At 38.5% G+C, this 72,089-nt stretch overlaps 1 protein-coding gene across 3 annotated transcripts; it reads left to right on the top strand.

The window, feature by feature from the left end:
* The first annotated feature begins 31,464 nt into the window (after positions 1-31,464).
* On the top strand, positions 31,465-64,627 carry FAM204A (family with sequence similarity 204 member A). Of its 3 annotated transcripts, none has more exons than XM_046653529.1 (8): positions 31,465-31,509; positions 37,369-37,610; positions 38,160-38,247; positions 38,408-38,438; positions 38,626-38,725; positions 49,472-49,561; positions 63,423-63,529; positions 63,820-64,627. In XM_046653529.1, exons 2-8 carry the CDS (start codon positions 37,377-37,379, stop codon positions 63,869-63,871), a joined length of 702 nt encoding a protein of 233 aa, XP_046509485.1. In that variant the 5' UTR covers positions 31,465-31,509; positions 37,369-37,376; the 3' UTR covers positions 63,872-64,627. The 3 variants fall into 3 exon arrangements, with proteins under 3 accessions (XP_046509485.1, XP_046509483.1, XP_046509486.1); XM_046653527.1 differs by lacking the exon at positions 31,465-31,509 and adding an exon at positions 31,516-32,013; XM_046653530.1 differs by lacking the exons at positions 31,465-31,509; positions 49,472-49,561 and adding an exon at positions 31,516-32,013.
* Positions 64,628-72,089: the final 7,462 nt, after the last annotated feature.

The raw sequence follows: 72,089 nt of genomic DNA, 5'->3' as shown, positions 1-72,089 counted from the left end.
TTACTGACATTCATTCATTTGGTCAATCAGTTGGTAACCATAGTGTGTGTGTGTGTGTGTGTGTGTGTGTGTGTGTATGGGCATTCTCTGTGCCAGGTTCTGGATCTAGAATATACTCCATCCTTCCAGAAGCTCTGACCCAAGTAAAAGTGATGTCCCATAGTTTTCTCAGCAGAAAATTACAGTTTAGAGAACACAAGTTATCAGCAGGAAAAAAAAATTAAGACCTCTTTGAGAATATGACTCATTGAGCAACAATTTCCAACTCATAGTGAACATGCTGACCTATCCCAGACTCATGCACGGAAGTATTTTGCGGGTTCGCATATGGTGGAATAATTCATCTCATTCCAAAGCAGAAAGGAATGGGTCGTCTTTCATCTTTGCTTCTTTCACCTCTAGGCTCAAGGAGAGGCATTTCCCTGAGAGCTGGTAGGGTAGAATCCATTGGAATTTGACATAATCCTTATTTCCCCTCCAAAAGGCTTTGCTGACTTATGTTAGGTCCTCAACACACTTTTAACTCCTAATGAAACAAATTTTCCCCTTCTGAGGTAGAGCCCCGATGGCCCTGGAATGCCGTGGAAGACTAACAAAAAACACTTCTAAAGTACTTTAAACGTCCAAAATGAAATTTACCACATTAAAGCCAAGTATTGTTATTAATGCCAGGAATTGCCAGCACGCTCAGAACAAAGGAAAACCCCAGCACTCATCATTCATCTTCTGCTTTTTAATCCATTGTGCTTTTCTTAAACAACAAAACCTATCTTGTTATAAATTATTAGTTGTAAATTACTTGTTTAAAATCTTACGACTGTTCATTTAAGTGAACCATGAGGTAGATTTCTGCTGTAATTTAAAAAGCTACCAAAGGAGCCATAAGTCATTCTCTATTAATATCCAAATAGCTATAAACCATGAGAAGAAAATGAATCATGGTGGCATCATAAGAATTAACTTTAAAGAAATATGAAAGAGCTAAATATTTCTTTCAGAGTTTTGGGATTAACTATTATTTGCAACCCGACTACTTGGAGCACTCTATTCTGTGATAGAAAGTGCAAAACACACAACTAATCCTGACCTGGTATCTATGAATGTTAATCTAGATTTGTGTCTCCAAACTCTAGTTTGCTTCACTCCAGGGCATTTGCAGCCACCTCAAAGGATATTATGGAATTCTTTCAAATTCCCTAAACAAAATTAATTTTAATTCATATTACTATTAAAAAGAAATGTATACCATCCAGCAGATTAGGGCAAAGAAAATACTAGAAAGTCAAACCGATAACTTAGAAAAAGACTCCAACTCATTAGCCACCTTAAGTGAGGATTTAGATAACATTTTTAAGCCACGGTTCTCAGTAAATAGGAATGTGGTTCTGGAAACCAAGAGAAATATTACTGAGTTTTAAGTCCTCAAATTGCATATGGAGGTCTCTTGATGAAACAGGTTTTTTTTTTTTTTTTTTTACCATGAACCAATTCTAGTTTCAAAACATGTACAGACATCCTTGCTGTCTCATAGTTTCGGTGAGGATAATGTTTTACTCTTGCATACTGCTTCATGGTTTATAATACACTTCCACATATAGGATGTCAGCTGATAAGTACTGCTGTGGCCTGCCTGGCCACAGAGAAGGAGAAAACACAAAGTCTATCCCAGTGAAAGATCTTCATCAAACTAAATCTGAAGTGGACTAGGGTCATACTTCAGCACTGAGAGTTAAATACTCGCCTTGGCACATGGGGGAGAGATGAGAATAGTGAAGGCTGCTAATTTGCTCTTAATTCTCCAGCTCCAGCACAGCCTGCAGAAGGGAAATGATACATGAAGATGGCCTCACTCCGTCTCACTCCCAAATAGAGTAGAAGGAGGGACAGGCAGGAGTTGGTGGTACAGGGGATAAAGGAAAATGATTGGTTCAACGTGAATTTAAAGCAAGCAGTATGGGTGGTTATCCCTTGGGGAAACTGAGTGAGCAGGCAGGTGGACCACACGGGTAGGAACTGGAAAGCTCATGTTGGGGCAATTAGAAATAACCCCTATTGAAGAAAGCATCTGAGACCCCAAAAGAGGCTTCCTCACTCTTCGAAAAAGACCAGCTCTCACACACAAGTTTAAAACAAAGATGTTGTGCTTCTTATAACTCTCAGGGTACTGAAGAGTGTTTTTTAAAGCAAAGTTTCATCCCCATTTGTGATAATACGGACCTATCTCATATTCTGATTTTAATACTTTTTCAGAGGAAGATAATTGGAAATAATACCTAGACAGTTTTAATGTTTTGAGCATGAATATAATTTTTATTATACCTACAATTGGATAAATTTACTGAGGGCATCATTATAAGGAGCAAAATGCTAAGAAAGCTATCAATAATTGGGGAATTCTGGCTCACACGGGAAACGTTAAATACACCTACTGAAGAACTGTCCTAGACACGTATTTAACACGCAGACCCTAATGTTAGTGAAGTGCAAAGCAGGATGGATGTGATTTTTCATGCTGCTAGATTGGCCTCTGAATCTCTTCCTGCAGGTGGCAGACACAGAAAGGTATAAACAGACTTTGAAGGGATCTCTGGCCCTTGTATCATGGCCAAGAATCAGAACTAATTCTCTTCAGTCAGTTCAGGAACAGTTGTTCATTCAACAACTTTTAGAAAACTCAGCAGTCTATAGTCCTGTCCTTGAATTCACAGTTCAGTGGGATAAAGAGATGTACAAACAAATAATGTTAACACCATACAGTTAGGGCTGCGGAAGAGGCATGTACGTGAAATCCTAGAAGCTCATAGAAGGGAGTGAAAATCTCTTTCTAGGGGAGGTGGGAAAACCTTCTCATGGAAGGCAGCGTTTGGACTCCCAAAGGAAGAGCGGGAGTTACCAAATTCAAGGCAGGAGGAAGAGCAAGTGAAAAGCCAGGAAGGTAGGAAAAGGGGTGCCCCAGGGAAGAGGAGAAGGGTAGTGTGCCCAGCGCATGGAGTGTGTGGCAGATAAGCAGAGAATAAGGGTGGGAAGAGCAGCTGTACAAGATGGAAGGAGGGTAGATGTAGAGGGCAAAAGTTCTGGGGAAAAAATAAGACAGCACTCACAATATGAAAATCTCTAGAAAAACAGTGTTGGACTGTCAATCATTCTAGCCTTGTACTTATCCCCAATCTGAATCTTCCGGTAGGTACTTATTCAAGAGAATATCGAGTTAATCACAGAAATCCACAGCAAAACGAGTTTTTCTCTCTAAAAAATGAGCTTTAGTTTATTTACCAGAAAACACTTATTTGATATTGAACTCATGGTTGTTATTTTAACATTTGAAAATATTTACCCCAAAAAATCTAGAAAGGATTTATGCCTTGATTATTAAGAATTGACAGATTCTTACAATTCTATTGGAAAATTTAAGAGTTCAAGTATACGAATTTAATGATACCACAATCCACATTTACAAGTGAACACTTACAAATGAGACCAAATTTTCACCTCCTGTGTTTCCTCTGGCTATAATCTCCCCAAATGTACTAAGAAGCTGCTGGGAAGTATGCCTATCATGAAAATTGCTCAATTTTCAAAATGATCTATGAATCATAATGGGAGTCTTGGTAGTTAAGTGTCTACAATAACATCAAAATGCCTCCCAGGCCTTTAACAGGTGGTAGAAAGAAGTCAGGAATGACTCTCACAATGGTCTGTTTTCATCTGTTTAAATCCGAGTATATCAGACAGCATTAGAAGAAATAAAAAAATAGAGCATGGCTATACTAAGATATATAAGCTTATAGTATAATAACATGATAAGAGAGATGGGCCTAGTGCAGTGGAGCCAGACTGCCTGGGTTAAAAGCCTGGATCCATCGCTTATCAGCTGTTTCATCTTGGGCAAGTTATTTAACCTCTCTGTGCGTCAGTTGCTATAAAAATGCATCCACCAATAGTACCTGCTAAATAGAGATATTATGAGCATTCTGAGTGTTTTTTCTTTGTCCTCCCAGATCCTCCTTCAACCTTTCTCCATCCTGCTTCTGTACCCTGGCAGGCTGGCCCGCAAGGTGGCAACAATGAGCTCTTTGTCCTCTGGCTTTCTGTCCCGCTTGGCTGATGGGGGGCGCCGCCGTGAGGAGAGCCCGGGGCAGGAGGAGAGTGAGGTCGGGGTGTTTACTCCCCCTGTTCCCTCCCTGCCAGGTTGCCATGGTTGTCTGCAACCCACCGGCTCTGCCCGAGTGCCTCTAACGGCCCTCTCTCCTCGCCCCTCAGGCAGGCCCGGGTGGTGAGGGCTTCCTGCTGCTGGCAGCCAGGGTGTCGCACAGTCCTGTGCTGCGTGTTCTAAATCCCACTCACACCTTTGCAAATATTCCTTTCAATTCACTTCGATTTATCCAATTTGACTACACCATCTGTTTCCTGCCAGAAGCCTGACTAATAGAATGAATTCCTCTTTGTAAAGCACTTAGAATAATAGCCGGCCCATGATAAGCACTACACAAGTATTTGATAGATAAATAAAAGAAATGAGATCGAAATTTTTTTGTAGTCGATTTAAACATATCTTTCTGTAGGTTGGCATACAAAGCAAAATCTTCAGAAACATTTTCCCAAATAACACTGTTCTCTTCAGTGGACTCTACGGATAGGAAACGAACATCATTCTATTTCTAGTCACGTTGGTAGTGCTTTGGTTTAAAAAATTCCAAGTACAATATTATTAAAGTTGTTTTTAATTCAATACAACCCTATGGGGAATTTATAGAACTATATTCATTATAATCATTATATATAGTTATTTTACTTTTTTTCTAGTTCTTTGTTGTCTCTTCTCTGTATACCCTTTATCACATGTACAATATTGTCTCCTTTGATGCTTTAAAACAATTGGGAATGTAAAGCTATATTTTTACTCAATTGGTCAAATATAATGGTATTTAATGGTTTCTAAAGTTATAAATGTCTCATAAAAACAATAGGCTTGTTACTTCTTTGCATGAAAGACAAGAGATTTTGCATACTGGATTCCATCTTTCACATCCTTCATTTCTTAAATCTAAGGCTCTAAGACCCTCTCTATCCCCATCTTATTCCAGAATATTTATTTATTTGGTGTACTACTATTTTTTTTTAAAATCACGTAAACCAGAGAGCAGCAGCAGCCTTCTAGTTTGGGGTCTTCTTTACGTATTTCTGTATTGACCAGTGGTTACCTCAGATTCATCTTAGCAGTAGTATCTCCATTCAGTATTTCTTTATTCTAATTCATTTCCTAGTATTCTGGAGTACGGCCTCGAGCAAGCTGCAAAAAAAGGGTCTGAGACTTTGTATATCTGAGAGTATTCTTTCTTTTTCTCATATATGTGGGTGAGAACTTGACCAAACGGAGTATTTTCTAAGGTCTCAAAGTCTTTTCTTAAGGGTTCTATAGATGTTATTCTAGCATTCTGCAATAATTGCTAAAGTAGAGAAATGTGAAGATAGCCTCGTTTTTGCCCCTTTGAAATTAAGCATAGTTGCTATCTAGAAGACCATCATACAAAGATCAATCGTGTTTCTCTACTCCAGCTGCAAACATTTGGAAAAACATAACTTTATTTTAAAATCATACTATTCACAAAGCAACTAAATGTATAAGATATCTAGGAATAAAGTTACCAAAAATTATGAAACTTCATAGAAATACATTAAAGAAGACCTAAATAAATAGACAGGTATACCATACTCATGAATAGGAAGACTCAGTATTATAAGGATGTCAATGCTCCTCCTCAAAATCTACACATTCAGTGCAACTTAGACAATTGGTTATCCATGTGGAAAAAGTGGATTTCTATCTCACATCATACAAAACAAAGTCAATGTGGATTCAAGACTTAAATGTGAAAGCAAAATATTAAGAATTTTAGAAGAAAATAAAAGAGAATATCTTTATTATCTCATGGTAGGGAAGCATTTCTTAAATAAGATACAAAGACACAAACCACATAGTAGAAATAATCAATTTGACAACATTAAAATGAAAAATGTCTGCTCAATAAAATATACCATTTAAAAGTGAAAAAAAAAGCCATAGACTGGGAGCGACATTTGCAAAACATTTAACTGACAAGGATGAGTATACAGCTCAATAAGAAAAAAGGCCAACAATCTGATAGAAGAATGGTCAAAATACAGTAGAGACATTTCATAGAAAAGGAAATATGAATTGTCTAATAAATGAATAAAAACGGTCAACATCATTAGATTCAAGGAACACTAAAACAAGATCACAGTTGATACCACTTTCTACCAACTGGATTGGCTAAAAAGTTAAAAGTTCTGAGAATATGAAGTGTTGGTAAGGATGTTAAACAGGAGAAACTCTCGTAATGGTGGGTGGGAGTGTAAGAAGATCCAATCATTTCAGACAGCCATTGGATGTTATCCAATCAAAGTGTGTGTACCCTCCTATGATCCAGTTCTCTGGCAGTGGCTCTCAAACTTAACGGTGCATCAGAATCTCCTGGAGAGCTCACTGAAACACAGACTGCGCTTCCCATCCCCAGAGTTTCTGATTCAGAAGGTCTGTGGTGGGATCCAAATATTTGCACTGCTAGCAAGACCCCAGGTGATACTGCGGCTTCTGGTACAGGACCACACTTTGAGAACCACTGCTCCAGAGAAACTCTTAAACATGTAAAAACAAATTTGCATACAAGAATGTTCATAGCAGCAATTTTTGGTAATAACAAAAAACCATAACAACCCAAATATTCATGGAAGAGAGAATGAAAGAGTAAATCGCAATATGTTCATAAAATGTTGTAGAGAAGTGAAAGTGAGTGAATAGCAGCTGTGTATATCGACTGGAATGAATATCAGAAAACACAATATAAATTATTATATTATATTATATTATTATATTAATAAAATATAAATTGCAGAAGAAAGCATATAGTATAACACAATTTATTCAAAAGCATGTAAAACTAAACTATATATGGCTTAACAATTAAGTGTACTTACATTAAAAATCAAGGTAATGCTAAAACTCAATATAGTGGTGACTATTGGGAGTGTGTAAAAGAAACACATTCAAAAAAGGGCAAATGGTGGAGTTTAACAATATTTGATAAGGCTTTATTTCTTAAACTAGGTGGAAAGTACACAATGTTTGCTATATTATTTCTGTTTTTTCTTGATACATGAAGTATTTCAAAATAAATTAAAAATAGCAATTATATTACCTTTTAAAAGGAATGTAAACTTTACCTTTCTCTTTGAAAGTTGGAAACTCTCATGTCCTAAATTTAAGTGAGTATAAGGATATTTTTTGTTTTATGACTTTAATAGTTTTTCAGTTCTGAATGGTTTTACTTACATGTGACTGGGATTATCTTTTGTGCCTTTCCTATTGTTTGATCTCCAGAATGTCTATTCTTCACGTAATTTGGATCTCCATGTTATTATCCCCTGTATCAGTGATCTTTCCTTGAATTTTTCATTTCTATCACTTTCCAGATATATATCTTCTTTTTCTTCTCCTTCTCCTTCTCTTTCTCTTTCCTCCTCCTCCTCCTCCTCTTCTTCTTCTTCCTCTTCTTTTTTTTGAGGAAGATTGGCCCTGAGCTAACATCTGTGCCAATCTTCCTCTACCTTATGTGGGACTCCGCCACAGCCTGGCTTGATGAGCAGTGCTAGGTCCATGCCCAGGATCTGAACTTGTGAACCCCAGGCCACCGAAGCAGAGCACATGAACTTTACCACTATGCCACCAGGCCGGCCCCCAGATATATTTCTTAAGTTTATTTTCTATTTCCTTGCTGTACTTTCCAGCATCATTCATCTTGTAAAAATTTTCAACTCTTTTACAGCTAGATTCCAGCTATTTAAATTTTGTTTTGCCATAAAAAACATGTATGGCAGACATTAGATTTACTTCTAAGCCAGGGATTCTTAACTGAGATCCATGAAATATCTGAAATCATGTGCAAAATTTATGTTTGTGATTTCTTATCTGGGGAGGAAATCCATAGTTTTATCAGATTTATTAAGGTGTTCTATGACTGGAAAATGTTTAATTCTTTTTTTTGTGTTGGAGAAAATTCTCTTCAAGTCATATTTCTGTTAATTTATACTCCCTTAAGTTTTCCTTATTGATCAGAATCTTGTTTTATTTTACAGTTATCCTAACAATGTATCAAAGATCAGTTTCTTTGTTTAGATTTTGATTAATATCCAGATAGTTTTGTTGAGCTGAGCAGAAAAATCAAAGGCTAAAATTTTAGTTCCTGACCACATACTGCTCATTCTGTGAATCAGGCTGGGATTTCAGAGGTATGATAAGATACCAAATGTTCTCCATTCTTATCATAGAAAGAGACATGAAAGTGACTATTGAAGTATTTGTTTCAAAGAAAGAGGTTATTTCTAGTTGGCAGAATTTTGGAAAATGTGTTGGAGAAATTTACATTTTCCCTGAGCCTGTACATGGGTGAGGATAGGAGGAAAAAGTGCCTTAGGGTACAAGCATCATAATAATAAGGCAGTATAGCAAAGACAAGGGATCAGGAAAGTGTGTCACAGTGTCGATGCTTTCAATGAACCAACTGTTGGCTTTGTTAATTTTCTGTATTGTTTGCATGGTTTTTTGCTTCACCAATTTCTGCTCTTTATTTTTTCCTTTTTCTAATTAATTTGGGTTTACTTTGCTCTTATTTTTATAGGTCAAACCATAGGTCATTAATTTTATTTCACTCTTTTTTCTAGTAAAAAGCATTTTAAGCTACAAATTTCCTTGTAAGCAATGCTGTAGCTGCATCCCACAAATTCTACGTTATGTTTTCATTATCATTCAGTTAAAAATATTTTCTAATTCCCCTTAGGTTTTCTTCTTTAATCTACGAGTTACACAGAATGTATCATTTAATTTTAAACTATTGGATGGAGGGGATGAAGATGTATTTTTACTATTGATTTCTAACTTAATTCCATTGTGGTTGGAACACATACTCTGTCTTCAATCCTTTTACATCCATTTAGATCTCTTCTATTACCCAATATGGTCTGCCTTCCTGAATGGTCTATGTGTGCTTGAAAAATGTGCATTCTGCTGATATTGGGTATACGAATTCTATAACCATCAATTAGGTCAAGATGGTTGTGCTATTTAAATCACATATATCCTTATTGATTTTTTTAGTCTAGTTTAAAAAAATTAATTGTTGAGAAAAGAAGGTTAAAATCTCAACTACGATTGTGGAGTTGTCCATTTTCCCCTTTTACTTGTCAATTTTTAAAAAATGTATTTCGAAACTCTGTTTTAAGACACGCATATATTTACAATCATTATATCTTCCTGATATAATATATATATAATTTATATTTGAATATATTTATTCATATGAAATATAAAACCACATTTTAGAATATACTCATCCCCTCCACGACACTTGTTATATACATTACATCTACATATACCAAATTTCCTCAAAGTTTTTTCTATCCCATTCTCTCTCCCCTCTCATTCTAAGACTCTCATTATATGCACGTTAGATCTTGTGATACTGTTCCTCAGGTTCTTTAGGCTCTGCTCACTTTTCCCCGATATTTTTTCCTATATGTTCTTCGCATAGAATTATTGCTATTTATCTATCTTCAAATTTTCTGACTCTTCAGTCATCTTCCTTTTTGTCAGAACCATACAGTGAAACTTACTTCAAATATTGTATTTTTAGTTTTAGAATGTCGGTTTGGTTTTTTAAAAATAGTTTTTAGTTCTCCATTGAGATTTCATATTTGTTAATTCTTTACAAACATATTTTCCTTTATATTCATGAGCATGGTTATAATAGCTGATTTAAAACTCTTGTCTGTTAATTCCAGCCACTCAATTATCTCAGTGTCCATCTCCACTGATTGCCTTTTGGCTCACATTTCCTTTTTTAGTTCATGTGCTTAGTATTTTGGATGGCACCCAAGAAGTTGTGAGCGATATATTGTAGAGCCTCTGGATTCTGTTGTGTTCCTTTGAAGAGGATTGATTGTTTAAAAGCAGGTGGCTAACTTAACTGATCTCAAACTCCAAACTGGCTCCCTTGTAGTGAGCAGCAAGAGAAATCTCTGTCCAGTTCCTTTAGCCTGAGCTGGGCTACCTGCACACATGGTTGGGCTGTCAGCAAGGATTTGTACAGAGCTTAAACGCAGAACATATCACCCCCCCACCTTTGGCTCTCTTTCTTCCAAAATTTCTCCCTCACTTTCCAGTTGCTGCAATCACCTTGAACTCTATTTTCTGTCTTTTCATGCCAGTAAGACTACGGGGTTTTCTATCCAAGTTTTCCTCACTCCTATTTGGCACAGATTGGGTCCTGCTTTCTGGCAAAAAGCACTAATAATAAGAAACTTGCCCGCTGCCATTCCCTTCTTCCACGCGCAGACTCCACTCCTGCGTTTTCCTCCTTGGTTTCTCGCTAGTGCCTTTGAACAGCAGCTTTTTATATTTCGTCCAGAATTTATAGCTGTTTTGTGCAGGAAGATTACCAGAAGCCAGAAGCTCATTTTATTTCTTTTTTGAGTTTGTTTGTATCTCACGGATTTTTTTTCTTCTTTATCGTTTTTTCCCCTCTGGACCGCAGGGCAGTTCTTCTGGTGCCCAGAGTATCACAGGCCCTCCTGAAACCGTTCCACAGGCTTCATCTTTCTAATCCCAGAGGCTCAAATTGAGTCTAAGCGGCCAGACAGGGAATGAGGATAAACTATCAATGACCTTGTCTTAGACCACACTCTAGCATTTTCTTCAAAGCTGCATAGTATATAGACCTGCAGCTATTTATTCAACTCAGCAAATATTTACTGAGTGTCTACAAGGTACAAGACTCTGTTTTAAGCCTTTTAGATACAGTGATAAGCAAAACAGTCCAATTTCCCTGCCCTTAGGGAAGTGACATTATGAAGACGGACACAGACAATTAACAATACAAATAATAAATAAGCATTATAGGATGTTAGAAGGTGGTAATTGGCCACCTTTGTTCTCATTTCCGAAACAGTTTTGGCTCTTTGGAATAACAATCCTCCCGACATCTTCCTGTCCATTGACTTTACTGACTCGTTTGAATTGTTTTCCCAGAACCGAGAAACGGGCGGCGAGCCCTGGAGGATGAGCACCTGCTTCCGCTGCTGCAGTGTCTCCGTTTCACCACTGGGGGCGAAAATGAAAGGAGCTGAAGAGTGATTGCAAAGGGATAGACGGCGAAGGAAAAACGATTGTTGAATCCTTGCCAGATTCAGCCTACTCTCAACTCTCCGGGTGACCTCTCACCTCCCATGAATGCAAAGGTCACACAATCAGGTAGAGTAATTTCATCATAGAATGATTGTTTTGTGCCCAGAAACTGAGAAAGAATTTTTTTTTTGGCACAGGATTTGTGTGTATTTATGTATATGTATTCTATTTTCATTAATGCCTATTTTTTCTTTTCATATATATTATATGTAATATATATGTGTATTTGTATGCGTGTATTCTACTTGCATTAATATCCATATATATCTTTTTCATATTTATTGTATGTGTGTACAAGTATGTGTGTGGACTTATATACATGTATGCGTGTATATACGTATTACATTACATTGCGGGCCTTCAACATCCAACTTTAAAAGCTTTTTGAGGTATGGTGTTTCCTGTATGATAATTTTATCTGTATGTTCACCACCATCATCATCATTGCTCATATTTAATGTTTATCATCTTATAGGTACTGTGCTAGGTACTTTGGGGTATTTAATGCTCACAATAATCCTATGAAGTAGTTACTATCATTACTCCCATTTTATAAACAAGGAAGCTGAAGTGTAAAGAGGTTAACTCGCCTCTTTGTTCCCAAGATGGAACTAGGATTTAAATTAAGTTTTGACTGACAAAGCCATTATTTTTAACCAGAGTCAGCCAACTTTTTCTGTAAAGGGCCAGAGAGTAAATATTTAGGCTTTGAAAGTCAGATAGTCTCTGTTACAACTAGTCAACTCTGCTGTTGTAGTGTGAAAACAGCCATAGACAATATTTAAATGAATGGGCATGGCTCCCTGCTAATAACACTTTATAAAAGTAGATGGTACGATTTGGCCCCTGGGGCCATAATTTAGAGAGATTCTGATGAAAATTGTGAATGAGCCTTCTACTGCTCTTACCTCTAAAACGGTACACTAAATGGTGTACTCTATCAGAGCCAACGGATGGATAAGTCAGAAATTCTGATATTTAGGGAAAGAGCATGCCTAGCGAATGTTAGTATGTATCAGGTGCAATGCTAGGCACTTGGCCAGCCTTATTTCATGCATAATAATCCTTTGTGGGTAGGTGTGGTATTTTGGGGGTAGAGGAGGAGAATTGATAGGATGTTGATACCCAGAGGGTTGCAGGCAAGGTTCTCTCAGGACAACACCTCATTTGGGAATCTGGCAGGTCCAGAAATGAGATATGATTAGTATGTCCAGTAATGACAAACTCAACTACTAAATTAACAGGCCATATACCCTAACACAAATGTCTCAGTATCAACTTATTCATTTATCTTGGAGTATTTACATCTAATGGGGGAGGGAAGTTCAACAAGCATTTGATAAAACCCAACATGTGCTAAGGCCTTGGGAACAAAGAGGGTAAAGGACACTGCCTTTGCATGAAGGAACTTTCAGACTAGTCACTGCATGCCCGTGAGGGGTATGAGGAGTGCTGTGTGGAGATGGCTCAGGGGCCATCTGAAAGTGGGTTATATCTCAATATAGACCTACCTATTGGGCAGCACTCATCTAGAGTCAACCTATGGGACAGAAAGAAGGGCTACCCAGGAGACTACTAGCCCTTGCTCTGCTCCAGCTCCTTCTGAGACCTTGGACAAGAGTAATAACAGTTCATATATACTGAGCACTTACAATGTACTTTGTACTGTGTGCTAAGTACCTTACACATGTGACCTCACAAAATGAATCTGAATTCTTGAGTGTGACAGCATAGGCCTCCTGTGATTCAGCCCCAACACAACGTTCTAGTTTTTCCTCCTCTACATGCACCCTAATCTGCAGCCATATTGCATTATTTCACATTACATTTACTTTCAGCTTTAGCTTACACAATCTCTTCCACCTAGATTGCCTTCTCCAGCTCAATCTATCTAATGTCGGCCATCCTTCCAGGCCCAGCTCACATGCTAACCCTTCCTTGAAAATTTTCCTTGGCAGGGATCTCTTATGAATATCTATAAAACTTTGCACTCATTCAATAGCACTTAAGTGTCTTTTCAAAAAACCCGTCTTATACGCTCTCTCTCCTGATTACAAAAATAAAGCATTGCTCATTGTAAATAACTCAAACAAGAAGGGCAAAATTTTTGCAAACAAATCACACTGCTCTCATGACTTTAAGTTCCTCAGGGACAAGGACTGTTTTATTCGTCTTTATATCCCCTCAGAATCTGCCCACTTCAGTTCCAGAATGCATACCCCAGGCTTCCCCTAGTTCATAGTGAGAACTAAGTAAGTACTTATTTGAATGAATGGATTATGCTTAGGACTTCTGTAGCTTAACCTAGAACTGATTTTCAAAACTTACGTGAGACTTACGGTCAATGGTGTCATTAACATGTCTTTATTCCTAATTTTATAATACTTCTCTAAAAATTTCCTAGGAAAATCATGTTGTTGCTAGTTTAATGAAATGCCTGTGCATTCTTGGAGTGTGGGCCAAGTCCATCTCTGATCACCTGTTATTGCTAGAAATTCTATTGCCTCTATCTTCAGACCACTTTAGAGATGAATTATTTAATTTGTGCTGAGAACATTTCAGTACTTCAGGTTGTTCACCTTTCAAAGTTCCTCAGGTATCTGCAAAAATTTGTGAGTTAAAATATTCCTGGGTTATAGGTCTTAACTTCATTGAAAATTGACTGCACATTTTTATCATTAAATCATGAGCATCCCCGATGACTTTCACATTTCTGCTGAAGGCATGTTTCTTATTAGGCTAAAGCCTTTCAGTCTGTACAATTAATGGTTCATAGCACACTAGGGAACATTTATTAATTTTCATTTTACTTGTTTTTTGAAGGTTATGGGGGTTAAGGGTTCTAAGTTGGAGTTATTGAAATTTTAAAAGGTGTAAATAGGTAAATATTATGGTTCCTGGAAAAGTGAGACATTTTTCTCTTTAAGTATGTGATTAATATTACTAATAAAAATGTCATCAGCCTTCCCGGCCAGGGTTATGCAGTTAGAAAGGCAGTTTGTGTGTGGTGTGTGTGTGTGTGTGTGTGTGTGTGTGTGTGTGTGTGGTTTGCTTTCCATACCTAATAGGCCATTTTGAGAGAAGGCTTAATATAAGAAAATTACTTTTAAAAACAGATTCTTGATGCTTTGTTGGTCTTACACAATAATTCTAAATGAAAAATAGTGTCTCCCTACGCATTTCCTAAAGATTTTTCTTGACTACATTTGGTGGCTTATATCAGTGTTTCTGAGGCAGGAATTTTTTTCTCTTGTCAGGTCACGTGACACGAATACCATTCAGGTTGAAGGCTGCATCTCTGAAAGGCAGGCCTCCTTCCCATACTCTTGTGGATAGATTATTTTATATTTCAATTTAGTTTCATTCCTAAGCCAGTTTGCTAAATGGTTATGTCCTATGCTACTATTCATAATAATGCTGTTGGTTATATACAGTACAATATTTAATTTGGGCATGTATCACACAGTCCTTTTTAAACAGCTTTATTGAGATATAACTCACAGACCACACAGTTCACCCACTTAAAGTGCACAATTTAATGGTTTTAGTCTATTTGTAGAATTGTGCAAGCATCATCACAATCTAATTTTAAAACATTTTTGTCACCCTAAAAAGAAACCTGTGCCCATCAGCAGTCGCTCCCTCTTCTCTCCACCTCACCCCAGCTCTAGACAACCACTAATCTGCCTTCTGTCTCCACAGATTAAGTAGCATTTTTTTAAACAAATTTTAATTATCTAAAAATGTTGCTGATTTTGCAACATCATTAAAGCTAATGCAGTCAATACAATACTCAGGCAATGACATTTTTCTTTGTCTTATCATTTGTATTGTTAAAGCAAAGCATCTGGTTTGCAATAATTTCAAATCCATTAGCAAATGACAGTAGTAGCATGTTTGCCTGTGCAGCCCTTGCACTTGGTGTTGTAAGAGTTCTATTTCTATACCAACACAAATGCAGAAATGTTGGGTTAGAAAATCAGTGAATACTTAAATGGTTAGCATGAAGCACACTCAGACCAGAATATCTCGAGCAACTCTATTGTTCTTCCTTTTTATTCTCCAGTTCCTTCTACCTCACACACACACACACACACACACACACAGAATAGTCATGGTCACCTACGGTGGAAGATGCTGGTGAGCAAACTTTATGCAGCGACAACCAGGAGCAATAATACATGTCCACTATTGATATATTCTTATGCACACTATAAAAATAACACGTGTGTTTTGATTGCATATACACACGATTTATTTCTAAATCATGGTGGGAGTCACAGAACATTCTCTAGAGGTTGGAAGTGCTAAAGCAGAAAGCAGAAATGTATAAAATAGTGTTCCAGGTTGATTCTTATTTCTACTGATTTTATTCATGGCACTATCAGAAAACCTCGAGGTCAGTCGTCTATTCACTCACTCATGCAACACCCATTTATTGATTAAAGACAATGTAAAGGGCACAGTGCAAGGCCCCAAGTAATAATGAACACCTGAAATTCAGCTTCCATGGGAACCGTTGCCCAACCTCAGCACATGAAAGGGTGGGCTGTCTTCTCAGAAGGAAAGAGCTCAATGAATCATGCATTTTTCCTTTTTTCTTGAAAAACTGCAGCTTATATTTTGCAGGAAAATTCAACATAATTGGTATATACCCATCTTTTTAGGTGAATTAGGCCTTAACTGACAGATAACCCATTTTGTTCTAAAATTCAACAAACTCTTGGAAAATCTTATTCCATACAATCTTTTGAATATGTCATTTGCCATTTATATTTGATGGCCTTAAGCAGAAAGAAAGTTATAAAAAGGTATTAATGCAAGTAGATAATAAAGCTGCATTCTATAAATCTATAGCAGCTTACAGTAATCATTAAAGCATGCAAAAGTCTTTCATCTATTCAAAAATATGCAGTGCACAGAATGTCTGCTAAGGTGCATGACAAGTCAGAGTTAAATATATATTAATAAATGAATTAGCTTCATAAATAATAGCCGTAATGACATTTTAGGAGACAATAAGTCTGAGGATTGTCAGAAAACGGTTGATGTATGAGCTTCACGTCTCAGTGATTCTTCAAAATGAATAGGCTTTGCGAGATAGTTCAGACCCGCGACCAGCCTATTTCCTTGAATAATTTACTTGTTGTCAATTTGTACAGCCACATTACACATGCAAATTGTGCTGCCTGTGCAAACACCACTTGGAGATGATAAAAACAAATTTACGAAGGCTATAGAAGAAGGATTTATTTCACTTTCTCACCCAGGTCAAGCAATACATGTATCTGACGATTGTGTGTACCCAATTTTGTTGTAATTATATCAGCAAATTATTCCTTATAATCTTATTATTTTTAGCAGTCTCCTTGTGCTTGGGATAATTAGCTTTCTTCACTCAGTGTAAAAACAATTCAACTTGCCAGCCAGGCAGGGCATAGCTCCATTATCTGTTTTGGGTTTAAATTTATTCCCTATATTCTTGGACACTTTGTGTAAATTAAAAATTTCATAGTCCCTAATACTGTACACGCTGTTCATTCAGTGATGAATTAAGGCCCCTAAACCTCTCCGTTTGCTATTAGATATCTCACCCACTTTATATGTTAATCTGTGCTAATGAATTCCACAACCCCTAGCCACAGCGAGATGACTAAAATTATTACCACTTACAGAGATATGCCTTTTTCATTTAAAGTTCAATTCAAATTGCTCCCATAAACAGTCTGCCACACAAAGATACCTTCTATAAAGGAGAGTTACTTACCTATAAGTAGAGTTCTCTGAAGGTAGTATTATCTTGGGATGCACATTCCCAGGTCACGTGCCCTCAGGCCTCTGGCATAGGGGGGAGAATTCATAGCTGATAGGTAAGACTTTCTTTCCTTGGCGCACTTCATTAGCTCTGTGACCTGTATTCCTAAGGGTTATTCGTGCCACACCCCTTCACACAACCGATCCCTTCTGAGCAGAACAGGCCCCACGTGAAGTCGTGGGGCAGTGTAACTATGAAATGAGAGTTGAAGGACCGCTTACCTTAAACAGTTGCTGATGATCAAGAAGCACGTTTTCCATCTTAAAAGAAATTATCTGTAAAATAATGTGCCTAATAATTGAAAAAAATTAGGGTTTGTTTTCTCATATAATATGAAATTTGAAGTCTATATTCACTTTTTATATAAATAACATTTTTACTGCAGAAAGAATACATTCTCATTATGGAAGAATTAGAAAATATAGATGAAAAGAATAAAAATCACACATATTCTTACCAATAGTCCCACCCTCCCATGACAGTCACTGCTAGTGTCTAGTATCTAATTTTTACAGAGTAGTTCTCTACTGACATACCCTCTTATGATGGCAACGAAATCACTGGTCTTATGTCCCTCTTCAACCTATTCCAACCAGAGGTTCTAGGACAGGGTGCCTGCCCCATTTGCCCCTAAGTCTCCGAGTTAGGCCACTTTGAGAATGTTATTTGTGTCTTCTAACGTTGAGTGATTCCCAGTTTCAGGTGTGGAGCCGCTTACTCTTTCCACCCATCTTTCCTCAACAGAACATTCAAGCAAGTTCTCACCCTGCTTTAGCCTTAATGTACTCTTGGTAATTACCACCTGCCCAAATAAACTTTGGCGAACAGCACAGCAAGGCGCGAGAGTGTGCCTTGTGTCTGACAGCTGGGTCCTCGTGCCAGATGTCAACGGACATCATTTACATGAGTGTCCTGCTGGTAGGGTCCTGCTTCACAGTCACTGCAGCCTCTGCACTTTCACAGCCACTGTGGAAGCAGGCCAAGCAGGTGCGGGGATTCCTGTTTCACACATGAGAACATCTAGGGTCTGGGAGGCTAAGCAACCTGCCTGGGAGAAAAGAGTTAGCACCCGGGTCTTTGTGAGTCCTAGAGCAAAGTGCACTCCATTTTAATTCTTGCCCTTAATTGTCTCTTATGACTTTGGAACTTAAGGCTTCTGGTGTGTTTTCAGTGTTTCTCCATAAAGACAGATCATTTCCAAAGGTAAATCTTTGGAAACCTTTTTGGTTAGAAATTCAGAGCTTCATACATTATTTTATTTTGAGGTTCTTTAATTATTTATTACCTTGAGAAGGCTATTTACATAAAGCAAATATTTTCCTTCAGGAGAGTTTATAATAGTCTACCTTTTATAGTATCCTCTGCTTAAAAGTCAAAACAACTCCTTGGGAATGAGATTTTTCAGCCCCTGGTTAAGAAAATGCTCACAGATTAACAAATCAATATCAAACCTGGACATGGGTGACTAGGAACCAACCTGAGTCCTTCCCCACTCTGTGCTTCCCTTTTTGCCACAGGGCCCCTCACAGCATTACCTACCCAAGCCGTTAGGATGGTATGTCACATGTGACATACAGTATGGGAGGAACATCATCCTAGAGGAACAATTTAATACATCATTTTAAAATTTGAAACCATCATGTGAATGATAGATTCAGCAGCCTGCAATTAACTTGAGTTAATATTTGGCAGAGCCAGATGTACAGCTCTTAACATCTAATCTCACATCAAGTGTGATATGTTCTTTAGTGAATACAAACCAAATGTGCTTTAATTCAGCATCTTCTCTGGGACGCAGTCTGTTCACTTAGTTGTCTCATCTCCATTTATGAATCTCAAAGGCAAGTTTGGTTCTACTCCAGTCAAGCCCTGAGAAACGTGAAGTAGGCGAGGCTGGTATTCTGTGCCTCCTCCCTTCCTCTTCCCAGACTGGCTTTGCCCCTTCTTTCTGGGTGACCCTGTGTCCTATTAGTCCTCTCTCCCCTTGTCAAATCCCACTGTCTTGAAATCAGCTGGTCCTTTAGTGACAATGCAGTGCGGTTCGCTAGCTGAGCTTCCTCTAGTGTTTTTACTCCTAGGATTATCTTCGTTTTGACTGGGACAAATCCTGGTGAAAAAATATTTAGACACAAGGTAAACGTTCACAGTGACCATAAGGTGACTTAAATCCAAGTTCTTGGTGGTTAGGGATATTCTAGCTATAAAATTGTTGAATGCCATGTGGGAGATTTGGGTTCCTTTCCTGGTCCATGAGACATCTTCTCTTTTTTTGATGGAATAGTTTACTCATATACAAAATGATGATAAAAAAGAAATCCCTCTCATATGATTGCTATGTTGATTTAGTTAGCTAATCTGTGTAAAAACGATTGGAAGTAGTGCGGACATTTAGGAAGTACTCAGTTCATTTTTTGGATATTCTTTCGCTTCCTCTTCCTCCTGGAAGAGGCAATGTGGCGTAGAAAGCACATGGGATTGGGGATCAAGTGATCTTGGGCTCAGATCTAGATTCTGCCACTTGTTAGCTATATGATCAATTTATTATTAAGCAAAATTGTGGAGAAAGTTCCTTGAGTTTCTTTTTAATTGAAAAATTTAAAAACTTTGAAAATTATTTTTCTCTCAACATCTTTCAAGTCCCATTGCCATTTAAAAATAGTTCATGATTATATTAAAATATAATATGTCAGATAATTGCCTTTATATCAACAAAAAGCAACCCTAGGTATATTTCATACAAACATAATGACTGTAATATACAATCTGGTTTTAGCTATTCTATTAAACTCCCTGAATTTCACTTCTTTCTTCCCTTCACAGAAGCCATTGTCAAATCCTTTGTATTTATACTCTCTTTTTCATTTTTTTTCCAAGAATCTCCGGTTGAAACAGAAAACACAGTTTTTTGTTTTGAAGTTCAGTCCTACTGCAAGCACTTTCCACCTACATTAGTGCTATGGCCTCCAAACAGGTGTCCCCAACTCCAGTCTACATGCCTCTACCAACCTTTTCAGGCTGTCCACAATTTGATCTCTACTCAACTTTCCCATTGTTGCTGATGACAAAACTGAGGTTCAGGAAAGTTTAAGAAGTTGAACACAGTCACACATTTTTGTGACTTCAAAGTCCAGTCTTACCGTTAAACCATTTACTCTTTCCTAAATATAATGTATAATTTCCCAAATTTTCCTGGAATGAATTTCCCCATCATATATACCTATGAAGTTCTTTACATCCTCCTAAGGTCAGTATATATCCCACATTTACCAAGAAACTGTCCTAGGATCCCAATCTGATTTCATTGCTTCCAATTTACAGCAATCCTAACACTTTGCCCTAATCTCAAGATGGCACTTACCATTGTCTGCTTTATATTAGGATTATTTACATCTGTCTGTCTCCCCAGCTAGCTTTTTGGATTCTTGGATGGCAGGCACCATGTCTTATCTGTCTTATTTAATCATCCTTCCCTTTCATCCTAAAACAGTCAGTGTTTCCCACAATGCTTTCCATCTAATAGATATTAAATCAATGTCGGATAAATGGAATTAAAACTCCATTTTAAAAGAGAAGAGAGTGGGGTCCTGTGTTTTCAAAAATAATTTAAGTGGCTTTTTTTTAGTTCTAATGGCAATTTTTATGAAAAATAGCAATTATTAACTAGGTGTTCTTATATAGAATGTTTTTTCTCAGCAAGAATATATTCTGTATAGTTAAGGGAAAATTTATGCTACGTTTAGTCATTATTCATCATTTAAATATTTACCAAGTGCCCAGGATATGCAACCACTGAGGTAGTGCCATATGTAAAAAGTATCAGTCCTTGCTCTTAAACACTATAACCTAAAATGAATAAACTCTGGCAACAACACAGTAAGATTCTGTGAAAAACACAAGGATGTTTAAAAAGACATGCACGTATCTGAATTAGAAATTCTTCCACTTCCAGTCACGGCCAAGTAAGCTCCTGTCTGACCAACCTTTCTGCTGATAAGAACTCTAGACTCTGGAAGAAGCAAAATAACTTTTGAAGGCACTGGAAAGTGAACAGAAGCACTCAGATACTGGAGAGGTCAGACACTCTGAAGGTTAAGACAGCAAAGGATGAGTTTATCATTGTTTTCCAGCTCTTATCCTGAGGGAAGACCATAAACAACACTGTGTAGCGAGGCTAGAATTGGAAGAGAAATCTTTTCTTACTGGGGAAAAAATTTGGGTCAATCACAGCTGCTAGAAAGTGAAGGAGACTCTTGAAAAGAAGAGAGCTTGAGAGGTTGAGCCACAATTCTCTATATAAACTATGCTCTAATCTCTGGATGAGCCTTGAAGTATGCAAGCGAAGGGCAGACCCCAAGCAGTACAGCTGAGGCCAAAATAACTGAATTTGACTTGAGCTGCCACTTGTCACAGGGAAGACTGAGTTAATACTTTGGGCTCAGCCAAGTTGACTGCCTGCTTTAAAAAAAAATAATATTCTTTGGAGAAAACGTGATAGAATTTAGAGTTTCTACAAGATTCACAATTTACAGAATAAAATCCAAAATTTGTCATATAAAGAAACAGGAAAACATGAACCATTTTCAAGAGAAAAGAAAATCAATGGAGACTAACCCTGAGAAGACCCCAATACTGGAATCAAGAGATAAGAATTTTAAAATAGTTATGCTTAAGGACTGAAAAGAAAATATCATAAAGAATGAATAGATAGGAAACCTCAGTCAAGAGATATAAACTGTCAGAAAGAACCAAATAGAAATTATATAACTGAAATAAGAAAATACATAAAATAAAAAGGTTGCTGCATGGTTTAACAACAGCATGGATATGACAAAAAAGAGAATCAGAGAACTTGAAGATACACCATTATAAATGATATAATCTAAAGAATAGAAGAAAAAATTGTAGTAAGTGATCAGAGCCTCAGGATCCCATAGACCAATATCAAAATATCTCATATTTGAGAAATAGAATGAGACAATGGACTAGAAAAAATATTTGGAGAAATAATGGCCAAAAATTCCTGAAATTTGGTTAAAAACATAAATTTTCTAGTTCAAGAAGTTCAGTGAGCTCCAAGCAAAAAATAAAATCTAAACTGCACATCTAGAAACATTATAGTCAAACTGCTGAAAACCAAAGATAAAGAGACAATCTGGCAAGCAGCCAGAGAAAAATGACACATTTGATACTGGGGAACAATGATTTGAAGGACCTCTAACATTCATCAGGTACCATAGAGGATAAGAGACAGTGGAACAACAGCTTTAAAATAATGAAAAGAAAAACCATCTACCTAGAATCGTATATCCAGCAAAAATATCTTTCAAGAATGAAAATGAGTTCCACTTCCACCTAGGATGCAGAAAGCTGGAAAGAGCATCATTCATACTCTAAAAATAAGAAAGTACTGTATACATGACAAAATTGTAACCTCCCTGAACCCATCAGAACACTAAGTTTACGGGACAAATGAGTAACTGGAAATCCAAGGAACGAGAGACCCCATCAGGGAGGTGTGAGATGGGAGCGCTGGCTTACCTGAGAAAAGCATAGAAAGAAGAATAAAGAAGACATGGAAAAAATAGAAAATAGCTAGAAAGATAGGAGATTTAATCCTGACCATGTGAATAATTACATTAAATGTAAGTAGTCTAGATACAACAATTAAAAGACAGAGATTGATAGGATAAAAAAGCAAGATCCAAGTATGTATTGTCTATAAGAAACACACTTTCAATGTAAATGCATCAATATTTTAAGAATGCAATAGTGGAAAAAGATGCCATGCAAATACTAATTAAAAAAAACTAGAGTGGCTATATTAATATCAAACAAAGTAGACCTCATAACAAGAAATATTACCAAGGATAAAGATGGCTATTACATAATGACAAAGAAGTCAATTCATAAAGAAGTCATAAAAACTCAAATATATATGCACCTAAAAACAGCTTCAAACACAAAAAGAAAACTGATATAAAGGAAAGGAAACATGTCTGCAATAACAGTTGGGGATGTCAACATTCCTGTCTCAGTAATCAACTGAACAAGTAGACAGAAAATCGATAAGGAAATAGAAAACCTGAACAATACTATCTACCAACCTGCTCTAACTGATGTTTATAAAACAATAGACAGGATAGCAGCAATATCCACATTCTTTTCAAGTGCATGATCAAAATTTTAAAACTATGTTTTTATTTAATAGCAATAAACAGTTAGAAATTGAAATTAAAAACAGTACAATGTACAATATAGCACAAAACCATGAAACAGGCAAAATCTAAAAGGTGCAAAGGCAATTTAATGGATGAAGGAGTTTCAACAAATTGTGCTGGTACAGTTGGACATCCAAAAGCCAAAATAAAAACCTCGATTTATACTTTGCACCATGTACATAATCAACTCACAATGGATCATAGATCTAAAACCTAAAACTATAAAAATGTCTGGACTAAAACAGAGGAAAAAACTTTGTGACCTTGGGTGAGGCAAAGATTTCTTAGACATCACACAAAAAGCGCAAACTGTAAAAGAAAAAAGTCGATAAATTGAACTTTATCAAAATGAAATCTTTTGCTCTTTGAGAGACACTGTTAAGAAAATCAAGGGGCCGGCCTGGTGGCACAGCAGTTAAGTTCACACGTTCCACTTCGGCGGCCCGGGGTTTGCTCGTTGGGATCCCGGGTGCGGACATGGCACCACTTGACAAGCCATGCTGTGGTAGGCGTCCCGCATATAAAGTAGAGGAAGATGGGCACGGATGTTAGCTCAGGGCCAGTCTTCCTCAGCAAAAAGAGGAGGGTTGGTGGCAGACATTAGCTCAGGGCTAATCTTCCTAAAAAAATAAATAAATAAAATAAATAAATAAAAAGAAAATCAAGAGAAAAGTCACAGACATCATTAGTCACTAGGAAAATTGAAATTAATACCACAATGAGATACCAATATATAACTATTTGAAGGGCTAAGCTTTCTTTTGATGTCCCTACGAAGAACGTGGAGTGACGGGAACTCTCATACGTTGCTGAGGTGAAGGAACAATGGCACAGCCACTTTGGAAAACAATTTGGCAGTTCCTCATGTAGGTAAACATAAACTTACCTTAAAACCTACCAATCCCACTCTGAGGTATCGACTCAAGAGAAATGAAAAATTTTGTGCTCACAAAAACCTGTATGTGAGTGTTTTTGGCATCTTTGTTCATAATTTGTAGCTGCTGAAACTGAAAACAATCCAAATAGCCCTCAACTGGTGAATGGGTAAACAAACCACGCTGTGGCTGCGTACAGGAATACTACTCAGCAATGAAAGGAACAAGCTGCTGGTACATTTAACCTGAATGATCCTCAAGTGCACTACTACGCTACATGAAATAGGCCTGACTCAAAAGACTACACACTATTTGATTTCATTTATATGACTTCATCCTGGAAAAGGCACAATTACGAGGACAGAAAACATCTAGTGGTTTTGAGAAGCTGAAGGTGTGAGAAGTAGTTTGCTGCAAAAGGGTGCGAGGGAACTCGCGGGATGGCAATATTCTGTACATTGATTGTGTCGGGGCATTTGTCAAACCTCATAGAAGTGGACACTGTCAGGGGTAAATTTTATCATATGTAAATACTACCTCAATAAACCTGACACACACAAAAAAGAGTAAGGGTAGAAGAAAGATATTTTCAGATAAGAAAATCTATTGCCAGCAAACCTACACTGCAAGACATGCTAAAGGAAGTTCTTTATAATGAAAGTAAATGAAAGCAGATATAAACACAGGCCCACAAGATGGAATGAAGAGCATCGCAAGTAGTAAACACATAAGTAAATGTAAAAGACTATTTCCCCCTCATTTTTCCTTTAAAAATTATATATGGTTTAAAGCAAAACAAAACACTACATTGTGGGATTTACAATCTATGTAGATGTAGCGTGTGTGACAACATCAAGGACGTGTCAAGAACATTAAATGGACCTGTACAGGTCCAAGTTTCCTACATTTTACGTAAACTGTTAAAATATTTAAGTCGTCTGTGAAAAGTTAAGGATGGATACTGTAATCTCTAGAGTGACCACTGAAATACAAGACAAAAAGGTAAAAATAAGGAGCCAATATATAAACCAAAATGGAATTCTAGAAAGGACCCAGGAGTTGAGCTCGGGAAGACAGAAGACATTGCCTTAGGGATGGGCGAGGCTCGGAGCTGGGAGGGCAGAGCAGCAGGGTCTAGTGGCTCAGCATCTGATTTGGTTGGATTGGCTGAGAACATGTCTATAATGCAAGAGTGAAGTGTGCTTTCTTGAGTGGAATGAAATGATAAGTAAACTTACTCCAAGTTTAAAGATAGAAAGCATTTTGAAAAAACTTCCGAGACAGAACCTAGGAAAGGTAAGATTGTATGAGGGTGGATCACTCAGGATGTCCTCAATTGAGCAAAGACATGGTTTCAAGTGTTTATAAAGTGTTCTAAATAGCTGTAGGGAATTCAGAATAGTTATTCCATTAGAGACAATACCCTGGATGCCGATTAGATTCCCAGGCCATAGAAGATAATGCCACACTGCAATAAAATCAGACAAAATAATGAAAAAACAACACTGAGTGAGAAACGATTCCCCCTACTTTGAATGGTGGAAAGTTTGGAATACATTCTGAAGGGTTCTTTTGGACATATTCAAGGTGAGATGGTATTCTTTAATTAGTAATTTCACTTTAAACTTACAGCCTTCTTTTTCTTCATAAGCATATCATCATCTTGTACTTGGCAGTTAGGATTAGTGTGGTGAGTAGTGGCTTTTTATGGGTCACAAAAAAGATGATGGAGAACATGACACCAAAGTTACTGGGTTAAAACTGGAAAAGAGTTTTCCAAATGGTGTACCTGTATCTGTGAGGAAGAGATTAGTGGAGTTTCCATACTCTCAGCTGTAAGAATCAAAGAAGAGGCAGAGAGTACTTTTTACATTCTCTCAATACCAGGAGGAAAATGTGTTGGGTCAGCCTCCAAGCAGACCACCAGGAGGCCACAACAAGCCCACCACTGCCCGAACCACCTTTGTTATGTATAAAATAAATAGACGATGTGGTGCTCAAGGTGGAAAGAAGATGAGAGGTGACATAGAACAGGTTGTTTGTGGGGGTATTTCAAAATCAGATTTAATTAATGATTTTTTTTTGGAGTTCATAGTAAAGGAGGTATCCCCAAAGGCTGAGTTGAATTCATAAAACTGAATACAGAATATGAATGAGTCGGAAGCAGGGAGCTATAATAGTAAAGGCATGAAAGCAAAAGTGAAAGGGAATGAGTGAATGAATGAGGAAAAGACTAGATTTGATGCTCAGATTTGCCCTTTATTCTCCATTTCCATTGCCTTTGTCCAGATGCTAATCATTTACTCCATTATGGTCTTCCAGGAAGACACTTTTCATGTTGGCTCAACTACCTTCAAATCCATCTTTTGTATTCACAAGACTATTACACCAATCTTCCTGGAGCAACTGCTTCATCTGATCACTCCCTTGGTCAGAATCCTATAATTCCCCCTATTGTATCAAGGAAGAACTTGTCTGCTTGCCTTAGGGAAACCCCTCATAGTCTGACCCCAGCTGATTTCTTATGTCTTCCCTAAACCATAGCATTGCTGTCACTCTGCAATTATTCACGTGATGCTTCAAAACCACCTTCCCCATTTCTCTTCATCCCATGCATTGACATCTTCACTTCTATCACTCACCCATCTTCTCCACGAACATTTACTGAACACTCGCTATGTGACAAGGACTGTGCCTTCACAATCTATTGGGGCAGATCGACCTGTGACAACTAATTGTATTTCAATGTGGTAAAGCCCTAGTTGTGCTATGTGTCAACTATCATGAAGGCACAGAGAAGAAAGGCATGAACTGCGTGAGTGAGGAAAGATTTAATTTAGGAAGTAATGTTTGATCTAGGTTTTGAAGGATGGCAAGAAGGATGACAAGAAGTTCAACAGGTGTAAAAGAGAAAGCTATTCCAGGCAAAGGAAATAGCATGCGCTAAATTCCATCTAGCTTCTCCATTCTTAGGAATTCTATAGTTTCTGCTTACATCATGAACCTCACAGTTTTAGTACTTATGGTGTGAAATATATCATTTATAACCACATTGTACATCTCAGACTACAAGCTTCCTGACAGGCCAGTTCAGTTACTTCATTTGTATCCCCCTTAAACCTTAGCAAAGTGCTGAGCACTGGGTACATGGCAAGGACCACGAAGACGTTGACACATTAATCTGATAATCTGTCAGTGTTTATGTACTCAGTTCTTTGTATTCTAATAGAATTTCATTTATGGACACTAAAATTTGGATTTCATATAATTTTCTTAGGTAATGAACTATTGTTCTTCTTTTGATCTTTTAAGACTTTACTTTTTTAGAGAAGTTTTAGGTTCACAGCAAAATTGAGGGGAAGGTAGAGATTCTTCCATACATGCATTTTCCCCGCACATGCATAGCCTCCCCCGCAAGAGTGGTATGTTTGTTACAACCGATGAGCCTATAGGGACACATCATCATCACCCAAAGTCCGTAGTTTACAGTACAGTTCAGTCTTGGTGTTGTACACTCTATGAGTGTGGACAGATGTTTAGTGATATGTATCTATCGTTATGGTATCACATGGAGTATTTTCAATGCCCTAAAAATCCTCTGCGGCCTGCCTGTTCAATCCTCCTTCCCCCAACACACATACGCACACACAGACACTCATGCAGACACACACACTCCTTAGTGTGTAAGGGAAGGAAACTAATATTTATTTACCATTGATTACATGCCAGGCTCTGTGTTAAAAGCTTTACATGTATTCCTTCATTCAGAGGGATTGCTCAGGTAGTGGGCTATTTTGGAAGATGCAGGTATTAGGAAAAGGAAGACTAACATAGATTTCAATGTAGCAAAGCAGGAATGATTGAAGAAGATGCCTCTGATGGGATGTAATCACTCACTAGGTACTGAGGGGATGGAGAGAGAAGACGCATTTTGCTCCTGAAGCCTATCTTTTTGTGAGCTCCCACTGGGTACACATCCCACTGGGTAATAATGATGTCTATACTTTATTGACTGCACCATGCTGGGATTTATCAGGAACTTCACCTTAAAAGGGGCAGTGTGTGACAGTGGGAAAAATATGAGCTTCAGAGTCCAGTGAAACCTCCCCACCCTGGTTCTGTTACTAGTTGTGTGACATTAAACTCTTTTAGCCCTAATTTCCTTATCTGTAAAATGGATACAATAATAACTACTTCATAGCATTATATGATATCAGATGCAAAACACCTAGCAGACAGAAATGCTCAGTAAGCCTCTCTTTCCTGTCCCCCTCTCTTCCTATGTACAGCTTCTTGGACTTGAAGAGTCTGAAAGTACTAGACAGGACCGATAAAGAGAATGCTTTTCTTTGGCAACATCCTATGTTACAGAAATTTTGTTTCCTCAAATGTCAACTCTTGCCGATGCTACAGTGTCAATTGTTGAACACACTCCTGGAAGACAACATTGTTTATAGATGGTTCATTTTGCAAATGTAAAAAAATGAATCCAGATAGAGAAACTGTCATTTCTTAATCATGAAGGATATCAACACAATTCCTAAAATTCAGAACTCCCTTGTTTCTATTCCTTTGCAAAGTCATGAGGCCACTTTTTCTTCCATGCAGAAAATGAGGCATTTTGTACAGAAGGAAATTAACTATTCTCTTTCTCAGTTTCAGCAAGAGGCATATTTATTATATGTTCAACAAAGTCGTATTCACTTTTTCCAACTGAGAACTATTTAAGGGATTTCATTATATTTGGGGAAATTTTCATCAATCAGAGACTTAGCAGCCACCAAAAAGGAAGCCACAATTAATCTTTTATAACATGAGCGTGACTTGTAATCCCTATACTAGGAAAAAAAATGACTAAATATAAGGGAAAACTATTCATAAACTATAATATTTCTTGGCAAAGAAAAACCGCTTTATGTTTTTTAAGATATGTTTGAGAATTTAAATGAAACTTACATGTTTGAAATTAGTGCCAGATGCAACACCATTCAAACACAATTCACTAGCTGCATCAGGTATTTCACTATGATTTAGTAAAAGGTATTCAATAATTCTATGTTTCATAGAGATCTCACAAATACAAGTATTTCATTCACAAAATGCATGGTTTGGCAGGTTTCCAGGGCAAGAATTTGCTGAAGGGAAGGTAAATTTATTGATTAAAATAAATCAAATGACTGACATTTCTCTCAGAAAACTGGCAAAACAATAATATTCAGAGACTGAAAGTCTTACAAACAGAATCACAAGAAATGTCTGAGCTATTTGCATTTATTATAGGAATCCAATAATATGATAGAGAAAACAATCAGAAATTTGAGAGTTTTCAAATTAACATTGAGAAACAATTTAAAAATATTTTTGGAGTAGGACTTTCCAAAAACCTTCAATGAGAAATGCGATGTTTGTAAGCCTTTGAAGTACTTATAATTATATTCTTCCCCTATCCCTTGCACATTTATATGCACTAAATAATGAGTATTCTTTGATAGAATATATGTAGAAACAGTCCAGATAGTTGTTAAACAGGCCGACATTACTTCCTTCCTACCCCATGACTCAGTTCTTCCCCCTCTGCCCTCTCCTTCCCCATTCTGGTTACACCTCCACCATCAGCATTTGTTATGGACTGAGTGTTTGTGTACTCCTAAAATTCATATATTGAAATCCTAACTCCCAGTGTGGCTATATTTGAAGATGGGGCCTCTAAGGAATTAATTAAGGTTAAATGAGGTCTTAAGGATCCAGCCTTGATCCCATAAAATTAGTGTCTTCTTAAGAAGAGATACCAGATGGCCCTTTCTCTCTCTCTCTCTCACCTCACACATATGTGCAAAGAGAACTTGTGAGCACACGGCAAGATGGCTGCTGCCTACAAGCCAAGAGAAGAGCCTCAGAATGACACCTACTTTGCTGGGACCCTAATCTTGAACTTCCTAATTTCTAGAACTGTGAGAAATAAATTTCTGTTGTTTAAGCCACCCAATCTGTGGTATTTTGTTGTTGCAGCCTGAGTAGACTAATACAGCAAGTAAGAGGCCCAATGCAAGAGCTACAAGAGCATTTTCATACACATCCTTTCTTTAACTGCTTAACTTTCTAAGGATTTGGATTCAGGGAAAACACTATTGAGAAGGGGACCCATTTGGCCAGCAGAGTTTCATACAAATCATTAAATCCCCCAGCCTTGTGTCTCTCCTAGAATCAGAGAACGTGAGCACAGAAAGGACCCTAGCATCCCAATTCAGGTTTTACTATGATTCTGGGGTTTTAGAAAACTCCTCCATAAACCTGACACATCTTCTGGAAGACACTGGGGGGGAAGTAGTGGATGGTTATAAGTAATAAGCTTAAACATCTGTTTATACTAAACTGTGATATATTATTGAGCGCAATGCAAAAGTTTTACACACTTTTAGGATGTTTCAAAGAAAGGCGTTATTGATAATGTTAACAACAACAATAGCTACGACTGAACATCACGTGGACCAGGTAATGTGTTAAGGTATTTATGTGTATTGTCTTATATAATCATCACAACACCAGAAATTAGGAAAGTATTCATAGTCTTATTATTATTATAGAACACTACTTCAGAAAATGGAAGCATTTCTAAATTAGCCCCACCCCCATCATGATCATATTATTCTGTTTTACTTTCTTTATAGCGCCTTTTTCTTAGTTTGTTGTCTCCTTGCTTATTTTCTACGCTCCCCCCAGCCCCTCCTCAGGGCCTAAGCCAGTGGCTGCCACGGAAAAGGAGCTCAGTAAGCTTTCGGCCAAGGCCACACAGCTGGTCAGGGAAGCAGCCTGGACGATCACCAGATGGTAAGCCCACGAGAGCAGGAGTCGGGACCATCTTCCTCTATACAGGGGCTGGCTGGGTGCCAGCTAGATAAAAATGTGCAGAAAGCAAAAAAGGAAGGGAGGGAGGAAAGAAGGGAAGGAGGAGGAAAGGAGGAATGAATGGAAACCTTCCCACATGCGTCTGGGGAGCAACCGCAGCGCTTCTCCTCCTTGAGGAACGAACTCAGTTCACGGTTTAAGGCCAACGCTGTCCCCACGCTATGCACCGGCAGACGGCAGGGCACGGGGAAAGAACAAAGCCTTAAGAACCGTCCAGAAGGAAGCGGGAAACGATGATAGAGAAGGGATAGGAAACCAGCAGAAAGAAACGAACTGCTCCTTTTTTGTTGATTTTAAAGCCGAGGCGAGCTCGGTCGGTTGCCATGGCGACCCCGGACCAGAACGGCCCCCGCCCATTGGCTGAGAGGCCGGAGCCAATGGGAAGGCGCGATGTTGGCTGGGCCTTAAGATGGCTGCCGGGTGGCCGGCTCCTGTCCCGTGAGTACAGCTGGTTGCGGGGCTGGTTCGGGGCTCCCCGGGCTTCGGGGGGCACAGGTCCGGGAATGTCTGGGGCGGGGAGCGGGGGAGCCTGTGTGGGCGGCCTCACAGCCTCTCCGCCGGGCCTGCCGAGCCCCCGGCCCGGGCCGGCCTCCGCTTGCTGGGAAGGGGCGCCGCGACGCGTTCCCCGGCCTGTGGACCGGAGTGCGGTTCTCTGTCCCACCCCAGCCAAAGTGAGAGAGGGCGACAAGGCTTTCGATCGGGAAACAGCCTCCTGTTTCCTGTTGCTGTATCCTGGAAAAGAGCTGCGGCTGATAAAGTGTCAGCGGGCTAGACATCCTGTACCGGAATCCGCGGCGCTGGCTTCTGTGCCGGGGAGGGGATGCTTCCCGTTTGGGGGTCGGAGGGTGGCTCTCCCGCCGGAGAGCCTGCAGAGTTCGGGTTGTGAGCTGAGCAGGAAAAGGTGGACCTTTCCAGAGTCACCCTCTTGCAGTCTTGAACCTTGTAAGTATTCTCACAGCGGCAGCAGACTTAAACCTCGAAATGTTATTGGTTAACTGTAAATCTCCCCCTACAGGGTCTTGTGTTTGGGGAAGTGTTTTCCAGGCCTTGGCTAAACAAACACTGTCTTTAATTAATACATAGGTATACATGCAAAATCCTGCTAAATAGTTTATCTGGGTAATCAGATGGGTAACTTAAATCCGAAGTCAGGCCTGTGATTCAGTTGTACTTTCCCTCCCTTTTTGAGAAAAGGGAACATTTTTATTATTTCAAGTCATGAAAGTAAATAGGATGTTTACATTAATGTTGGTGAAACATGCTTAAAAGTATTTTAGTTAAGTATTAATTCCAAGTCGCAGAAACTGATTATTGTCTAAATTAGTTGACAGTCGTCAGATTGGTGAGGGGTGGTGATTTGTGATTATTGTAAAGTAAGACTAAATTCAGATTAGACAAGGTTGAGATTTCTATTATTTCTAATTGGGTACAAAACGCGGGAAATAAGACAGCATCGTTTGGTGAAAATGGCATTGAAATTCTGGAATATTAGAGACAGAAGACATTTTCTTATTATGCTGCTCAGATTATGTATTTTGGGTTTTGGTTATAAGCAGCTGCTTGGTCTTCCAGAAAATGTGACATTTTTACCCAAACTTCTGAATGTGACCTTGATGCATGCAATTTAGTAGAGCATCTTACCTAGCTTTCTGCACTTAAAAAGTGAGAAAAAAAATTCTTCATCAAATTTTAACAAGTCTGGAATTACAGGCTAGAATCATTCTTCAGACACACTTTCCAATATTTGTCTCCAGGAATATATTACTACTTGAAATTCTGCCGTCTAAAAGTTTATAATTTGAAGCCATAGAGTTCCATTTTTGTAAAATAAGTGGATCACAGTCCATTAGGCAAGTCAGTTACTTCGTCTGTAGAAGAGAGCAATTCCTAGTGGAAAGGTTGTTATGAGGATTAATGGTACATCCGTGCCTGTCACTTTGTTTGTGTGCCGTGTATAGCAATGACCTGCTTTGTTTCCTCTTTCTGGTTCTGTTTCTTCTGTTGTGACTGGCGTATCCTTCTCTTTCTCCAGAACATCTTTCAGGTGTCCTGTCTGAAGTACAGTCTTCTTGAAGACCGGCAGTCTTGGCCAGGGCAGCTAGGTTGAGGAAAGAACTTTATCTCCTGGGCTGGTGGGGTTTAATCAGTGTTGCATCTGCCAGGGAGAAAATGGAGTGTTAGAGCAGAGAGTGAGGTGACTGGGCATTTGAGCGCATACAATGTTACGATCCATAAAGAAACGTTTTAGAGTTGCAGTACATTTCAGAGATCATCTGATCAAGCTCTTCATTTTATAGCTTAAGGATGGAGACCCACACAGATGTGGTGGCTTGCCTACAATTATGTTGTTCAAGACTAGAAACCCATCTTCTTACTTTCAAAACCGTTCTTCCATGCTGTCCCCGTCATTCCCAGTCCTTTTACAACCCAGAACCCCTTTTATAATTTGCTATCTCCATGGATGCCATATTTTGAAAGGTTGTGTCTACTGAAATATATTCACTATTATTATTTTTTTAATAAAAGTCAGATCTGTGGCTACCAATCAGAGCCTCTGATGAACGCATATGTGGTGAAGAATAATACTACATTGAATTTAAGTCCCTTTGCCTAAAAGTGGATGATATTGTCTGAGGAAAAATAAAATATGTCAGGTTTTTTGAATATTGAAATTGGGTTAGAGACCTCTGTTAGTCTCTTCATAGAACTTTGTAAAAACCTTAGATTAGGAACTGCTGAACTGTGTCGTGTTGTTGATGCACTGCGCTCTGCCCAAGTGTGCTAAATACTGACTGTGGTTGGTTTTCACGGGCGAAAGAAAACCCAGCCATTCAGGCCAGGATGACACAGAAATATTTTCAGTTCACAGAAAGTTGTGTCAACCTAGCACAAAAGATGTTTTCTACATAGTATACACCGAATTTTTCTGAAGAATAATTGTGGAATGGAAAAAATCTTAATTCCAGAGGTAGAGAGTGTGTGAAATAAAGAAGGTGATATTCAAAACCACAGAGAAAAAAGGGAATTCTGAATCATTTACGTCTTCTTTGGGGCTAAAATGATTAAATTAAAAAATTATTTGAGTTACAGACTAAAAAATGAAAGCTTCCGTATTAATATATCAACTGTCACATAGACCTGACTATAATCTTTACTAAAAAAACTTAGTTTCTAGTTCTCAGGTATATCACATGTCTTGAGAATGCCTGAGTAAGCTTCACATTTAAGGGGTAATTTGGAGTGAACGGCTTTAAAATAAAGGAGTACACTCTGAAAGACGTGGGGGGAGAGACACTTCAAACAAATAGAGGACCGTCCTCCAGAGCAGCCAAAACAGGAATGACAGGAGGCCTAACAGAGTACCAGTTGATACCGGAGTACAATTGTACATGTGTGAACGACGTGTATATGCTATGAACAGAAAGACAGTGTTTTCAAACATGAGCCCAAAGCGAGTCACAAAGCAGCCACTCCATATTGGCTGATTTGCAGTCGAGCCATTGCTCACGTGGGCAACTCCACTTTGCAGCCTCTTCAGTGAGTCCTGTGTGTTTATCAGTGGCCACCAAGTTGTCCTTGTGTTTTTTTTTTACAGTCTTAAGAGAATAGCACATCACTTTAAAGATGTTCAGGAACTGAGTTCAGAAACATACCTTATTTGAATTTTGCCTTATTTTATGGATTTGAACATAGAGTCCACTTTTAAAAAGTTATTTTAATTTTTCTTTTTTCCGTGGGCACACACAAGGAATTATCGTACCAGCCAATGCCATCCTGAAGGCATTTTTTTAATGCCACATCAGCAAGAGCTAAAAATAGATGATTTTGAGGAAGTCCAAAAAGGGATCAAAAATGGAGAACTGCTTGAGGGCTGAGTCCAGGGCAAGCAAGACTGCTCCTGAAGGTGCAGCACGTTTGGGTGCCCAAAGCATAGACTCACCCTGCAGAGCTGGTGAAGCAGTGGTCCAGTGGAAGAACTGTGCCCGTCTGAGAGGCACGTCTTTCATGAGCAGCCACAGCTGAGCGGTGCTTGGCCGCTGCTGGACAGAAGCTTGCCATGTGTGTAGAATGTCGCTTCTGTGAGGTTAGGTGTTTTTGCCTGTTTTGTATACTGCTGTCCTCGTGTCTTGAAGAGTGCCTGGCACACAGTAGGTATGCAAAAGACACTATGGACAGGGAAAGGGAACACTGGTTTCAAACATAGAACCCCAATTATGCTGAGAAGGCTAAATCTGAAATTTGTTAGAATCTTTAAGTCCTGAAATGGATAATGAGCCTAAAGGTATATTATATGCCAGTGTCAAAGTCATGTTGGAGCTTATTGTTGCTCCCCTCTCTTTGCTCCTCAGAACAATAGAGGTATTTTTATTAATAGCATAACATCCGTTTTTCAATATTGCATATTTTACATGCTGTTGTATGTGCTAGCAAAGTATCTCAAGACTTCCTCCGTTACAACTTTTCAAATCTTCAGACCGGGTTTAGGGATGGATCCAGGTTTTATGGGCCCTGCAGCTCATATAATTTTGGGTGTCCTCTTTAAAAAAAGGAATACAGATCCTAAATAGAAAATTAAGTATAGTGCTTTGGAAAGCCTGTGCAAGGGAATAACCTTTTGAAGCTTCGGCTCCATTGTCTTCTTGGTAATTTGTTTCTGGTTTTATTGCTGCTTTCAGAAAACCACACACCAGCATTTTCTATACAAACTTCATGTCATACTTGGAACTCAGGGAACGAAATTATTTGCATCATTTGCTAAGTGAATGCACCTGAAACATTAGAAACTTCAAAACTACCTTATGAATGCTGCCACCCATGACGGAAATGGTAAAAATGCAGTCCGTGGCCGCAGAAATAATAGTAATAGCGAAAAGAACTTAGCATTGATCGAGCCCCTACAACATCCTAAACCTGTGTTGTTTTCCTGGCTTATCTGATTTAATCCTCAGGACAACCCTGTACGCAGTATAATTATCCCTGCATCCAGAGGAAAAACTGAGGGGCCGAGGTGTTAAAAATGACTCCCTTACACCACCAGTGTATGTGGAATCAGGATTCCAATTGGAGCAGTTAGATGTCAGAGCCCTTCCTCTTAAAAAGCCAAGAGAATATTTTGATGAGGATGTTTCAGAGAGCCAGCAACTGATGGGGCTGGACCCAAACCTCACAAAGTAAGATCTGATTCTTTGGACCTGGGAGGAGGTCCTTAAAAGATCTCAGGCATCCATTATTCAGAGTAATGCAAAATCCTGATGCCTTTGTCTCAGAGAGAATGGGGGTGGTTTTCTTACTGGTTCATCACACTAGGAGGCAGAAAACTCAGCAAGAACGATTTCTATCTTTCCATTTTATTTCTTCAGAAGAGTAAATCATGAGCAGTATAACCAGCTTCTCTATTTTAGACATCTTTTGAGCTAAGATGGTTTTAGTTCAGATGGTTTTAGCTCAGTGTGTATGCTAAAATAGACTGTGCTGTGGAGCTCCATTGTGAAAAGGTACGCAGTTATCTGAATTTTAGCAAATGATTACAACTCTAATTTTTTAAATCATTTTTATTAACAATAGTTAATGGTTCCCTCTACCAATGGACTATATAGCTGTGATAAATATTATCCTGAACTTTAACATTTGTTTCCCAAATACAGTATTGTTATACAGAAAAGCTGTACATTTTTGTTAAATTGTTAGGATTATACTCCATTTAGTGTTATTTTAGCAAACATAAAATTTAAAACTAGGGCATCCTTTTTATCATCATACTTTCTTCAAGCTACTTGCACGGCTTAAAAATTTTCCTTTGAATAATTGTTTTCCTGCTCCTTAGACAATAAGTCCCCTGAAAATTTTATACCAAATACAGGTGAAGCATTTAATTTTATTTTCTTCTCAAATTGTTATAGCTTGAAATATAGTAGTATAATTCTTAAATTGTCTGCAGTGTATATTGTTAGGGTCTTAACATTCTTGAGCAATGAATATTTTTACTGAATTTCCTTTTTTAGACAAAATTATCCATTTGTTAAAGAATCAAAGTGCTGTTTTCCTTAAGTCATTCATCTGGAGGACTGTCTTTACACAAACTTGCTTAAACTGCTTTACACTTTTTTTATTTTTACAAGTGAAGATTTTAATTATTTTACTATGGAGGGTACATTCCATTTTAGATCTTAAAAAAGTTTAGATGGACTGCTTCCAAACCATTGGTATAATTATTTGACTCTTGGGGTGTCTTTTAATGGTTTTAAAATTCTTTCCATCTCTTCTTTATATGTTTAAATTCATCTTTTTTCCCTTTAGAAGAAAAGATGTGGAGTGGGCTGCTACCTCCTGGCCTAAATGAAAGTGATATTGAGTTGAGTTCTGAAGATGAAGCCACGTTAGAGAATTCTGGACTTAACTTACAGGAAGATAAAGAAGATGGGACCATAACAAAAACAGAGAGCTCAGATTTCCCTACAGATGGAATGGAAGCCAAAGGAGAAGCAAATGTGAATGCATATGAAGAGTGTCCCTCTGGAATTCCTTTCAGCACGTGGAATGTAGGTTTTCTCTGCTGTTCTTGTGAAAGCCTGTGCGTTTGTGCCTGCTCCTGGGTGTCTCTGCCACAGTCAGAATGTGTGTGTTCCTGGGAGGGAATAGTTAGGGAGGATTGGCTCAGAATGCCTTTATTATTCCCTGGGTCTGTGGTCAACCCACTGGCCACTCAGATACTTGGTTTCATTTTTGTTTTGTTTTTCATAAAAAGAGGAAGAAAAAAACATTTAGTAGAATTAGCTACTTTGCCTAACATAATACATAAGGAGTTTATATATTAATTTTATCTCTTTGTCGTCTGTATGAGTCATTGAATTTTACTCTCAGATTATCAGATTGATTTATTTAGAAATAATTGAAGATAACAACTCAGGTTTTGAGAGAGTTTTGAAGAATAGCATATCTCAAGAAGAACTCAGCTGCCTTTGTTAAATTTATATTTTATAAATGCTAGAAAATAATTATTTTTGTTACTTAATATGTTTGGTGTTTTTTGAATGTATGCTTTCCTTCAGAATATATTTGCATCTCACTTTTTTTTTACTTTTATATAGAGATTTCAAGAATTGCATAAAAAACATTCTGAACAGAAAACCTCAACTTTAAGATTCAGAAAGAAAAAAAGAAAACGATCCAGAAAAGGTGTTTTGTTTTAATTCAGGCTAATTGTCAATACTGCTAATGTTAAATTGTGACTTGCTAATTGTTGAGCTAAATTGAGTTTAGCTCAACAATTTTTGATGAACAATTTTGAAGTAACAATCAAATACTTAGATATTGACAGTTTGTGAATTCTTTTCAGGTAAATTGAAGAATGAAGAAGAATCTCGGAGGTAGGTAGAATTTGAAATATTGTCTATTCTAGACAGTATTGTAGTGCTTGTACAAATAGTTGACCTACTTACCTCTGAAACATAGAAACTAGTTGTTGCTATATAATTGTAGTTACCAGTTAAAAACAATAAAAATAAAAATAGTACATTTTGTGTAAAACGTAAGTAATTCTCTCTCTTCCTGCAGTGAGCAGTCCTCGAGGGAAACCCAGTGGAAGGAGCTTACTCAGTATTTTGGAGTCAATGATAGGTTCGATCCCCCTGTTAAAAAGAAAAAAATTGACAAGGTAAGATCTTTTTTATTGCATCTTATATTAGCCAGTGGGAAATATTTGTAATTGGCCTTACCTAAGGTATTTCTCCTCATTAATTGATTCACCGGAAAAGTTAAAATGCCTACTCTGTGCCAAAAAAGATGCTAGATGAACAAGTAAATATGTAGTTACAAATAATTTAAAAAACGGTTAAAAAGGAAATGAGCAGGGTATTGTGAAGAAATTAAAATGGAGGCCCCACTTTAGCTTGGGTCCTCAGGGAAAGCCCTTCTCAGAAGATGCCATTTCACTGAGACCAGAAGGATGGGAAGGAGCCATGTATATAAAGAATGCTAGTGTAGCGGTCATAACCTGGATGAAGATCCTAGGGAAAAAGGAGTCATCATGGGATATCTGAGTAACTGTAAGAAGGTCAGCCTGGCTGGAATGGAGTCAGTGAGGAGGTGGGTGGCCCAAGATAAGATTGGAGAGGCAGGCAGGCAGGGACCAGACTATGTAGGATCTTAAGGGGCAGAGTAAGGAATTGGGTTTTAGTCTCACAATGCAAGTGAGAGTCATTCAAGGGTTTTAAGTTAAGGGAATGACATGATCTAAGTTATGTTTTAAAAGATGCCCTTATGTGGAGAATAGACTGTAGGGCAGCAAAAGGAGATGAGAAGAGAAAGTTAAGAGACTTCTAGGCCTGAGATGATGGTGGCTTGAACAAGAATGATGCTGCTGAAGATGGAGAAGAGTGGATGGATTTGAGGTAGACTGTAGAAGTAGAATTGACAGTGTTTGCCTCTGGATTGCTTGTGAGGTGGTGGGAGGATTTGGGGCATAAGGAGGGAAAGAGAGCTATTCAAGGCTTTACCTTAAGCAATGCTGTGAACAGTTATGCTAGCTACGAAGATGGGAAAGCTTGGCGGGGGGAGATTTAGAGTGGGGCCTTTCCAAAGTTCACCGTGGGGCACGGTGGGATCAGCAAGCAGGAATAGAGTAAACTGTTGATAAAATGAGGCAGGAGCTCGGAGGAGAGTCCAAGCTTGACATACATATTGTGGAGTCATCAGTCTAGAGATGATATGAATACTTAGTAGAGGCTTGAATGAATGAGTAACTGACATATTCACCTGGGGAAATGTTGACAGACTCCAGGAGCATGAAACTTGGGTACTGAGCAGTAGGGCTAGAGGCGCAGGCGCCTGCTGGGTGAAGCCCAAGTATATTATAGCCTGCATTTGCAGACAGATGCCTCCTTCACAGATTGTTCCTAGAGACTACTGTGTGTACGTAGAGACCATTACCATTTTCTGATTAATCAGTATTTCTTGTGAAAAACCTCTGATTTTAAACTCATTTTTGGGTGGTATTGCATTGAGGGCACATGCATTAAGGAACTGACACAGCAGAATTTTGCCTGTGAACCTTTTGATTTCAACTTCGCCAAGAATTCTTGTCATCTAGTCCCTAGAACACCGGGGAATGGGAACCAGGATCACTTTCTGCTGCAACTAATTACTGCTGCTGAGCAGTCTCTTTTTCACAAATGTTCAAGCGGGTGCAGAAATGCTAAATTTCTTATAAAGAAAGATCACTAGTGGAGTTGAAACTAAAACTCAGGCTTCATTACACCATTCTCAGTTCTGTAGCTTCACTGCAAAAAGGGACTGATGAGCATTTTAAAGTGTGCTGGCCACGTGCTTGACCTTTGTGATTCTGGGAGGAGGGTCTCATGAGGAGAATGCTCTTGACCAAACCTGTTCTAAGCCGGAAAGAGGAGGGTCATGCTCACAGCCCTGATCCACAGGCTGTCTCTGCCAACCTGCTTTAGAGTCCCAGCAGCTGACTAGATTGTTCTTCTGAGGGAAGAATGGCTAAATATTGATTTCTCATAGGAAATATGTTTTAAAGTTTTGCTTGTGAATTAGGTGGTCTTTGATCTTCAGTTATTTATAGTATTTGTTGTGTTTTCTCATAACTATATTGACTTTAGAATGTCTAAATTATTTTTTAGGGAAGTTAAAGCCATGAAATTAAATTTTAGCCATTCTAAAAAGTAGAAATTTTGAGAGTATTTTTACAATCTATCTGTATTAGAATTTTATTATTACTCTACGTATATGAAATTGTCCCTTCTTGATAGTGGCCAGATATGGCTAACTCTTACTCATTGTCTAAAATTTGGAATTTGTGGAGAGTAACTTTAATAAAGGATACTAGGATTCTTTATGGAGACTCTTTTAAACATCTTAGTTTTAGAAATAGAATTCTGTTTCACATTATACATTAGATGTATTCTAGAAAAATAATAATAAGTCAAGCACCATTTTAAAAGATTTCAGTTTAAGGGAATCATCAATTGATGTAATCATCAATTGATGTGTTTTCTAAGTTTGTATTTTCTTGACAAGAGGCATATCTCTACATGAATGACATCTAACTGAGAAAGTTATGGCAATCTTCTAAATAAGGAAACTGGTGCTGCCAGGCTTGTGTCTGCCCAGGATTTTGCTAATACTTAATATTTTATAAATAAATGCAAGCATGAAAGGAAAGGAAGGATTTAGTGCAACCAAATTATTTCATGTTCTCTTGGTAGTTCAGCATCATTGCATGCCAGCAGATTCACACTCATTCTTTGTTTTGGGATCACTGTTTTACATGCACCCCTTTGCTGTCATGCTGAAGTCTCCTGTGAATCCAGCAAAGTAAATAGACATGAAAGAATGTCCACATTGGAGGCACCAAGATAAAAGCTAAGAGTAAATGTAAGTCCAGCAGATAATAGCTGCTGCTCAAGGAATCTAGAGAGGATCATGAAAATCTTTAATGCAGTGTGAACAAAAATAGCAAGGATTTCTAGTTCGTTATTTTATTTCTCTAGAGCAGAGGCTGATCTGTTACCATATCTCAGCCTTTTTATTCTACGTTCACTTAACTCTCAAGAATGGTAAAACAAAACAAACTTCTTAATCTTGTGTCTATCGTAAGTCCTTTTTTTTCCTTTTTTTGGAACACTGCCAAGCTAAAACTTGCTCAACCAAGGATGTGTATTTACAACACTGCTGTCTCCTGCTTCCCTGACAATACAGAGAGGCTTATGTTTTTAAAATGTAATATCTAAAGTGTTTTAAAGTGCTCTTTGTATTAAATTTAGGCATAATTGTGTTTCTGGCAGCAGTTCTGGGACTTACTAATAATTCTGTAATCATAACATAATTATTTTGAATCTATGAGGGAATTTCTTTGGAATAAATTTCACTCGTTAATTTCATTATAAATGTCTCAGGTATTCCTTAGTTGAATCCGTTTGATTAGTCAGCAGTCATTATTGAAGTAGTTTTATGTATTCTTAATGGATACTTTGTGGCATGAAAAACCAGAGATACTTTCAATAATTTTTAGAGTAATTGCACGTCTTTGATAAGTTTTTGTTTTTTAGTTGTTTATGTGAGGACTGCTATTGTATAATGTAGCTTTTTTCAAACTTATATTTTTAGTGGAATGGAGTTTCCAACCAGAATCTTACGTGGAACTCCAATATACAGATCGGCTAAAAGGCTGACTGCCTTGAGTGGGTGGGAGTGGGGTAGGGGTGTGGAGGGTGGGGTAGCGGCGGGAGGGGGGCTGGGGGAGTCATAGGGGTACTGTGACATTCCCCAGGTATCAATACAGAGCATTCTCTCTTGATCCCTATGTGATCCCTGTGGGGTAGGTAGGTAGGGCAGTTTTTTTTTTCCCTGCTTTTTTCTCCCCAAATCCCCCCAGTACATAGTTGTATATTTTAGTTGTGGGTCCTTCTAGTTGTGGCATGTGGGATGGCACCTCAACATGGCCTAATGAGTGGTGCCATGTCCGTGCCTAGGATCCGAACCCTGGGCCACCAAAGCTGAGCTCGTGAACTTAACCACGCGGCCACGGGGCCGGCCCCCAGGTAGGGCAGTTTTATTCTCATAATAGAGATGAAGAAACTGAAGCCTAGAGTGATTTGTCTAAGAAAACAAACAGAACAGGTAAGAAGTGAAAGGAGAATTTAACCCAAGTCATTTGGTCCCAAATCTAGATTTTTATGAAATAATACCCCAACTGAGTTTTTACTTACCTGACTCAAATAATTTAAGTAGGTATGATTTATATATAAAGGTAACAATGCTAATTCTTAGGGTTCCCGCCCTTCTTTATGGAGGGATTACCTAATTTTTTTCCCCTAGATATTAGGTCTAATCATAGCACAGCAAACTTTAGTGGACAATTCATTTGTATTAAGCTTTAAAAATCTAATATATTATCCAAATAAATATTTAGTAGCAAAATTCCTGTAGAAATATATTGTGGTACTGTTGGACTTAAAGTGTTTTAGTTACATATTGAAAGAGTTTCTTGCTATGCACATATGGATGGTTGGTCCTCAATGTTAAATTGAGAACCTGTAAATTTGTTTGATGTTTATAGTACTGCCTTCTTGACATCTGCAGCAAAACTGTTAATTAGAGGTTCCTTATTGCCTCATGGGAACCTATTAGATACTGGCCTTGGATAATTTTCCATCTGTAGCCAAATTGCCATCCCTCAGTTTGTTTGTCTGTATTGAGATATATCCTAAGCTAAATTCTGATTCCTACCGAAAGGCGTCTTGTCTTGGAAGCACACCGAGGCCCTGCAGACTATCAACAGTGCTTCTGTGCTTCCTGCCACTCTTGCAGTATGAAAGACAGCCTCGGTACTTCCAAAAAAGATTACTCTTTGGTTCAACTTAAGACTTTTTAAAAGCCTAGTGCTCTGATCTTGTATCATGAGACTGCTTACTGACTCAAAGTTGAATGCTTGGGTCTTGTGCTTGGATCTGAGCGCTTGGCACACTGTGATGAGGTCTATAGCTATGTAGAGCTAAGCCTTCTCTTTGTTTTAATGGTATCATGATATTTCAATAGAATAATATGAACAACTTATTTATCGAATGATGACTATATTTTAAAAAGTTTGTAGGTATTTTACATATATTTTCTTTGACCCTTGCCATAACCTTGCAAAGAATGTGGTATTCTTCTCATTTTACAGGTGAGATAACTGCAACCTCTAGAGGTTTAGAGACTCACCCAGGGTTGCTTGGCTAGTAAGTAGAGGAGCTGGAATTTGAACCCAAGTCTGACCTCATCAACCATCTTCTTTGTAAACTGTTGTTAACTTATGTTCTTAAGAGGATGGAAAGGTTTTACCTAAGGATGTTTTTTACTATTGTGAGCACTTGAATATATTTGGGATGTTAATATCTTATAGAAGCAGAAAGTTTGGGTGTGCGTATGGAACCAGAAATTTTTCAGAGCCAAAGGGACTATTATATTTTACTTAAATAAATTGCCCCCAAAAAAAGAAAAGGGAGAGAAAAAAGTAACAGTTATATCTAATGAAACTTTGTTAAAATTTTTAAAAAACTTTTAAAAGAGCTAAAAACAAAGTTGAACATGTAGGTGAAATTCTAGGTTTTTATTTCTAGAGGAGAATTTTGGTCATCCAAGCCAATCCTCTCATTTTCTTTAAGGGAACTGAGGCTTAGGAGTTAAGGACCTCATTTACCTGGAGCCGTGGCCGTGTTCCCTGACTCCTGGCCCACTGCTCTTTCTACTCTAGTGTCGGGCCATCTCTTGGGCTGCTCTGAATGGCTGGGGGAATGGGAGGTAGTTGACAATGAAGAGAGAGATTTGTAATTTTAGCTGATTTATTTTTAAGTGAAAATTCTACTTATAAGCTCAGCAGTTCATAAGTTTCCAGAAGAGCAGAATGTTTTCTTTTTCCCTTTGTGACATGAATTTTTAAGCTCCAAGGTAACCAAAGGGAAGTTAACTTACCAAGTTGATGTAGCATAATGACCTAATAAGTAGACCACGGGTTTATTCATGGGCATTGGTGGTAAAAATGGGGGTTCCTTTTTACTCACTGATCTACGATTATTCTGGATTCTAGAGTAAAGGAATGCAGCACCCTGGTCTTAGATAATCTCAGGAAACCTAGATAATTGGAAAGAAACAAATGGCTGCTATGCGGAAGAAGCAGAACAGCTCAAGAAAGGATGCTGTTAGCGGCCAGTTTACCGAGATGAGAGATTGGAGCAGATTAATGTGTAGGTTGTTGTGTCTGGCTACTCCAGAATTTGTGGTACAGGAAAAATTGAAGTTTGCTATTAGCATTTTGTTTTCATATATCTCAGTGGCATTTGAGGGGATACCTAATACTTTACACAGGAAGGAGAGACCATTGTATTAGCATTTCTTAAATAGAATATTTTATTTCCACTATAAAAATATATAAATACAAAGTTCCAGGAGCAGGTACTGTGCTAAGCTCTGAGAGCCAAGATGGGGAAGATATTCTTCATGCCCTCAAGGATTGTATATCCTAGTAGTGGGAGAAATTTATATATAAATAAGTGAATAAAATGTGATCCGTCTTTTAATCATAGGGGTATTATTACCCCAATATTACTGTTATGGAATTCTCTTGGAAACTTCTCAAAGTGGTGGATATGTAATAAGTGGTCCCCATTTGGGTAGGGTCCTTTCAATACTAATGCAGCCATGGATTACTGCACTGTGAATATTAACTCAGTAACACAGGCTGATTGAATGCCTCCGGTATAAGAGGAACAGGGCTGGATGCTGGAACACAGCAAACTAGTAACACACATGTCTGCTCTTAGTATAGAACCCAAGAGGGGAGACAGATAAGCAACCCACTGTACTGTGTCAGACCAGCGAGCGCTGAAGAGAGATGTGGAGTGCAGCGACAGCACAGAGTGCAGGGCAGTTAAGTCCTGGGCATGGGGAAGGGTGTGGCAGGGTCACTGGGTTTATAGGGATGTGGGAACCTGCAAAGATAGAGAAAGTGACATTTGACATGAGACTTAAAGGATGGTTAAGATTTTTCAGGGGCCAGCCCCGTGGCCGAGTGGTTAGGTTCACACGCTCTGCTTCGGCAGCCCAGGGTTTCACTGTTTTGGATCCTGGGTGTGAACATGGTGCTGCTCATCAGGCCACGCTGAGGTGGCATCCCACATGGCACAACCAGAGGCACTCACAACTATAATCTACAACTATGTACTGGGGGGCTTTGAGGAGAAGAAGAAGAAGAAAGAAGATTGGCAACAGATGTTAGCTCAGTTGTCAATCTTTAAAAAAAAAAAAGATTTTTCAAATGGAAACACATCAGAGGCACAGAGAACATAAAGAGAATGGTAAATTTGGCTAGAGATTAGTGAGTACAGCATTGCCCAAGATGGGGCTGAGAAAGCATTTTGGGACCCTATTGTGAAGGGATTTGGATGTTATTCAAGAGGAGTAAAGAAGTGATAGTGTTTTGAGCTGGGTAGTGCCATGGTGTCTGCTTTGGAAAGATACAAGACCAGTTTGGAGATGGTTATAATCTTCCAAACAGGAGATGATGAGGCCCTGAAGAAGCACAGAAGGGAGGGATGAGAGACTACAAAAAAGAGTTGAAATAAGAGCAAAGGATTGGAGGCATTGAAGATAGATATCTGAGGATTCTGTCAGGGGGAACTAAGTGGGTGCTCAGCTCCTAAGGAAAGCAGGGCAGGAAGTGATGAGCTTGTTTGTAGCCATTGTAAAAAATTGAAGACCCTCCCTTTGCAAGGCCTTCAGTATGAAGATAACCAGCAAGTAGCTGGAGGTGTAGATTTTGATACAGGTGAGAGGTCAGATGCTTTGAATTATTTAGAGGTATAAAGCAGCTTGTAAGAAGTAATTGAAGCCCTGGGACTGAATATATTACTGGGCAGAGTGAAAAGTAAGAAGAAAAGGAGGCCAATCACACAACTGAGGACTACTATAGTTAAGGGTCAACAAGAGGAGATGAGGGCATCAAAGGACATTTAAGATAAATATTTGGGGAGATAGTTTTAAGAATGGGGATATAGTTGGTATAATAGAAGATCAAATAGGAAGACAAACGATGTCACTTATGAGGGTAGGGGGAGCAGTTTCAGAAGAATGATGAAGACAGAAGGGAGAGAGGATTGCATGGGAGATGACATGGAGGCATCTGATACACTGTTCTACAAGAGACAGATGAAGTACCAACATAAGAAATCTGTTTGAGGAAAGTAGGCTGTGTTAACTCATCTAGCCTGGTGCAGATTGAGGGGGACAAGTTTATTTGTAGGGTGAAGGATGAAGAAAAGAGAGGAGAAAATTTGAAGAGGAGGATTCTGGATAGCATGTAAGCGTATGGGATTAGGATGAGCACAGATGGTGGGATTAGTCTTGTGAGGGAGGATGATTCTTGGAGGCAGTTAGGATGGGGGAACAGAGTAAGTGAAGATAACACCTTTTGAGGTGGATGAGAGGAAGACAGTAGAGAGGACTTACATGTCCTTGGTTCATCCCTTCCTCCCCCCTCCTTGGCCTCCCATAAAGTAGGGCGTAGAGTTATAATCTACTGAGAGAAGGAGCTAGGGTTGAGGGTATTTGGAAAAATGGAAAAGATGTATAACAGCTTCTTAGAGGAATGTGGTGGGAACTTTCAAGGGCAGAATTGAGAGCCCACTCAGCTGAGTTTCAAAAATAGCTTTTAGTGAAGCCAGCGAATTGAGTTATTTGGTTTCCTCGAACATTGCTGGGACACCTGGATGTTAAAGGACATAATAGAAACAATGGTTGGGAATAGCCAAAACAAGGTAAGATGTTGGAGGTCACTGAAGGCACTGCTTAGGTCGGTGGTTCTCAAACTTCAGCACGCTTAGAATTGATGGATTGCTGGCCTCCACTCCCTGAGTTTCTGATTTAGAGAATTTGTGTTTCTAGCAAGTTCCCAGGTAATGCTGATGCTTGTGGTCCAAACTCAAACTTTGAGAACCTGTGGCTTAGAGTCTAGTTTGAAAAGGTTGATCATGGGTTGCAGGCCAGAGAGAGAGGATAAGAGAATCCAGGAAGAGACTGAAGGACTGTGAGAATAAATGTGTGGTGCCAGGGTATGGGGTCCAAATGAAGACAAGGCAGGTTCAGTGACTTTGAAGACTTGGAATAAGTGAAGGACAGAGAGAAGAACTCTAGATTATAAAGCTTTGCAAATGGAGCTTTCAGGTGATGTCTACTACATGGCCTTAGATCAAGTCTATTCACAGTATTGGTCTTCCAAGAGATAAGGAGCCTGTGCCTGAATGTAACTCTGTACTACTTCCTTCTTTGAGAAAGTCTTGTTCTCCTCCCTTACCATCACTCCCAAAAGTCAGCTATGGGTAGCTGGCACAAGCTCCATTCATGGACTGGCACTATTCGCAGACCAGACTGGTACACAGACCATGCTTAGAGTGACATTGGCCTGAGTATAGACTACCGAAGTCGGGTGGAGTTAGAGGTCCTTGAAGATGAAGGATGTTGGAAAAGTGAGTCCAGGGTGTTGTTTGGACCATCAGGAAAAGAGTTCTGCAGAAATACAAGAGAGAAATTTCTGGAGACAGAGCCAGAATGGGAAAACGTAGAGTTGTGTGGCCTTGGGTCACAGCCTGAGAGATAATTGAAGGAAAGCTTCAAGCTTCTGTTGGGAATAAGAAAAAGTTGTTTATCATCCTTTCAGGTCCTTAGGTGGGCTGAGGGATTGTGAGAAGGAAAAATCTTCACCTGACACAGACATCAGTGACAACCTCACTGGTCCTTGTTTCCATAATCTTTTTAGGCAAATTATGTGTGTGTGTTTTTTAGGTCTCATTTCAGCAAAGTGCTACAGCGGAACAAAATTTCTCTTAGGTGACTGGTATAATCAAGCAGTGCACTGATGGAGGAGGCATTCCCAGGATTTCTTTTATTAGATGAGGAGGGAGAAGTCAATTAACTGAAAATGTCCCTTCCACATTTTCATTCCTGGTATCCATCTACTAAGATGCAGTAGATAAGCCATTGTTAGGTTGAAAGTTTCTTGCAAGAAGCATATATTAGACTACTTTTTAAAATTTATGTTTTCTGTAGTAACTATTTCCACAAGCTAAAACTCAATTTTTTAAGACTAAGCGTCTTTCCATAAGCGTATGATGAGTCCTACTTAGTCTGTTTAGTAAACCCATGAAAATTTTAATTATGATTTCCTGAAGTATCTTCAGCTAGGAAATAAAAATATTTCCGTAGGAAAATAAAGTCATTCTTATATATTAACTTTCCTCCAATGTTTAATATCCAATTAATAGCCACAGTCAAAGACTGGGAGAGGCTGTTGAATGAGGGTCTCAAGCTACAGAAATGGGCAGCAGAGAAAAGAGGCAGGGGAAGATCATGGTTGAGAATACAGGCTCTCCGCAAACCTGGATTCCTGCAATGTCCTCACCACTTAGGGACTCTGTGACCTTGGCCAAGTTGTTGAAGCTAAGCCTCTGTTTCCTCTTCTTCCAAACAGGATAACTGTATTGTTTCATGGAGTTGTTCTAAAGATTAAATGAGCTTTCTTATAGCACTAGGCCCAGGGTATACCACATAATAAGCAGCCATAATTTCCTACTATTATTATTGTTATTAAGAGGAAGCTTAGGCCTTGGAGTCACAAAAATCTGGATTTGCATCTCTTTTTTTCCTTAATTTAAGAAGTTATATGACCTTGGATAAGCCATTTAATGTCTCTGAGCCACCTTCTCCTCGTCAGTAAATGATGTGAGGTCACGGTGAGAATTCAGTGGTCTAAGTGGGCAGTGTGTTTGGTGACGTCTTGAGACATAGTCTTTGCTAGCAAATGTTTGCTCTTCTTTCCTGCCTTTAAGGTTTAGGGTTCTCTTCTTTCTAGTCAGGCCTTGAAAAGAGCGTAGACCAGGCTGTGGAAGAGTGGGACATTGAGAAGGCGGAGGAGCTCAGCAACCAGCTAGCTACTCGAGAGGTGAGTCACACTGATGGCACATTTTCTGTATTTCCAAATTTTGTCAAATGAATGTACATTCTTTTATAATCATGAGTAAGTTCACTATTCAGATATTTGATCTCTTTTGTCACTAGGAAAAGTCACACATAAAGAGCTCATACTGGCGTATGTTCTGTTGTTGTTTTGTAGTTCTTTTTTGTCCTTTCTAGCAAGAAAGCTCTCCTGTGGCTTTCCTTTTTAGCGTATCCCTATCTCCTTGACCTTGTTCTTAAACTATAACTCCTCATGGTGTTTGATTACGTGGAGAGCATCATTGGTCATCTCTGTAAACTGTTGGCCACGCACACTCTTCCTACTCACCTGCAGGTGAGCGTTTTTTCTAATCTGAGACTAGTGATGAAATTATTATTTCAGTAAATCCTTCTGTGGAAATACTGTTCCACTCTTCCATCATCAGATATAGATATCAAAAGATCTACCATTGATGGCTATTTGTTTGTTTTCTAGTTTTGGCTGCTGGCTGTAAGTATCTGGTGAGGTTTATGTATTTATGTAGAGGAAAGAGAAGTCCAGAAATGAGGCTTAGGGATTCAGACATTATCTTTTTTTTTTTCCTTAACCCTTTTAAAATCAGTTGTCACATTAAATACTTCTGTGTATAATGTGTGTGTATACGTATATATATGGGTATTTATTAATGGTTAATTTAAAGAAAATTATAAAGCTATGGGCTTGAGTTTGGGACATAGGCAAGAAGTATCATAAATGGCAAGTAGGTGGCCTTTTCAAAAAATAAAGTAAATATTAAAAAAAAATTTAGTGTTTGCTTTTTTCTTGTAAGATTCATTCTTCCCTTTCTATGATACTTCTTGTGCTTTCAGTTTATTTCCTCTCTTTCGTCTTTAAAGTAGCTGTATTTTGATTTCATTGATTATAGCATTCATGGAATATATGGTCGTCCCTCGGTATCCACAGGGGATTGGTTTCAGGACCTCCAGCAGATAGCAAAATCTGCAGATGCTCAAGTCCCTTATATAAAATGGCATAGTATTTGTATTTAACCTATGCACATCCTCCCGTATACTTTAAATCATCTTGGGTACTTATAATACCTAATATAATGTAAATGCTATGCAGATAGTTGTTATACTGTATTGTTTAGGGAATAACGACAAGAAAAAAAGTCTGTTGATGTTCAGTACAGACTCAACCATCAAAGGCCTTTCGATCATGGTTGGTTGAATCTGCAGATGAGGAATCTGCAAATACGGAGGGTTGATTGTAATAGCATTTTATTACAGTATTTTCAGATAGAAAGATACAAGTGTTACATTTTAATAAAATGAATTTGACAGTCTGTTGAATGGTGCCGCAAACTCAGTAGGATGTCAGCGTTAGTTGTTGATTATTATAGTGGCTTCTTCAGTTTGATAGCTATCTGGGCCCTTATCCCTACAAATCAGCTGTGTGCTAAAGCTCATCTTTAAAATTCTATTCAACAAACATAGCACCAACTGTTTGCTAGTAAGTAGACTGTTTTGGCTCTTGGAACTTACCTTTTAATAGAAGTGCCATTAGAAGTAGTGGTTAAGTTTCTTGGCCAGCCTGCAAATATATACAATATAGTAAATTACACCGGGAATATATCTTATCTCCAAATTTTGGGAAGTTGACTAGGAAATGTCAGAGAATGGTGGGGACGGATCCAGTGGGTAGATATGGCTGCAAGGATGGGGAGGGTAGGCACGGTAGGACGTGATGGGGGTAATGAGTAGCTCAAGGTGTAAGTGGGCTTTCAGGGACTGAAAGGCTCATAAGGCAGCAACACCAGTCTGGGTCACACTTAAATAGGGAGTGTGGAAGATTTTGGCAGCCTGCTGTGAATATCTGCCTCATTTGAGTCAGGAGCAAAACTTTAGAGAACTGATACTTAAATACATGTTGTGCCACATGTTGGAGCACATGTCTCTTGAATCCCTTTAAAAATTCTGGGTCTTTGTTACTGTTTGCTCTCCAGCAGATGCCTGCACCCATCAGCACACGGCTGGTCTCTGAGTTGACTAGATAGTTCCAGTAAAGCTAAAGATAGACATGTAATAAAAACCAGCAGGGCCTTACGGTGTTGCTGCCTGGTTGTTTTCAGAAACGCTATGGACTTCTGTGTATTTACTGCTCTCTCAGGGATCATAGGACTCAACAAACTGGTGTCCCATTGTCATTGCTTGTCCAGTCTTCCTTTTGGAAGACCCAAGAGTTGTGCATTTTGTGATCTCTCCCAAATAACATGGTAACTGTGACTCGCCAAGAGACCCCAGGTCAGTAAGCCTCCTCAGATCTTTGCCTTGCTGACGGAAGGAGGAAGAGCGCAGAGCCTAGTCTGCTGTTGAAATGTGCACTCCACATGATCCTTCTTGTCTTTGTCTGTTTAGTAGCACCCCCGCCTGAGGCAAGGGGAAGCGTTTTCTTTACTGCTGGTTCTGTGTTCCTTTGAGGGTAGTTAGTAATGCTCAAATTTTAAGAGTAGAGCACATTTTATTTTTTTTAAAAGATCTTTCGTTTTGAAATAATTTCAGACTTTCAGAAAGTTGGAAAATTTATAGAAAGATTTCCTATTTATACCCTTCACCCAGATACTCAAAATGTTAACGTTTAACATTTGCTTTAGCATTATTTCTATACCTTATTTAGATTTGCTAAATGTCTCATTAATTGCTTTTATAGCAAAAGAAAATGTCCTTTTTCCTGGTCTAGGACGTCGCGTTTTGTTGTCATGTCTCTTTAGTCTTCTTTAATCTGGAATAGTTCCTCAGTCTGTCTTTGTTTCTCAGGACCTCAGTGTTTTTGAAGAGTGGAGGCCGGACATTTTGTAGGATGTCCCTCAGTTTGGTTGTCTGTTTCCTCGCGGTTAGACTCAGGTTCTGCATTCTTGGCAGGAATATCACAGAAGTGATGCTGTGTCCTTAGTGCAAGCTAGCACGGGGAACGTGGTATGTGTCCGTCTCATTTATGGATGATGTTGGTTTGATTGTTTGGTTAAGTCGGTGTGTCTCCAGTTTCTCTTTATAATATTACTGTTGTTCCCACGTCATTAATAAGTATCGCTTAGAGAGATGGGAGATGATTTGAGACTGTAAATATTCTGGTTTTTATTATACTTTACTCACTAGTTTTAACATCTATTGCTGATTCTTTTTCTGCTTGGGGCAATTATTATTATGGTGGCTGTCAAATGACTTTAGATTTTTAAAGTATTATTTGATTGTACTTTTCGTCTTCACCTGGCAAACCAAATCTAAAATTTGGCTTAGATGAGGTATTGGATTATAGAATCTTCTATGTATCCATGTTCAATATCTCAGTAAACCTGGACGGTTGATGCCCTGGGAGGGGATGGGGTTACCAGTGGCCTTGTGTCCACCAGCGGTTGCTTATTAACACCCACCTTGTCTTCCTCACCAGTGTTCACTTGGGGGCTTTCCTTTCCCTGCCGTTTGCAGCTGCCTGTCAGAATGTACAGAAGTAGTGCCGCAGGGGCCTCAGACCTGTGCACTTGAGGATGTTAGGTTTTGGTTTTGTGTTTTGTTTTGTCATACTGCTGTCTTAGAAATGGGAATTGCATAATATTGACTAGGTATTTTTCATTTTAAAAGTTATTTCCTGTCACACTTTATGACAAATGAGATTGCTTTGAAATATGTGATGTTTTAAGCAGTAAGGACAGTAAACATTTTTCTCAAGTGTTCTTTTTACTCCCATACAAATATAATGCTTTGTTCTAGTAAAATAAATTAAACTCATTTAGTGTGGGGTTAAAGAATTCTGATTAAAAGAGAAAACAATAATTTGGGCCCTATTTTTTTTTTTTGTTATATATGTGGAAAAACATCTGGAAAGTATTTGCTCTTCAGGCACAGACATTGGAAAGATACTGATGCCCTGTTAATTAAGCAGCTGTGAAGAATAACTAAAGTAATCAAGATGGAATTCTTGAATAAATAGTTTAGTTTGAGATTTAATTTTTCATATTTATCCCCTTGGTGCCAGTCACTGTGGATATGAGAGATGGGATTTTGAGAAGTAAGTAATTGTGAGTTTGGAGCAGAAACTCTCTATGAAATAATGTATACGTGCATGGTAGGTGTCCTCTTGGAAATCAGGTATATTGGTTTCTAATCAGTATCGTTTTCTTTTTTTGAGAAGCAGTGACTGCGACCTGCTGATAAAGCCTTCGCTCAGAGGCACAGATCTCAGACTTCTTAAAGCCTTTTCCAAACATAATAAGTGAAACTAATTTTTGATGTTTAACATTTATAAGCCTGTGAAACCAATAGGGCAGCATCAGTGTTGAGAAAAATGAAGCCAAAAGTAGAACCATGTCTGAGAATGGGCCTTGAAAACAGTTCCTAAAAAAAAACGGTGTGCCCAAAAAAGGCTGTCAGTGCACATCATTGTGACACTGCAGGCACGTATGTTTCCAGAGTCACATTCCTTCAAATTAGCAATGACATTAGGGATGTTTATAATCTGGTTTGGGGGATGGCTCAGGTTCACATGTTTGAAGCCTAGATTGTGCTGTCATCTTTGGTTTTTGCCATGTAGTAATATGGTTGCTTTGGGACTGTCCCTCTTGTTGATTAAATACTTCTTTGTTGTTAACAATCCTGGAGGACAGATGAAGTGGAAAAACATACTTGAGTTTTTGTGGTACTCGAAACTGTTCTAATTTGAAAAAAAAGTTGTTTTGTAAAAACTATTATGTCTATATATATATGCATATACACACACACACACACACACAAATATTTGAGCATATTTGTGACTTGTTAACCTCTGGCTTGAGTTGGAAGTACATTCCATTCATTGATGGTGATCCTTGAAAATATCATCCTTAGGCACTAGTCTTTTCTGACACGTTATCTTTGTTACAATCCAGATCATACCAATTTATAGTAATCAGTAGAAACAACTGTTTTAAAATTAAGTGCTAAAACCTAGATTTGATTAAGTAGGCAGTGCTTAGGTTGAATCTCATACTTTGGAAAGAGAATTTTTCTCTCAGCATATTCATATTAGCCTGGTGTACATGCAAACCAGCTTGGTTTGGCAGCAAATGGTGAGTTTCTACCACTGAATGAGTCACACCTACATTAACTAGATATATTGCTCAGGCTGATTTCAGTTACACCTGTACAGTGCCAGGACAGAAATGAGTGGGGAAGAGAGGTTGTCGGTGAATTGTGTTGGAGCTTTGTATAGCTTATGTGCTGTGTATAGATTACTTTTTCTGTAACTGACTCCAACAGGATGGGCTTTGGCAGCATCAACTAAACTTATTTTCCTTGAAAACATCAAGGCTTCATGTTATAACATTATAACCATGAAAGAGTAGGCATGTTGTTCTTTTATAATTTGCAAGGTATTAATATTCACATCTGAGATATTTTGGTTATAATCTGCTGCCGTCTTTGCTAAGACTAAAACCCTTAAATTTGGGATAATGATACAAAATGTTTCATATTTTAAAGCTCTTTTGCTTGAACTTATGAATGGAGGTCTAAGGCAGTGACTCCAGCGCTAAGCTGTTGAGCACAGTATTTATTTGAAACCTAACCAAGGTATCACAAGTATAAATGAGAAAAAATTATATCTTATTTTAATAGTATGCTTTTTATAGCTGTAAATAAATACTGCATTGGCAGTATGAATTAAACAGGATTTAATTTTAATTTTGTTAAATTTGTTAAATAGACTACTTAAATTTTTGGATTCTAAAACATAGGTAGGTTAATAATGTTGAAATATTAATAGTTTGTTAATATTTAAATAACAAAGGTAGGAATGGCCTATTTTAAGAACTAACGTTTGAATTGATTGAGTTGTATTCTTTTCTAGCTAAATAAGCTAAATGCTCTCTAAATTTGGGCCGATTATTAATTTGTAGCTTGAGCTCTATTTTTAGAGCAATTTACTAGAAAATCTGCAGGCATTCTCATGAAGAGGGGTGTATATACGTTTGAGGAGATCCTTTCTGCATTTTGTTAACATCTCAGAAATGGTTCTTTCTCAGAAATGCTTTGGATGCCACAGCACTCGCTCCAGCAGTCACAGTTTCCCCATACACTGTATTGTTAGGCTGCAGGTTCCCTGAGAGGATTCTGGCTGCACTTCACGCTTTTCATTTCAGTTACTAGTTTTATGTCGATGTACATGCCATGTTGTCTTGATGGGATAAGAGCTTGAATTACCTGTCCCCCCCCCCCCCCCCCCCCCCCCCCCCCCCCCCAAAAAAACCTCCTCAAATAATAGAATTTTGACAGAGTTACCTATCAAAGTACCTGGAGCATTATCCTATCTAGGGTTCAAAAATGAAACATTTGTTTACATTTTTGAAATAGAGATGCTGCCAAACTTGTAAGTTTAAAGTTACTTCTCATCAGTGCTATTTTCAAAGCTGTAATATTTTAGGAAAGGTATTTGCATCACACACACAAAAGCTGGATTGAGAGACATTTTACAGTGAAGCAGATCTTGTGGTTCTAAATCCTTTATTCTGTAATCGAGAGCAAAATTATTTTCTTCCCATTTTCATAACCACTTTCATTGGGTAGAAATACCTTAACAGTTATGGTTCCAAGGTAAAACAATTTATTGAGATATGAAGCTGAATGTATATTCCAACTAGGTATTTATCATTGGAACCTGTGACCCTCCAAAGGATGGCAGATACTTTGTATTTTCTTAGTTATTGTGATTTCTAGCCACTGAAGATTGGGTAAAGTAAAAATGGATTAAATATTACTCATTTTATATTAAAAATTTTAAATTAAATATCTGCATTTCGACATTTTATTTTTATAAAAAGGAGATTATTTTTGTTGCTAGTACCAGGGGTGTGTATGAAGAACACAGTTTTTCATACAAAGTCATCTAATGCCTGCAAACTCTCTGGCAAAATATATAGTATGTCCCTCTTTGAAATTTGACTGCTCTACCTTCTGTCTCTTTTTCTTTATCTTTTTTTTCCCTTTCCTCTTAGACAGTAGAGTTTTGGACCATTTTCTTTGTGGTAGATTTCACTTATTAGCAAAGGGCAAGCATAGAGGCCATGGGAGAGTGGGGTCCTCACGGAGTGAGCTCTTCCTAGCCAGCAGCTTGATCAGGCACCCGGGGAAGCTGGGCGTGCTCTGCCATGGGAGGGGTATGTGTGTCTGTTAAGGGTCATCTAGAACTGATTCACTCTCATTACCTTTGGTCATTTCTCAGTGGTTTTTTAATTTAAATGTTCCTCTGTGCATCATTTCATAGTCTGCACATAGTGCGAGGGGCTTTTAAATGGGGATTTTAATTCTTTGAAGCCTTGTTCTCTTCAGTTCTTAGAGGTAATTCAGTTATTTCATATAGATGAACAATTAGCACAATGTGGGGAAAATAAGCTGTACGTATCCAGGTAAGGGAAGACCTAGTTGAATTCCTTTACACTGAGTTTAAAGGTTTGTATATTCCTATAAAAAACCGTGTACAGCCTTGAAATTGGAGCGTTTTAACATGAGAAAAATAAAAATGGTACTGAGTGATGGGTTTTTAGGTGTGCTTACCTAGATCTCATTGCATTGAGGATGTTTTCTTTTAACCTCTGGGCTGTGATTGGGTGATCACCTAGAATGGCGTTCCTTATGCTCTCTTTTAATTATGTTTATCTGTGCTTTTAACAAACCTTAAAAAAAGATTTCAGATGTTACAAGTCTAATTAAAGAGACAGACAAAGCACAGTTTATACTGTAGATTTTTTCTGCAGTTCAATTAATCAGCATGTTTTCTCTTTTAATTAAAACCATTTTAGTAAATTAAAGCCCACAGCAAAACACATATATAATTTGTTTGTAATTAGCTCTTAATTGGTGGTAGTTGAAGCTTAGCACCCTTGGTTTCTTTCTTCATGATTGCCATTTTATTAGCAGCCAGTCATTAATTAATCTTTTTCTAATTAGCTTATAAAACTGTTGATGGCACATTATTGTAAATGTGATTTTAAGTTCAAAGCTTGTTAATAAGCTTTCTTACTTAGAAGAACAGAGATAAAGAAATTGCTGAAAACAGTACTACAGTTCTTAAAAAAAAAACTGTCTTTCTTATGGGAACTGTGTAAAGCATCTAACAGCTTATGGTTAATTTTTTAATGCTTTTCTTCCCTTATGAATGGAATAAGTTGCTTGAATATAAATGTCTATATCCAGTAGTAATTTCAACAGTATAACATCTTTTCTCCCTCCTTTGGAATGCTATAATCTACCTATAATTTGAAGCCTTAATAGTCATCATTAAAACAGATGTTATATAAACTATTTTATTATGAACTCAAAGTTGAGTATATGAATCAAAGTATATTTTCTCATATGTCATGGACCAAATACAAATTGTTTTTTATAAATTACAAGGTGAATCACATGTATCATATATATATACATATATATGATATATGTGATATGTGTATATCAGTATATCTTTATGATGTGTTTTAAAAACAGGATTTGTTGGGTTATGCATTGAAGTAAAAACCATTTGGCTGTAACTGATATGAAGTTGTAGGTATAAAAATAAATAATAGATGTTTGTACAGTTGTACACACACTCATATATATATAGTGCACAAAGGTGCAAACCTGTGCATGTGCATTTTAAGATGACAGTGAAATTAGGCTAATTCCTATAACAGAAAATTTAAAATCAGAGTTTAAATGACTGGATATGGCACAGCTTATTTGCTGTCATCAGAGCTTCAGCATCTCAGGTATGATGGTGGAGAGAGAGATACCGATCTAAATGTAGACGTCCTGAATTTACTATAGCACAGACCATATTAAATTGTGATTTGAGTGAAACACATATTCTTTATTGAAATTTACTACTCACTTCATAAAACCTCTTAAGTGCATGGTGTTCTGAGCTGTTTATTGATATTAGTGCAAAGTTTTGAAAGTTATAAGACAATAAAGCATTACCAGTCATTGGAAGTCCTTTTTCTTATTTGCTTTTTGAACTTTGCGTGTTATTTCAACTTTGGCTGTTTCTTTGCTTGTTTTTAAGAAGGCATTTTATGATGTCATTGCAAGAGACACTAGAAAGGGATAGCTGACAAGGAAAAAATTAAAAATTGGATAAAAAGTAAATGAATAATGTCATATTACCAAAAAGATGAGAGGCTAATTTGTGCCGACTTTTTGCTAATTTTGTTCAAGCCTCAAAATGAGGAGCTGTCACCCGTTCTGTGTAGCACTGATGACAGTGCCAATGATCCATGAAATAAGCTGCCGCTGGCTTTGTTCTGATAAGAATGAACAAATCTGCACAATGTTCGGCTCCCAGAATCTCATTTTCATACTTGCATGCAGGCTAAAAGAAATAAGCTGTTTGCAGGCTTGATTAATCAGACATTGGAGGGGTTTTTGTCTCTTTGATCTCTTTCGTCTCCTAGGTAACTTGCTTGACATTAATGTTGAGCTTGAGTAAAGACAATCAGGAATTGTCGACCAAACTGATATAAAAATTAAAGACCTTAACACTTTAAGTACTCCCGTAATGGTTCCGCTTTACTTCAGAAAACATCTGTTTTCATTTAATTAAAGAACAAAAGAGAATAGCATAAATATTTTTCATGGAGACCTATTATCCCATACAAAGTTAAAGTATGATAATTGGTATTTTTAAATAAGTGCCTTGAAAGTGTTCAAAAGGGAGGAAAACTTCATAAATCTGCTGCAAGCTAGTAATTTTGAGATGAGTAAAATATTTTATGAAATGGATCAGAAGTTTACAGTTATGGTAGATTAAGCTGTTTGAATCAGATGCTTCAAATGATTATCAGCAAACTTGAGAATGGCAAGGTTTAGCAAGAAAAACTAACTTTATTTTGAAAGTTTGTCTTTTAAAAATCTCTACTATGTTACAAGATGTGCCATTATATCTATTTTACAACCCAATATGATTTACACATGCTAAACCTGTAAAATTGAAAGGAATTAAAAAAATGTCGCCGTGCATTTGCTTGAGGTTATGCAGACGCTTTTACAAATCTTCCAAGTGGCTGTAAAGATGAATGCCTCAAGGGTCCAGCCAGGGCCCAGCTTTTCCAACCAGCTAAAGCCCTTATCTTAAATCCAAGCAAAGTACCATTAATCTTTTTGAAAGACCTTTTATGGCTTTTAATATATCCCAAATTAGAACATTTTACACCCTTGGTTCCTGAAATATGGTGATAAAAAGCCTTTAGAGCTTAATTTTCCTTACTGCTTGCTCTGACCAATTTGCAGTTCTTTGTGATAATGTTTAGACACCTTAATTAAAATGCAGCAAAATATTGGATGTTCTATATGGAAAATGCTGATACTTTGGCTACACATACAAGAAATTCTGTATATATTTTTATTCATTTAAAAAAATTTCTTCCCACATTGTGTTGCTATAGTTATCTGATGACCTGAAACAGTTTTTTAATATGAAAACCATTGACTAAGCTTTTTGTGATGTTTACATTGGGCATGAAGAGGCATTTTTCTTTTTACAGAAGCAAAAGGGGGATTCTTGTCGGCCTATATTATTTGTTTGTAATACTGAGACATTGCACGATATTCTTTTATCTTCTGAAACTCGGGTTAGTCATCTTGCCTGGGAAAATGCGTTTCTTCTCAACTGTCTCTTCCATAGGAGATCTTATTATCCTTTCATATTTCCAAATATTTCCATTCGTTTTTCTTTCTTTACAGAAATAAATGAAACACGTTCATTTTAAGCGTGTGAAGGACACAAAATTGATATGAGTTTTCATCATCATTCCAAGCTAAAAGATTCATTCTGTAAAATACGTGGACCAGGCTTGTTTAATGTTTATCAGCTGAAGAACATTCCACTTAACCTAACCCAAGGCAAAACACTGTTAGGAGATGTACCTTTTATACAAATGGGTCTGTGAAAGTGTTGCCTATCGTTTATTATATTTATGTAGTCCACAAAATGATGGAGTCCTCTCCTGTAAATACGTTTCGTATTTGAAGAATTTTTAACAAGTTTATACTATGTCTCATGGACCGTGTGCTCCAAATCTTTACTGTGATGCTGATTGTGCTGGATTTGACCTTAACATTGCTAGAAAACTAAAAGCTTCACGTTCTCAGAGTACGTGACCATGTTGAGATGAAGAGTCGAATTTAAATTAAATGCCCGTGTGTCCAGACACACTGAGGTGCTTTTTGGTTTGTCTATCCCAAATCCAGAAAATCCGTACTGGGAAATTTCAACAAGCTAAAAATGTAAGCAACATCTTAATTTACAACAGTTATAGAAAATAATTTTATCACGTGGTTAATGGTATATATAATTACCATTAACCAAATATGGTACGAGTCATTTTTGTTTCCTACTCAAAGTATAGGCTCAATTTAAATATAAGATACACGAGCTGAGTGGGACTTCTCTAGGGGGTGGACTTGGCAGAACCAGATCATATTTCAAATTTGTATTTGCATTTCATATATAATACGTAGGAATATAGTTAAATAGAAAAATACAGAGTTCTGTGTTTTACCTTTTGGAGGTGGGGGACAGGGAGGAGACTAAATATTTTACATGGATGTGGGGAGACCTAGCATGCATCTTAAACACAGGTGGCAAGCTGCGTTTTATGACAGTAGACAGTTCATGAGGTGGATTGACTGCTCCCCTTGTAGCCCACTGGACCCCGTATTCCCAGCCGCCTCGCGTTGAGGTGGAACTGTGTGAGTAATTCTGACCAGAGGTCTGTGAGCAGGAATGACGTGTGTCGCTTCTGGACTAAAGCATTTAAGAGCCAGTGTGAGACCCTCCAGCTCTCTCTTCCTCTGCCATAGCGAGCGTGAAAGCCACATGTTGAGATGCTGGCGCCCCAAGATGGAGGAGAGCCCTGCCAATCCACAGCTGACTTTAAGTAAAGAAATGAAAGTTTGGCCAGTGAGATCTGGGGATTTGTTGATACTGCAGTTTGACTAGCCTAACCTGACAGATGCTAACCTGATTTTTACATTTATGACAAATGGATAGTTTTTCAGTGGGTAGGAAATCCGTCTTAATGATGAATTATGCCACCACCCCTCCAGAGTTTCTTTTTCTCCTTAGAGGATGATGCGGTAGCCCTTTGATTCTCTTAGCCTTTTCTCTGATAAAGAACTGGAAATGAAAAGAGAACCGAGAGAGCAAGACCAGTATGGAAGCAGTCCCATGTAATCAGCCCGGCTTCTCCCTACCCCCCCAGTGTGAAAATAAGCCTGTTTTGTTCAGTGCTGTATCTCTAGTGCCTGGCAAAATAATGTACCTGTGCCCTCATAATATTTGTTGAATGAATGTTGTCCTTGTGCAAAAAGATGATGATGACAGTAGTGCTGGTAATACTGGTTTGAGTTTTGAGAAGACTGAGGTTGCTCTGCTTTTTCAAGGTGACTCTCCAGTCACGACTGTTCTTCCTTTCTTCTGTGGCTTTCCTGTTGGGGTGGACTAACTCAGCACCTTCGTTTAATTGTCAGGTTGCTTCCATTATTTGTAGATAAAGTTCCTGGACTGAAAAATCACACCTTCTTTTGCTCTCATTTATAAACCCCATTCAGTGCCTCATTGTGTATTTCATCCCAAAGGAAACTGTTCTCCAAGGTAAACTGAAAGGAATGTCAGGCATGCCAAGCCTCTGTCCCTAAATCTGCCTCCCTCCTTACACATGAGCTCTTAGCCGCCCATTGTGCCTCCCTGTTGACAAGCAGATCCCTAAAACCTGGGCTTTAATACGTTGACTAGAGCATGGCTTCCAGGTCTTTTCTTCTCTTCCACACATCTGCTCTCCACTAATATGTATTATGTTGAGTACAGGGGTAGAAAAGTTAAGAAACACCAGAAAGTGATTTTTACCCTTTGTTTTTAACTTGGGTTCTTAAGAGATACTTTTGAGCCATCCATATAGGTGGGCATTTTTAACATCAGAGCCCACAAAAAGGAGATCACCATACCTGTCTTGGAGACACTCGCTGAGGAACAGCAGTGCAGCAAGAGAGCTGGGTGGAGCAGAGCATGGTAACTATAGCTTGTGGCAGAGAAGCTGAAGGACTGGAGAAATACGGAAACAAAGGCTGTTAGAGGTGTTAGGGGAGTTAGAGAAGACTTGGTGGGGGTGAGGAAGGAAGCCTTGTTTTGATTGGACCTTATGGGACTCGGGCAGATGGCTGTAAGGAGGGGTGCGAGCAGAGGGACCAGTAGAGGCAACCATAGGTACCGTGCTCCTCTCGCCCAGCCTCTTCACCTCTTAGCACCCCTTAGATTCTTTTTTCTGTCAGTGAATTAAAGCTGTTGCCCATGATTCAAAGTGTGTTTATGAAGTAGTAATTAGCTTGCCCATGTTTTATTAATCACATCTATGACTGCCAATCAGAGCTTCTGATCAGCAGGAGATAGCTGGTGTGACCATACTGAGTTGCTGTAATTCTAGCCCAGAGCAAAGAAACTTGATGTCTCTGTCAGTCTGCGCAGCCTTATCAGGGTTAAATTCCTGTTCGCCTACTGAAATGCTGAAATGGCTTGAAGATCTTCATCACAACCCTGTGGACCCTCGAGGGGCCTCAGTTTGGGAAGGATTTCCATCCAGGAGGTTGGTACTAGGAAAAGGGGCTGTGGGAAGGAAGGGAAATATGGGCCACATCTCTGCATTCGTTATACTTTGGTTGTTCCAGGGGACCTGAGCATAAGAATGTCTAATTTGTAGACATGGCTTTCTTACCCACGTGTTCTCAAGTATTATATTACTGTAATTCTTGTGTTCGCTGGAATATTTATTTTCTTTTTTTTTCTTTTTCTCTTTTGTAATTCTTAGCTTGGTGTAAAAATTGCCAAAGCAGTTGCCTGCCACAACTTTGTAAAAGCCAAAAAGGATGCTGAAAATTCACAGGTTGCTCGAAAAAAGAAGAAACTTGCATGGGGGTAAGTTTAAGATTTTTAGTAGTAATTCTACTAACTTTTCACAGAAATCCTGTGATACATTTTGTGGATCCAGGTTTGTGTAATTGTTACTCATTTTATTCTTTATATCTTTGCTGAATGTTTATCAGATTGTAAATATGGAGCATTTCTTCATCCTATTTGATGTTTATTTCATAATCAATGGAGTATGTGAAAAATTTTTAAGTTTATTTTACTTTGGCACTTAGTAAACATGTTACTTTAGTAAAGTATTTAGAAATAAATTGAGATTTTTGTGTTCTTCATTTTAGGTTTGAAGCAAAGAAGAGATGGGAAACCAAAAGCAACATGGGATATATGTAACTTGCCAGAGTTCTTCAAGACATTTGAGTCTTTGAGTTTTCCCTTGAGTCTTCAATTGCTCAATTTACTGAAAAGATTTTCCTGTTTATGTTCACTGTGTCAGGAAATTGATAGAAGTAGAAAAAATAAGCATAAAATTTGCGAGTTGATTATCACATCTTTTCAGTCTCTTTCTTAAGAGCTCATCCTATTGAAGTAAATGAAGTGGAGCATTCTGTTATTAGTGCGAGAAATGTAAGCATACATACAGGGAAAAAAGGATGGGATTTTATTTATTTATATAGACCTTCAGTAGAAGATCAATTTTACTTTTATCCATTTGGTGTAGCATAGCCAGTGAGCTCCTTGTACTTATCTGTGCTCAGTGTAACTGCACTTATTCTGGAATTGTGTTTTTTTTTTTTTAAAGATTGGCACCCGAGCTAACATCTGTTGCCAATCTTTTCTTGTCTTTTTTTTCCTCCTTCTCCCCAAAGCCCCCCAGTACATAGTTATATATTCTAGTTGTGAGTGCCTCTGGTTGTTGGAATTGTGCTTTTAAGATTGGCATTTGTTTATAATGGATTAATCATAAGTGCAAGAAAGTCTCAATTGACATTGTCCTTACAAATGACTTTATCTTAACGTTATGGAAGTAATTATTGGTTCTTTATTGGAGGCAGTAGAGTTAATGTTTCACAGTCATATAATAAAAACAATTGATTAATTTTTGTGTACCTGCAGATAAAATATTACAATAAAAAAGGACAGAATGTAGTATTTGGAGGATGATTTAAATTCAACTCTGCCTGGAAATATGTTTTTAACTCTCTCTCTCAGCTATATCATTCTTTAAATTATGAGATGGCTCTTAGAAGAAGACATGGTGTGGTTGTATTAGCTGGTTGTAACTCCAGACAATATAACTTTGAACTTTCTGAGAACATGGTTTGTTTGTTTTTACTCCTCTTCTCCATTACTTCTTAAAAGATGGAATGAACTACTGAGGATAAAGAGTATTGGTGCCATGGGAAGTAGTTTTCATTAGATGTGTGTTTCATAGACCTTACTAGAAGGGGCTCTGAGAAATCATATAAGAAGCTGGTAAGACCACAGCTAGATGATCTGACTTTTTTGGTAGGCCGTTGGCATTTTGGTGCCTCCCTACTTGATGCTCAATGGAGGTCAGAACTGCTTATCATGATTTTCATCAGTTCGCTCCCTTCCTCCGCCTTCAGCGGAGGTTTTCTAGCTGTCTGATAGAACCTTTTTCTGGGTTGATAATATTAATTCAGGGACATAGGAAATTGGGCATGATTATAATTATCTTATTATTTTTAGACTTAGTAACAAAATTTTACTAATTTATGGTGGCATATTTATTGTTTGTTCTGGAATAATTGAGTAACTAGTTGCTATTTGAGATCAAAAATCATATCTTGCTTCCACTTAGATGAGAAAAGCCAGTATAGAGAAAGCAAGATTTTAGGAGATAGTGTGTGTACTTGTAGAATTCATCATGAAAAGGTTTCCAGACCAAATATTGGAATATCTTATATTTTTTGATTTAATATCCCCTATTGGGTTTTGCAGATAAAATCATATACTGCTTACCTATAGCATCTCATTTCAGATTCCTAATAGCTGAATACAGACTTATAGTATAGGAACCTTTCCTCTAAAAAGTCCATCGTCAGGGAGTATCCACTACACAGTTTGGTGGTTTTGTCTGAAGCATTACAAATGTTATCTTTGAACAGGCAGGTAGTATAGACATTCTTGCCCATCGGTCCCCAAGACAGGCCTTTCCCTGCAGCCTCTGCCTCATTGTTCTTTGCCCATGTGCCCTTAGAGCATTTAGGGACCCCTGCAGGCACATTTCACCACTCTGCTCATGCTGAGGGCTGCCGCAGCAGCCTCTTAGAGTCTGATTCGGGAGCCTCTGACCCGAAGTCCAGCTGTTAGAGCCCTTTTTCAGCCTGTGCCAGTGCCGGCGACTGCCCGCTCAGGGGTCTCATGTAGATGAGAGTGTCCTGACTGAGTAGAAGGCATTATGGTGGGACCACACCTAGCGGGGGACTCATTTGGTAAGGGAAGCCACATCTCATCAGTCTCCAGTGTTTGGGGGCCTGGGTTTTGAGAAGCTCCAAAACATTATGGTACAACAGAAGAAGGGGTGGGAGGGAAGGATGTGGGGGAGAGGCAGGGTCTGGTGGTCTTGGGTTAGCCCTGCTGGCATGTCATTTGGGACCGGTTTTATTTTATCAACTTCAGTTTGAGTTAGACATTTTACTCATTAAAGCAATAAAATGGGAACATTATTCCTAGAATACCTGTGTTGCCCGAAAAGTATAGTCATTTGTCCTTTCCATCTGGTCACAGCAAAATAAAGATTTTTTTTTCCATCGGTAATAACTTTAGTTCCTAAAGCTTTAACATGTGCATTTACTACCACCAGAATGCCTGAGTTAAATTAATGTAAACGTCAGTTATTGTTAACTGAGATTAATATGTTTCAGGCCATTGGTATGGCATTAATGTAACTATGATTTACTGTTTAAGTACTTCAGGCTACAACAGCTTACTAGAGAACAGTAATTTTGAGCTTTATAGCCCTGGTTCTGAGACGTACAGTTGGTGGTACATTCTTGTTTGGGAGCCCTCGGGATGTTTCTGATTTTCAGCAGAACATTCTATTTTTTTCACCAAAAGGAGAGTTAGAATATATAATCTCAGGTTTGTTATAATTAGTTCTGATGACAGTTAAATACCTTGACCAAAACTGTAAATCAGTAGTTAAACAGGTTTCTGCAACTGGTCATAAATCTCAAACTCCATATTTTAAATGCACATTTTTTTGAGAGACAGCCCAGGGAGGGGCGGGCCAGGGACAGGACTAAAATGTTATCTGAACTTTGAGTAATAACTTAGAATCTCAAGTTAAAATATACTGATTTCCCTAATGCCTTTTGTCTAAAATGTTATCTTTTAAATATTTATAATAACTAGCTTATTCTTTACTCTGATAAGCTTGAATTTAGTTCTTAAAATATGAAAGTTAATTTTCAAAATGTCCAAGTTTTCATTTGTTATGTGAAGATATCACCTTTTGGAAATGGGTGTGCTGCTAAACTATAAAAAATATTGTATGGGGTTGATATTTAAATAAGTTGCCAATTGTGTGTGTTTTTTTAAGAGATAAGGTTTGGGAAAACAAGGTAATGTTATGTCAGACCTCATTTTGGAAAATTAACTTAGTGAAACCTACTAGTCAAATTCAGAGCCAACTGTAGCAATTCAAGTTTTTCCATGTTGGCAGAAGTTGCTTTTATTTTTAGTATCTGGCAGAGCAACAAATGCTTTGCATGTCAGTTTAATATTTTGTCAAGCCAACTGTTTATTCATTGGCTTAAAATTTACACTCTACTAAAGTCTTAGCCCGGACTTTCATGAAACAAATAGTAATATTTGGACAAAATACACAAAAATCTTTTTCCAAAACCAATGTAGATTGGTATTTGTGGCATCAGTGACTTTTAACATGGTAACAGATCTGAGAGTACTTTGAAAAGTCTAAGGCATTATAAACACATGGCAATACATTTCAAAGAATTAAATTTTTTTATGAAGTAATAAGAACATCTTTCTAGGTTTTCAGATTTAAATTAGAGACTTTTTGCTGGAAAGTGGAATATATGTTAGAGTAAATTTCAGTGAACTATGAAAAGATTATTTTATCAATATATATCTATTTTTGACTTCTGTTGCATACTAAGACAATAAGACCCATTTTCCATTTTTGAGGTTGGGACGCTCTATAGATTTTGATAAAATTAACAGAACTGCATTCTTTAGTCTTTATTATTTTTTCCTCCCTCCACACTGCTCACCTTAAAAGAAAAACACACTCATTCTCAGCGTTGTCGCTGTAATGAATGCAAAGACTTACTGGGGAAGGGCTTCTTGACTCTAGTCAAGAACATGGCAGCATGGAGCAGATCAGGATTGCCATGAAGAAACTTAGAAAGGAGCCACCAAACCATCATGCTCTAGTGTGAAGAGGAAGTGTATTGCTTCTTCAGTGGTATCTCCTTCTACTCACTTGTGAGTATTTTGGAGATATGTATTCATTTTCTAGGATTTCTTCAAATACAGCGGTGCTGTCAGAGTAGCTTCCTGCCACACTGGCTTTTGTGATCTTGATCCCTGGAACACAACCAGAGGCTTTTGGTAGGAATGTCTATTAAATGCCATGCAGTACACTATGTTTTTAGATGTGCCTGTAAAATCAAGAATTAGCTGAGGGATAATTATCTTTTTATTAGTATTAGTAACCCCTTTTTAGATTCAAGTAGAGCATAAAAGTTTTCCAAGTGAGATGGTATTTTGAAAAAATTGAATTTAGGTCCATGCCTTTTATATCTGGACCAGGTTTCTTAAGGAAGCACAGAATAGAAGGGAATGAAAGGGAAAGGGAGGGTAGTGCCCAAGAGAGGCTTCTGCTCCTGGGTGCTCCTCCGACAGGTTTCCTCCTGTGCCTACTCACTGGCATCATTCGAGAAGCCCCATCCCACACCCCCTGCGGGGCCCATGGGCTACCTCTTGCTGAATTGCTGCAGGGGGCCTGCTGTGTGACAGCTATGGAATGAGGTAATCTTTTCCCACCTCTAATTTCTGAGGGGTGTGTCTGTCCAGTTATTACTTGTTCATTGAACTTAAAGCTTTAGAAACCAACAGCTACAGTACAAGCTGTAATTATTGATGTCTGTTTCATACTCATCTGTAAGTTCTGGCATTTGATCAAGAAGTTAATATATCACTTCATCTTTAGGCTGAATGTAGCTTAGCTATAAATGATTTATTGTTTGATGGATAGTAGACAGTTATGACTGCCCGGAATAAAAAGTGTTTTCATTTGTATTGTGGATGATACTAGAAGAAGTAATTATGACTGTCATAAGGAATAGTGAAATGATGAAGTCTTGCGTTTCTTTGAGTTCCTCCCTACATAATATCTGAGAAACATTTACTGAACACCTACTGTGTGTCAGACAGTAAGCTCACTCTTGTGGATGCAGAGACGAATAAGCACTGTCTGATGGGAGATATATATATATGTAAACCATGTTTTGGGCAGCTTGATTCTTTGGACTATTAGAAAATCGGTGACTAAATACAAAGAAATAATCTACATGTAATAAATAACGTAGACTTCAAGATTTTAGTTGCATGGGTCTCCCGTCCTCTCCAGGACGCTGAGTGTCCTAGCTGGGCAGCTAGTTCACTTGCTCACTAGCTCAGTGACTGACCCACGCATGCTGACCTCTTAAGGAGTGGCATTGACACCCTGACCTTCATCGCATTTCTTGGGCTCACTGCGGAGGTGAGGGTCATTGGTAATGTAAGACTCGGGAATGAATGCAACTGTTTTGCACAATATTCAGTGATTTTAAGCTTACAGTTTTTCTCAGACTGTCAGCACGTCCTTTCTGTTGGAATGTCACAGTGCCTGCCCGTGTTAGGGTAATGTTAACTACTGCAGGTAATATGCCCCCCAAACTATAATGACTCAAACACAGAGGAAGTTTATTTCTTGCTCATGGGACAGAGGAGGATGTTCCTGTCAACACGGTGCTCTGCTTCATGCACTCATTCAGGGACCCAAGCTGACAGCAACTCTCACCTTCTTTCCCCTTAACCCTGGGTGTCACCATCTCAGTCAACCGGAAGGGAAGAAAGCATGGAAGAACAATCATGGAAAGTTCTGGGCTTGGCCTGGAAGTGGAACACGTTACTTCTGCTCACTTTGTCCTGGCTAGACCTTCACTACTTCACTAACTGCAAGGGAGGGTGGAGAATGTAGACTGGCTGTTTCCCAGGAAGAAGAGGAAATAAATTTTAGTAACCAGCTAGCAGTGCCTGCCACATTGCCTCAGTCACACGTGACCTTGACCTGAAGTAGTAACTAAGCATTACTGAGGCATGATGTGGAATAGCACGAACTGCTGTTTGCAATCTGTTGTAGGCATTTTTACTTGGATATGTTGACAGAGCTGATCAAAATAGCCACGCGTATTATCAGGTAATGTGCATGGTGGAGGTCCCAAGGGGCTTTGCGATGTGTAAGTGCTGACATAGGATTGTATGTTCAGTGAGGCTCAAATGAGAATGTAGTTGCCACTTGCAGAAAGTCAGTCCAGGCTTCATGGCAGAGGTGATGCTTAGTATAAGTCATGAAGGGTAATTGGATTTCACCCGGGAGACCAGTGGAAGCAAGACCTCCCAAGCAGAAGCAGCAGTGTGACACACTGGAGGTGCAGCAAGGAGTTGAGCAATGGGGTAGTTTGGGCTATGGAGGTTGAGCAGCAGAATGATGATGCTGGAGAGGATGGCTGGAACGCACTTGCACACAGCTTGTGAGACATGCTAGGGAGTTTGGACTTGAGTGTCTGGGGAGTGAGGGGACAGTGATGCATATTAAACAAGCAGGAAATGTGCAGATTCACACATGAGGAGTGGTGATTGGAAGGCAAAATGGAAGATAGGCCAGTTAGTTTATTTCAATAGCCCAGGGAAGAAACGAGAACCTAAAGCAAGGCTGTGGAGATTGAGAGGAGAGCTTGCATTCTGGAGGTGTTTGGTGCAGCAAGATTCGACAAGACTTGGGGACTGAAAGAGGTGGAGGGAGGGGCACGGAGGGGAGGGGGTTGGGTGCCTGTGGATGGCCGTGTGGGATGAGGAAGGTAGAGAGCAGGTGATGTAGGCCATGTTTAGTAATTTAGCCTTATTTAGCCATGTCAAATCAGACATTTAGTAATAAGATTTTGAGCAATGTAGGTCATATTTAGACACACTGTATCAAGGTACCTGTGGAATTTCCTTCTGGAAATGTCAGATGGACAGTGTACATAGAAGTCTGGAGGTTAGAAGAGAGCACTGTTACAGAAGACAGGTTGAGGAAGAGATTTGAAAAGGTGGGCTGTCAGGAGCAACACATGCTGCTGAGCTGTCAAGCGAGTTACCAGTGGGGAGACGGAGATTCTTGGCCAAATCAAAGATTTGAGTCATGATCGCAATAGATGGTGTCTTAGGTCAGGTTTCCGAGAAGCAATGTCTCAGATGTCTTGTGAAAGTTATTTATAAAGGTGTGCACTTCTGGAAAAACCTGTAAGGGAGGGACTGAAGCTGACAAGGGAGGAAAGAGATGGTAAAGCCTGGGCTCTGTAAACCCCCCTTGCGGCAAAGGCGTCAGCCTCCAAGCCCTCTGGTCAGTCACTGGCTGTGGGCTGCCCCTGGGTTGGACGCACCACCTGCTTGGGCAAGGTGGCTTCACTCAGCGGTGGCCTCCCTCAGGGGCGGGCAATCTCCAGAAAGGGGGACAGCTGTGACCTGTTAGCAGCCGAAACAGCAGCTGGAGGATGGGTATGCCAACTCAGTAAAGGAGATGTGGGGAGTGTGCATGTGTGTGCACGGGCACGTGCTCAGACAATCCTGGTCATGGCTCTCGGGCCTGGGTCCTTCCAGGGGACATCATCGGGACAAGCAGTGTGGGTGGGGGCTCGGAGTCAGAGGGCTCCAGTAGTCTGCGCCTCGCCTGGGGTCATGATTAATTGAGAAGTACGTGACTGAAGGTGCTGGTTCGAAGCCTGCTGCATTCGAAATGCTGAGCTTTGTGATGATTGATTCCAGGAATACATGCAACCCTTTAATAGCCCTCCCTGAGATAGCCTGAAAACGAATGAGCTGTTTAAAGATTTAAAAAAACTCCTGGGCCTCTACAACTGTCATATAGTAGGTGCTGTACAAGTGTTTGGACACTGGGAAAGGGTGAAAATTGAAACCATCTACTACTATAGGATATATGTTTAAATATGTAGATAAATAAATATATATATTTTTGTTATTATATAGCTAAAAACATAGGAGTAGCTCCCAAAATACGTTCCACAGAAGCTCGGCCCATTGAGAAAACAGTTTCTGTGGTCAAGCACATTTGACCCACTGCATGTTATCATCACTCTGACCTTAGTGGTGCACATTGTCAGCGCGTCAAGGGCTCTGAGAAGTCAGTGGACCCTGCTGATCTTTGTTTATCAAATGCTCCTCAAATTTGCTCAAGAATATGATCTTTTTTTCACCTACCGTTTATTACTTAGTCATAACACTCTGGGAAACACAGATCTAACTGTACAGTATCCACAGGGCTAGTAACGTGGTGGACTGTGTAACATTGCTCTTG

The sequence above is a fragment of the Equus quagga genome, chromosome 2, assembly GCF_021613505.1.
Source record: "Equus quagga isolate Etosha38 chromosome 2, UCLA_HA_Equagga_1.0, whole genome shotgun sequence".
Taxonomy (NCBI): Eukaryota; Metazoa; Chordata; class Mammalia; order Perissodactyla; family Equidae; genus Equus; species Equus quagga.
The sequence above is the reverse complement of the archived record's forward strand: the minus strand, read 5'-3'. Positions and strand labels throughout refer to the sequence as shown.

What these genes read in the sequence shown, in the direction of transcription:
- FAM204A (XM_046653529.1), top strand. Translation starts at nt 37,377, where the DNA reads ATGTGGAGTGGGCTGCTACCTCCTGGCCTAAATGAAAGTGATATTGAG. An exon ending in ACCAGCTAGCTACTCGAGAG is followed by an intron (nt 49,562 to 63,422) that starts GTGAGTCACACT and finishes TGTAATTCTTAG; the next exon opens with CTTGGTGTAAAAATTGCCAA. An exon ending in AAGAAGAAACTTGCATGGGG is followed by an intron (nt 63,530 to 63,819) that starts GTAAGTTTAAGA and finishes TCTTCATTTTAG; the next exon opens with GTTTGAAGCAAAGAAGAGAT.